Source organism: Mya arenaria, chromosome 5, assembly GCF_026914265.1.
Source record: "Mya arenaria isolate MELC-2E11 chromosome 5, ASM2691426v1".
Lineage (NCBI taxonomy): Eukaryota > Metazoa > Mollusca > Bivalvia > Myida > Myidae > Mya > Mya arenaria.
The window spans coordinates 14379902-14449177 of NC_069126.1; the positions used below are offsets into that span (position 1 = coordinate 14379902).

At 34.5% G+C, this 69276-nt stretch overlaps 3 protein-coding genes across 4 annotated transcripts; 2 read left to right on the forward strand and 1 right to left on the reverse strand.

Annotated features, from left to right (window-relative positions):
- Nucleotides 1-11498: 11498 nt before the first annotated feature.
- Nucleotides 11499-19325, forward strand: LOC128233675 (phosphatidylcholine transfer protein-like). Its single transcript, XM_052947471.1, has 6 exons — nucleotides 11499-11804; nucleotides 12435-12552; nucleotides 14191-14270; nucleotides 14771-14942; nucleotides 16280-16347; nucleotides 17616-19325. Exons 1-6 carry the CDS (start codon nucleotides 11652-11654, stop codon nucleotides 17703-17705), a joined length of 681 nt encoding a protein of 226 aa, XP_052803431.1. The 5' UTR covers nucleotides 11499-11651; the 3' UTR covers nucleotides 17706-19325.
- An 829-nt stretch (nucleotides 19326-20154) lies between these two features.
- LOC128233666 (uncharacterized) lies at nucleotides 20155-38568 on the reverse strand. The gene is made up of 6 exons (XM_052947455.1): nucleotides 37910-38568; nucleotides 35691-35839; nucleotides 34709-34819; nucleotides 29233-29414; nucleotides 26752-26932; nucleotides 20155-24903 (listed from the first exon to the last, which is right to left on the reverse strand). Exons 1-6 carry the CDS (start codon nucleotides 37921-37923, stop codon nucleotides 23774-23776), a joined length of 1767 nt encoding a protein of 588 aa, XP_052803415.1. The 5' UTR covers nucleotides 37924-38568; the 3' UTR covers nucleotides 20155-23773.
- Nucleotides 38569-38590: 22 nt separating this feature from the next.
- On the forward strand, nucleotides 38591-59887 carry LOC128233668 (aspartyl aminopeptidase-like). 2 transcript variants are annotated; one of them, XR_008260746.1, is made up of 15 exons: nucleotides 38591-38691; nucleotides 38889-38964; nucleotides 39710-39798; nucleotides 40329-40442; nucleotides 41187-41312; nucleotides 43483-43607; nucleotides 44078-44165; nucleotides 45117-45224; nucleotides 45630-45707; nucleotides 46570-46692; nucleotides 48573-48688; nucleotides 49938-50079; nucleotides 50698-50865; nucleotides 55627-58850; nucleotides 58919-59887. XR_008260746.1 is itself a non-coding variant. In XM_052947456.1 (14 exons), the coding sequence occupies exons 1-14, from the start codon at nucleotides 38689-38691 to the stop codon at nucleotides 55672-55674; spliced, it is 1404 nt and encodes a 467-aa protein (XP_052803416.1). In that variant the 5' UTR covers nucleotides 38591-38688; the 3' UTR covers nucleotides 55675-59887. The 2 variants fall into 2 exon arrangements, 1 of the variants encoding a protein (XP_052803416.1); XM_052947456.1 differs by having other exon boundaries at nucleotides 55627-59887.
- Nucleotides 59888-69276: the final 9389 nt, after the last annotated feature.

A 69276-nucleotide genomic window follows, 5' to 3' on the forward strand; every position in this document is an offset into this window, starting at 1 on the left:
TCATAAACCATACAATAAATGAAATAAGAAGTGGCGCGTTGTTGCGCGTGACTCATCTTACATGGGGTATGTAAGATGGGTTTTTCCAGCACTGGTCACCTGACCGGAAACACACGTCCGGTATGCAAGAAAAATTAAGATACTAATTAAACTCAAAAAAATAATCAGAAAAGAAACAGATATTTGTTTATTTCTGTGTAAGATCGTATTTAATTTCGCCACTCGTGAAAATATGTTTCTCTATGCCACTCGTGAAATAAAATGCGATATTACAATAAAATAAACAAATATCCTCTATATCTAGACATAATACAAAATAAGAAGAAAAGCGTAAATACGATTAAAAATGAATTCAAGTAATTAAGATACAGCTGGCACAAACCACACAACGCAAATAATGCCTACACATGACCGGAAATGTCAACTTTGTTATACGTTCAAAGAAAAAATTTCATTTGCTAGAATATTAATTATATCATCATGTATAACTATTGTTTGTCAACCGATACTACTCTCGCTATCAAAAGGTTCCAAAATTGATTTTATTTATTGCGAATGAAAAATTTAACATTACACGAGAACTATTTTCGTTAGTTTATAAAAGTAGTGATAGCCGTCAAAATAGATAATATACACTTAAAGGGTAGTATATTTGATCGCTTTAGCATTTGAGTAATTGTTAAAATATACTATACAATTATGCGTAGTAACATGCATGATGTATTTAGCTTATTTATTACACTATTATTCATAGAATAATTGCTTAAATCGAATTCATTTACGGTTCATTTCCGTACAAATGATTCATTACAAGTAATAATTAATTTCATATGAAAGCATTGGATATTTTAAACAAATGTGCTTAAATTATGTTTCACACTCGAAGAGATAAGATTCCAATGGTTTGTATACACTGTATCGGAAACTTCTTTTTTTTTATTCTTGAAACCCACTTTTATATTACTGGCATTTTATACACAGCAAACCGCTGCGATCTGAGCCTTTCTAAGAACGGGGGAAGACGGTCAGTTGTACGGCAAAATGATCAAATGTGTTCCATTGTCAACTTCAGAGAGCTCGAGTGCGTCTCCACGCAGACCGACGGGCTTGATGGCGACTTCACAAGGACCAAAGAGACCGACGGTGACTGCAAGCAGACCCACGATACCTAGGGTGACTCCAAGTGGCCCAAAGGGAGCGAGTGTGACTACAGTGGGACACAAGAAACCGACGATGACTGCAAACGGACCCGAAATACCTAGGGTAACTACACTTGGCACAAAGGGTGCAATTGTAACTATGGTGGGACACACGACACCGACGATGACTGCATACGGACCAAACAAACCCGGGTTTGAATATGGTAAGATTATTTCGTATTATATTCTCTTGTTACCATGAATATATTTGACCATTTGATGTTGAAATATAAGATAACCAATTCAGAAGCGGAAGCACAGCCTGACAAGGGATGCATTGGGGTCAAACCATAATGCAGAAGAGTTTCTAACGTTCATTGTTACAAAAAGAGGCCCACAATGGATAGTTCATGTTCGTAACCCTTAATTTCATTCAAATATATATTGAGAGACTTGTTTCATTCGAATGGTTGACACTGGGCTATAAAACAGCCTGAACAGAATGACGTTTGAGCACGATTTAAGTTTGGAGCTAGGCTACTGAGGAACGAAAACTGCATTTCAACGCTGATGGCGGTCGTGGATGTACAATGAACACCTACCATAACTTGCACAGCTCCTGAAAGGAATCGTTGATCCTACCACACAATAAAGTTTACTTGAGGCATACTGGTTTTAAAATATCGCAAACATACAAACGTTTTTGTTGTTTTTCCGACGAAGTTTGTGCTAGACACATTGGAGTTGTTTAAAGTGTTATAAGAGATGCTTGAACGTAACTACAGTAGTATGTTACTTTTTTAAAGCAAAAACAAGAATTTGGAAAACAATATCTAGTCATACTAAATGCGTTGGCTCAGTTTTGAACTGTTTACACAAAAACAGCCAACTCTTGAAAAACCAACATTGCATTTGTGCACAATTTCATAATTACTTATTTCAAAACAGATACAAAACACAATGTCAACTGAACCCAAATGTATGGTATAAACTTATGCAAAACGATTGTACCAAAAGCAGTTTTACTGATGATGTGAGAACAGTTTAATGTTTACTAAAAATACCATAAATGATAAATGCCAGGGAGATTTGTTTTCGATCACAATATTGCCATAACATGTATTTTGTGTATACATGTATACCATTCATTTTCTTCTATTTACGACGGTTATTTTATGCTTCAAATACCGTATATTTGCTTCTTTGAAAAAGTATGTGTAGACAGGTACGTTACTTGTAAGGGACCCCTATTCGCCCGGATATGGAGGTATTTTGAGCCGACACCCTGACGCCTCCCAGAAAAGCAGGAGGTGGGAGGGGTCAGGTGTTTCTTTTACACACTTCCCGCATTTCTAGACTTTTAGACGAATATTTTTTCTTGCAAACCAATTTAAATAACTTGCATGTTATACCTAACAGACCGATGCAAGCCGAACCCTTGTAAGAACGGAGGAACATGTCGGACGGACGCCAACCAAGCCCAACGCGGGGGATTTGAATGCGTCTGCTCCACAATTTACCGGGGAAATTTCTGCGAAAAAAGTAAAACACTAGTATATGGTTATCATAAGGTTTTAATAAGTAATTGCCGTATTATGATATTGAAAGCATATATTAGGACAGTGTCTTTGGGTGAAAATTGGATGAAAGGAATCCAAAATTTGTCCATGCATTTCAAATGAAATTAATTCTACTAAGGTTGAATTAGGGTAATTGTTCATTTTCTGTTTTCCGGCCTTAAAAAGAATTAAAAATTATGTTGAATGTTAATAATTTCTATATCAGTTCATAAAAGCACTTCTTCATTGTCTTCGAAGCATTACTGCGGTGCTCCCATCTTCCATGCAAGCGTGTGAAGGACTGTCACTCTACCTTGGACGGGGACTTGTGTATCTGTGTTGGGTACGGCGGCACGCCGACCTGCTTGACGGGCAAAGCAGCCGCCACAAAATTGGGTAAGTTATTGTGATTACATGGATAATCTGATATTTGTCGCTACAAAAGTCTGGTTTCGGCCTTTATTTTTCAAAAATATTAAACAAAACCATTGTAAAACCAGGGACCAGTTTGAGTCTTATTGATTATTTATCTTGAGATCTCCTCGCCATTAGAAAAACCACACATCACACGGATACGTTTATGTAAGAGTTCATTTTGGCGATCTACAGAAAATGGAGCAAGGCTGTGGGTTATTTGGTGTTCACACTTATTTGACCCACTTGCTCCGCCCATTGTGTAGTCACGTGGTATTATGAAGCGCAAGTTAAATAGCCCAGGCGTTAATTTCATTAAATGAGTATCGGTCAATTGTAAATTGTCGCGGCTTTGTGTCGACAAAATATGCTTTATGAAAATAAGTTTCTGTATTCACAGTCAAATCTGTTCTACATGGTATGGAGCTACAGTGAATTGGGTAAATCCTCGATTTCCATTGACCCAAAAATAAGTGCGATCACCAAATACATCACGGTATGGGCATACAATTCTGTATTTCCAGAGAAAGTAAAGAAGATCGTATCAGAGGATATAGTGAAGACTCTGGGTATTGTGCTCGGGGTCATGGCGCTTATTACGATTATACTCGTCGTACGCTGCCGCAACAGGAGGTACGACTGACGTTGTAATTCTAATAAATTGAAATTGTTGACGTCAATGTTTCATGTCTGAAGTTGCGATTTTTTAACAAACGTCTGATAAGGAGTTCTTATTTAACTATGTTATCAATAATACAAAATTGTGAAGATTTTGTGGCAGAAAATCTTGTTAAAGCGACAATTTTAATGTTCCTATTGAGTTTTATGTTTCGCTATAGAAACAAGGCAAAGGCGATAGACGCTGGATATATGCCGGAATCTCCTCCTCCTGACTGGATGGACGTGAGATGCGTCGAGGACTTTCCCGACAGCTACCTCCCGGAAAACAAGCCCGTTCGACGTCGGTCAAGCATTAAAAACAAATGGGAACGGCGGGACAGTAACGGTATCACAAGTATAAAACATTGAGTACCGTGCATATATATAGTTCACTGTTGACCTCCAGAAGGCGGCATTGTAAAGGAACCAAAATGTAGTCTTTACATGCATATATTCAGAAATGTCAGATATAACACAATTTTTTTTACTTTCAGTTTGCATAATCTTAAGATGTGAAATCGGATCCCAGAAATTAAATAGTTTAGGTACACTGCTGAATGATGACAAATTCTTAACATATGATAGACACACCTTACCATTTTATAGAGCGACAACACCTGCTGAACTCGAAGACAAACATGAGATCCAGCCGGAAGCAGCTTTGTAGAACAGCTAGCAATCAGTCAAAAAATGCGGCTACGAACGTTCTTTCATCACGAACACGGCTATCACAGCATAACCTTGATCAAAAGACCAGTAAGATGCCATACAACGGTACGTCTCCGTCATCAATGTTCCGTCTGGCAAAACAGAACGTTCGAATGTGCTCACAACCAATTTCACAATTTAGGCCTATTGCTACTAGTTCCAAGAGAAGCTTAGCCAGAGTGTCAAAGCCCTCCTTGGCTGAACGCCAAGATAACCAAGGGACTGGAAACAAACATAGTCGTCAGTCAGTTAGGTTAAATGAATACTCCGAACGACCATATTCAAGAAAATCAATCTCCAAATACCAGCATAAAAAATATCATCCAATGAACATAATTGCCCCTCCTAACCTTCCTTCTCAACAAACTTTACCCCCGGCCCTTCCATTTTTACTTAAGCATGAACGCTTACAACCCAGGACGCGAATACAATCGCAAGAACTCGATGAGCTGATAAAACAGCATCGTGAAAGTTATGATGAAGGAGAAGATTCGGGTGAATCTGATTCTGATGAAGATGACGTTGAGCAAGATGAAAGAGAAGTACACGAACTTGTTAATGATCATGGTCAGCGGTATGTTTACACGAAATCGCCGATTTTCTCTACTAATGCTCTTACTAAGAAACAGCATGGTCGCATTAAAGCCTTTGGAAAAGCAAACTTGACTGCCAAGCAGCTGAAGTTGTCAAAGGATGTGAGTGATTTCAAGAAAAAGTTACGCCATTTTAGGGAAAGCAAAGTCAAAAATTACAGTAGAAATTTCTCTGAGGCGGTCTCATCTGGTGATGAACTTTTCAATAGGAGGTCGTTAATACAAGCAAGTAGAAAACCAGCGTATGGTGAACTTTTCAATAGGAGGCCGTTAATACAAGCAAGTAGAAAACCAGCGGGTGGTGAACTTTTCAATAGGAGGCCGTTAATACAAGCAAGAAGAAAACCAGCGGGTGGTGAACTTTTCAATAGGAGGCCGTTAATACAAGCAAGAAGAAAACCAGCGGGTGGTGAACTTTTCAATAGGAGGCCGTTAATACAAGAAAGTAGAAAACCAGTGGGTGATGAACTTTTCAATAGAAGGTCGTTAATACAAGCAATTAGAAAACCAGTTGGAATAGGTCAACTGCAGTATTTGTCCGATCACAATCGAAATGTAAATATGAATCCTGAAATTGAGAAGAGTAGAGACGGTGTCGATACTTATTGGAATCAGTATGTAAACTCCCTTCTGACAAATAATACAAATGTTAACGAAAATTCCTTTAGCCAGTATGACGCTGAAGAATGGGACAGGAATGGCACACCAGAGTCTCCCTGTACTTCGGTATATCTACGTACAAAAGCATACCTTGATCAACAGGATTGGAAATTGGATTATGGTGATACTGAAATTTCAACTGAGGGAAATAAAGAGCTGAATGCAAATGAAGATATACTAAAGGATGACTATAGCGTATGGTCCATGCGAGTAAATGTTAAACAACCCGGTGAAAACATCAACGCATTTGCTTGCCATAACCGATTAGGTCAGATATTTGGTCAAACTTGCGAGCAGAATAAACTAAAAGGTGTAAGGACGACGACAGTAACTGTGTCTGCACGTGACGAGGCAGAAATGAACTCTTTGGAACAAATATCAAACGAAATGGCTGAAACCGCTCTAAGAAATTTGAGGAAACGGTCTATTGATGACTCCAAATATTTACTCATTGCTGACATTTCAACCAATTCTAATCAAAGTGCGGAACACTTCTTAAAGTGTTCTGAAAGTGATGGACAGACGTTTAAGGCTGTCGAAAAGAGAACTTAGGACAGAGATGAAAGCACACATTGATACCGATACATCTGAATTAAGTTACGATCTCGAAGAAAACTGTGGCATGGTAATCAAAACAATGCAAACATCGGCTGCATCGAAGGTTGTGAATCTGAAATATCTCTGGAAACAAACACGTTGGTGCCATCAGAGAGGAGTACAACTCTTGATCACAGCGACCTGACAACTGTCCCTCCTACTGGGGCTTCTCCATCGTGATTTAGGAAACGGAACTTGCATGGTCCGAATGTTATTAAACTTTATATAGTACCTAACGTTGAAAGTGTGGGGTGTTATTTAGACTATAAGTAATAAACAGCGGTATTCAACAACGAACGTACATGTATTACAAAGTTTAGTTTACTCATCAGAATGGCTGGGCATATGCAGTGTTGTCTTGATGTGATCTATGTTTTATTTAATGCAATTGCCAGGGAGGAATGTAATTTGGGTATCTAGCATTACCAATGAACATTCAGGCTTAAGCTTTGATATTTCTTACAGTTAAAGTATCTTAATTATACTGCGTTAAGTCTTTTTCATCTATAAACCACTTTCACTTTACCTTTGTTATGTTTTCATCTGGAGCACGTGCACATGACATATAGACTTTGTTATTTCAAATTTGGGAATTTTATTTGAATAGTTGAATGCAATTTAAGGTAATATAGATTCAAGATCAAAAGATCTGTTAACATATCACCAAGAAGGCCTCATCTCATATGGACAAATCAATAAGATGGAATTGCATATTATGAATATATGTATGATATGCAATTAAACAATTAACAAATTGTTTTGAATATACCAATAAGGTTGATTATATTTGTCTGGAAACAAATTATTGAATCTAAATATATATATAATTGAAACAGGAAAGAAATTGGTTTTTTTACAAATAATTTTAAGTATATTACAATAACTATCACGTTTTTATGACTTTTCTACAGTATGTTAAGCTGCATGATAGGTACAAAACGTGTAAAATAGCAATCAATCATTGGAAAAGTAACACATTTTTATACTTTAAAATTTATAATGATCTTATAACCTTTTACAATCAATGTTAGCATTCTAGGTTACTTGTTTTCAAGGCAGTGGCTACGGAGACATGCGTTCTTTAACTGTCGTATAACTTTCAGGTAAAATAAAAAAAAAACTTGTTAGATGTTGTTGTTTTAAAAAAATGCTATATTATGCAATACTTAATTTATACTAAATATTTTAAAACAGATCATGCCCACATATTGAACTAATAGTTTTGTTCCATTATTACCATCAAGCAGCACGCAGCACTGACTGGTTTTCGACAATAATTTTACGTAAAAATAATCAATTTCGACCTCTGCTGATGACTTGTGTTGTGTTGAATGGTCAGAAGCATCCCTGTTGCAATAACATCTAATTCCCAAACGAATGCTGAAGCTAATAGAGTGCTCGGGGACACCTGTAACGTTACGGGTAGAATATATACGATAAATGTTCTTACAATATTAACAACGGGGTTATTCCAGAAAATTTACGACCTTAACTTAAGGCTTAAGCCTTATTATCCTTAATATTGAAACGGGGCACCAATGATTCCACAGCACGATATATATATATATATATATATATATATATATATATATATATATATATATATATATATATATATATATATTAGATAAGATAAGATATCCTTTTTTTTATTTCCAATCATGGGTCATGTTATATGACATGTTATAATCACAGTTTACATACTAGTAATTCAGAAAATAAATTGAAACAATAAAATGACATATTCAGTAAATGTGAGTTAGGCTTCATTTTGATTTGTTAAACACAAATTTCATAAGCTCATTTGGAAAAATAATAAACATGTTTCCCATTTCCTTTTCATGCTTTACTAAATTGCGTTTTCAATTGTTGTGATTAGTGACAATAATGAACTACCATAAACTAAACTCCTACTTAAATATCCAGATTTGATGTTTAAGTCTGATTATAACTTACTACTGGGAATCATGTAGTATTTATACAACTTTTAACAGGAGACAACAACAAAAAGAAGGCATTCACTAATCAATTGACAATCAATATTAAATCACTACTGAGTATTAACAGATATCTATTATATTATATCTATTATGCACAATGTTATTGATTGCATTTGTGAAATATACATTGTTATAATGTTAATTCACCAAACATGATGATCTTATTTGGAAACATTCAAATTCATATTATTTTTTTATTAAGAATCGAAGTTGTTATTTTGACTAGCAATATTACAATTACAAATTTTACAATGCCTTTTGTTATCGGTGATAATCTTGTATCTGCCAACTTCTATTTCTAGCCTATGAGAGCTTATTCTAAAGTTTGAGAAACATGTTCTTGTAAACATCATGGGTCTTAAAGATGCACTCTTACTCCCAAATAAGATTAACCATATTTAATAATATTGTTTTAATATTCTAAAAAAGATGAATAAATGTCCAAAACAATGGTTCTTATGAAGGATACCTAGTTAAATTTGAAAGAAATGAGCATAAAACACGATATTTCAACCTTACGGGACTACAGTAGACCATAGTAAATCTTTTAGCATTCACCAATCATTAAATTAACATTCACCAATCATTTGATATTTTTGGCGCTTTCTGCTATTAAATACACGGTTACAATGTTGTTATCACACGGCCTCTAAACGCCAGCTCCACCCCTTTACGGTGGTGAAAAGAAAAAGAGCTGTCGACACTTCCGTGGTGGAGCTGTGCCCTATGTTTACATGAACAAACGTGAGTATGATTTATATTTTATTTGATAATTTCATTTAACGGACATATTTCGAAAATCGGAGAATGTGGTACCGTGTAAGAACACTTCTACTGTAGGCTGGTTACTATTTCGTTTCAATATTGTGCAAACTGTAGTGTCAGGAGCTTTTCTCCCGAATAGGACTTGTGCATATTTTGAGATCTGATTGCATAGCAAGTACATTTCGGTGCTAACACATCCCGTAAGAACATTCTCACGCATGCAAACATAACTGTTATGTATAGTACCTATGCCGGAACACAATAAACCTGATAAGCACTTCTTAAAAAGGAAAAAAAGCACATATTTATAAAAGTGGTGGCGCTGTTGCCCTAGTGGTGGCGCTATCGAGTATGTTTTGCGCTTGAAGTAATATAAAATGTAAACGCTTTTGGAATTAATACAACAGTTGCTATGTTTATCATTCATTGAACATTATGCTGGTTATGCATACTACTTGCGGAAACAAAACTCTACGCGAACTACCTTAACCTTACTGAAAACTATTTCGAAAACAAATGGCTAGGTGCTGTTAATTTTACCATATAACTATTAAGTATCTATCTTAATTTTGAATAAGAGTGTCACTTTAATAAAACTTAAGTATTGTTCTGTGTAAAAATTGGCTTTAAATGAATAATAAGTTCTAAGCTTGCTAGTTTCAGACAAGAATTTTCTGAAATGTTGTTTAAACAACGATACACGTTTTTGTTTTACAATATTGTGCAAAAGTTTATAATACAGAGATGTATGTGGTATTTGAAGATACTTCGGTAGAAATTGAAAACTAGATACCTAGCTATTTTTACGATTTTCAAAAAGTAAATTACTTCTTGCAAAAACACTGTAAAAAAAACTATTTGTATCGGTAGATAACAATCTATAAAAAAATACTTGACGATACTAATGACTGACTATATCAATAAACAATGGAAATGCCCTATATCACCAACAACTGCAGCATGTGTTGCCTTTTTGTGAACACCTAGTATATATTTTAAGAATTTTAGGTGGAGCATTTCACATGGCATGTCACTAAGTACTATATCTGAAGATATCAAAATCAGTCTTTTTAGCCTTTGAAGACGTTGTATTTATGGAAACCCATATTTCACTTGCATATAAAACAACAGGTTTGACAGTATGATAAAAATATATATACTTGTTTTAATATGGGTTAAAGTTGCATTTTTTTATGTATTTTGATATAAGCTTTCAATGCTCTTTTATAAAGGTCATTTTGACAGTTTGAAAATGTTCCCGAAAAAGAAAATAGAATTCCTTAATATTTATATGTTGTAACATGTTTTATTTCACAATCTTTATACAAAATAATTGGTAGATGATATGCGTCCACTTTTGCAAAATGTAATTATATAATATTAGTTTTATTCAGATTGACTGATAGTCCGTATTTATCACTGTATTGTGAAAGTTTGTTAAGGCAACTTTGTAATCCTTGTTTACTATTTGATAACAATACAAGGTCATCTGCATACAGTAAACAGCTAAATTTACAGTTTTTTAAGAGTTACTTGGTCGTCTGCTGTACCAAAACACTGTGGTAGGTTGTTAAGATAATATACGCGTAAAAATTATATAAACGAACATGGTGGTACATTGCCGAAGGTTAAACTATATTGTAAAAATATTATTTTATTGTAATTGAATCATGGTCAAAACATAAAAAAAATATTGTAATTATGATATTTGATCTGCATTTTTGTATATCATAAAATAACCGCATCGCGCGATTTTGGGCCTTCGGACATCCTATGTAAATCAATTTCTTCCCGACTTCTTTCTCTCTAAGGTTTGTCATTGGTGCATCATTTTCTCGACAATTTATGACCATTGGTTAACTCATGTTTCCATGGCAACCATGGATTTTGTCCCGACATATTTTGACTGGGTTGATAGTCTGTGTTTAAAACGGCCAAATGTATTAAAAATACAAAAATGATTCATTATTTTTATCTTAATTTATGTTCTTTAAAGATTCTGTGATAAGAAAATAATTTAAATCATCAGCTAGTTTTAATGTTGATACAATAATTTTGCACGTAATTTGAATAATGCACTTTCGTTACGACGTCATTTGAATGACGTCAAATTTAGCATTCAAAATGCGCAATACATGGTCTCACTTGTAAACACGTAACTTACGCAATTTAAGTGATATCATCATGAAATTCTCAGAATATCTTCCTGAAATACCATGCCATTCAAATACCTTAAAACATTGTAATAGTGAAAATATGTCCGAAGGCCCTAAATCGCGCGACGCGGCTCATTTGATCATGACATTTATACTATCATATACATAACTTCATAACTTCATAGAGTCTATCCAAATGCAAAACTACCCTTTGCTTGTCTAATGCGCATGTCCCTTAGAAGCGGAAGTAAACAAACTTTGACAGATCCAAAACATGTGAATTCGTGTCAGGGTTTAATCAAAGAAGGCGTGACAAACAAGAATTAAAACGTTACTGATAGTTACCAAATTTTCATTTAAAATCAGAACTACACAGGTATCACTCCTGGTCAAGCTAAAAATGGAAGGTCAGTCAGTTTTTCCTAGTGGGTTTTGTGCGTTCAAAGATTCTGATTTCCTGGATGCTTGCAAGGAGCTAGATAACCCACAAATAGAGGGATGGGAGTTTTTCACCAGCTCACATGGCGTCACAATCTACAGGATGTACAATGAGGTAAGAATTTTCATCGACACAAAATGAATAAGGAATCTGCGACGAAGTTCCATCATGGCACTGTTTCATCATATATTTTTTATTCAGAGTTGGTCAAGCACTTATAGAGTTTTGTTCACATATTAAATGATGCCAAAATTGTGTTCATTTATTTTAAAATAAGTTGGATCAGTCCCTTTATTGTTGTGAATCAAGCTTTTATGTTGAGAAAAAGTACACGCATCATTGTGAACCAAAGTAAATACATATTGTTCAGCAATGTCAAGATTTTATTTCACAGAGTTGTGTATATGTACCAAAGGTAATGCACATCATGTAACCAACTCAACCATATTCAACAGTGACAATACCATGATCCAGCAACCTTTCTTCATCTGTATTCCCCTCAGATTCGGAATTTGGTCGATAGTATCTTGCTGCAGTTCAAAGCGATATGCCTGTATGTTTAACACACATATTCTAGATTTGGGCAAATGTATGAAAAGTATATAACTTCAAGACCTCTTCCGTCCAGTTGGAATTTGAGCTTTCGCATGATGCACATTCTTTTAAGGGCTTTACTTCTAATGTACTCTAAGTGATTAGAAGGATCAACATCAGTGCAAAAGAGTTATGTAACTTGTCTTTCAGACATCAGGCCTATATGAATACAAGATCTATGGAGTCCTGGATGATGTGAATCCTGAAGTATGTGCAGAGGTCTACATGGATCTGGAATATCGTAAAACCTGGGATACATATGCTAAAGGTAAAAGTCTACATATATAATGGCTAGAACAATTTTGAAGTCATAAACATTTGATTTCTGTATTCACTAGACTGAACAATTCAGGATTATACCCTTTATTGTAGTGTTGTGACGATGATCGATTATAATCGACAATTGATCGGAAATACCTATGTCTGCGACAATCAATAGTGAAATTTGAACAATTTTAGAAACAAGGGACGTAACGGCTACCGACTAATTCACTTATTTCTTGTTAATTCTAGTTTATGTTGAAATATTAAGGTTTTACTATGTTAAGTTATGTACTCATATTCTTATCAAGTTCATAAGTCACTACAGAAACTTATTACAATTTTTCTTTGTAATTTAACTGCTATTAAAGGATTGGTTCTCAACTTTTCATGTTTGTGGTTAAAAAGTGATTTTTAAAACATGATACCGTCTTCTTCAAACCTTTTAAGAATTTATTTTTCTCAGTTTTCTGAAAGAAACAGGAACTGTTCTTGTAAAACATATAGAATATTCAACTGCTTGTTGTACTTGTTACTGACTGATTATTCAAATGAAATTAATATCTTTTTTTGTGTTTATTTTACACATGTATACAATACTAAATGTAAGACAAAAATTAGAGCCTGTGGTCTCATGTTCTGTTATACCTGTAGTAACTTGTAAACACTAAACGATAGTCGCGTTCTGAATAAACAATGTAATCTATATAAAGAAATCTACAAACAATATTGTAAGGGAACATTGGTGCTTAAAATTGGTGCATGCACTGTATCTGTATGCCTTAAAAATGATGACCAAAGATAATTAAATAATAATTAAATCGATTAATAATCGATCATTGATCGGTTTCATAAACTGATTATCGATAGTATTTTTTCTGTCCGATTCCCAACACTACTTTATTGTTTGTTTTACTGTTGGAAGGTTTGAGGGTATGCAAGTAAATCTGATGAAGTGTACAAGGGTTAGGGATGAAAGCGAAAAGGTTCTATCTTCTTTATTTAATGTCACTTAGAACCTTTTCGCATTCACCCCTGTCATGTACTAGTGCTTCTTTGGAGATTTTTCAAGTGTGCCCTCCTACGCTCATACAGCATGAACACACACAAAAATGTGAGAAATCCTTATATTAAAATTTTGAATGGTATCTCATCTCTTGATAAATTTAAACAAGGCTATCGACACTATGGTTTTATAAAATAATAGCAGATAATTGTTATATCGTATAAAATTGCCTTAAAGACATAACGCTAATGCAGTTGTAACACAATACTGAAATATGTTTTTTTATAACTCTTCATGATTCATGATCAGGGTCAATTGTCATTTTTTCTCTACACTGTTCATATCTAGAAGTAGGATTGTACTGGTCCCAGATTGTATTAAATAGTCTCTAGATGAACGTAAATATTATCCGTTTGTATTTTGTACAAATGAACATTGTTGAAACTTGATATGAAATGAAGTTATTGTTATAAAAAGAATTGTTATATATTTCCACAGCAATATATATCCTTGACCACTCTGTTTTGAAAGGTCATAGAATTGAGTCATATTCCGTCTTGAATAGGTATTTTCATAACTTTATACCAAAGACTTACATGTATATGTGTATGGCTATAATGAGCTTGCCTTGTATTCCAGAGCTGAATGAGACCGAGGCTGATGGGAAGAAGGTGATCTACTGGAACGTGAACTTCCCCTGGCCAATGTGGAACAGAGATGTATCCTTTGGTTCAGCTGCCTCTATGTTTTTTTTTGTATATTTGTCAAACATTGATGGAAATGTTCATTGACTTTAGGAGTAACTTTTATCAAACATTAAAACAGAACTGCATGACAACAGTCAGACAAAAATAATGTTAAAATCATTGTTATGATATCATTATTAGCATTATAAAGAGTGAGCGTAAGTAATTTCTAACAAGCTCAGTCTTTTGTCTGGTTTGGTAGTTGTATTTTTATTTGTATTCGTATAAAATGCAACAGTCTGTTAGAAATATTTGAGATATCAAGTAGGAAAAGACGTCTTATGATGTACTAGCAGATTAAAAAAAACATGAATGCAAAACTATACCAGTTTGATAATACCCCAAGAAATACTATTTTGAAAGATAACATAATTCTGAAATTTTTCAGACAAATTTTGTATAAGACAGAGTTTCATTTTTTGCAAATATATAAAATAATCATCTTTAATATCACCTTCCTTAACTCAGCACAGTATGTATACGCTCGCACATTACGTGAGATGGATTACAACGGTAATAAAGTGTGGGTAGTCCTTGCACGCAGTGAGAATGTTCCATCAATACCAGAGAAGAGTGGGGTTATAAGGGTGGATGACTACCTACAGAGCTGTGTCCTCACTACAGATGGCAAAGTGGGATCAAAAGGTAGGGATTATAAGTATCTATCATGTGTTTCTGGTAAGGATAGAAAAATCTGACCCGAGGGCACGTGCGAAAGCCGGTAACAAGGCTTGCTGAGTTACCGGTCACGCAGCGTGCCCGAGGGTCGGATTTTTCGATCCGGAACGGAAAAAAATGATTGATATTTTTTCTTGCATACCTAAAATTATGAATTTGTGGAAAAATGACGTAGAAAAAATGAACTTTTGTACAATTACATCAAAAAGCGTGTGTGACGTTGTTTACTGACGTCATAGAGCGCAGTAATTTTAAATAACTGAAAATAGCGTTTTTTACGATGAATTATTTTTGATTTTAATTAAAAGTCTTGCAAACATATATATTTGATTGCGCTTTATTGAAATGGCATACTATGTCTTTCATAAACCATACTGAAATAAGAAGTGGCGCGTTGTTGCGCGTGACTCATCTTACATATGTAAGATGGGTTTTTCCAGCACTGGTCACATGACCGGAAACACACGTCCAAGAAAAGCTTAGCTGTAGAGCTGTTTTTTTTGTATATGAATGCTGAATTTTATTTGATTTCTTGGGTAGAAACCAGTACTAGAGCCTGGACCCTGTAAGATCTTATTCGTTAACCTTCCGCTGCTTCGGAGTGCTTGGGTACAATTGTAATGTTATGGGCAGATTCTACTAAAAACGGTGTGACGCCTAGAAAGTTATGATATTAAGACTTACAATCTTTATTGAAAGGGGGCCCTCAAGTGCATAAAACCTTTTTAATATGTTTTCTAAGAACATGAATTATGCTTTTGAGTGTTCCTGCATGGCATTTATAGAACACATTATAAATGGGCACAAAATATAGTAGGTTGATGCCAATTTTTATTTTTTTATTTTAATGCATACTGTAAGTTCTACTCATTTGATTTTTAATAGTCAAAACAAAAAACATAAGATTTGTGTAAGCTTTGTGAAGGTTTTTAACCGAGGCATTTTTGGCCACATTCCTATTAATAAAAAAATAACAATTATAAAAGCTAATATTTTTTTAACTGTACACAAATCATATGCATTTTACTCTTTTGTTCATTACAGTCATATGAGGAAAAAATGCCTAAAAATAAAAATTCAAAATACTTTGTGAATCAACCTATATTGTGCCCTTAAAAAACTAATAAACTGTACTGATAAAATGCAACTAATTGTTACTCATATTTAACTTGGCATCAAGGGGAAACTGATATTGAGAGTAATTTTATCAAGGTGACATTTGATTTTTGCTATGTTATTTATATATTAATATGCATTTAATTAAACATACATATTTCATGCATGACAATGTGATTGTATTTCAGCATACATGAGATATTATGACAACCCAAAAGGTGCCATTCCCACATGGTTGATCAACTGGGGAGCCAAGGTAAAATTGATACTTATTTTTGTTATTTGCACAGCCCAGTGCCAACTTAATTTGTTAAGAAGACTTAAAAAAATGCAAACTGTCTTAGTGTTAAGCGTCAAATGCCTCTATACTAGCCAGCCCGCAAGCTACCAATTAATCGACTTAATAAAACAAAAAAATATCTAAATGGAATATTAACAAGTAAATATAAATACTATCAGCCAATATGTTTGTCCATTGACAAAGGCATGAACATTAACACTTTAATACATTCATACAGTAATAGCCAGATTTTTTGTCCTGTATTATTGTGAAATACAATTTTTCACTTTCTCACTAAACAAGAATTCTTCGATACTAGTTTCTATTAATAACTGCTATCTTTTTACAGTCCAAAGACTAAGTGTTATTCAGATCATCCGTTGAGCACTAACAATAAAAAAATTTGATGTTCATTTCTTTCAGATGATGATAATATTGCTATATTTATGGAAGTACATCACTATATTGAATGTACCGTACACTAATCGTTGCCATAACACTCCACAGTAAGCAGAAAGAACACACCACTTGTAGTTTATCTTACCGTTAGTTCTCCACCCGACCCCTCACCAATTTTCTTTCTTACATTTTTTTCTCACAACATTTCTTTCATTACAGCCTTGCTCCACAAAGTGAATTTGGGGCTATATAGGAATCACTTGTTTTTCTCATTCATGGTCAGATTTTAAAATTATTTGGCAGAAGTGACCACCATACTATGAGGATGTGTTGCGCACAAGACACATGCCCCAACCTCCAAGTCAAGGTCACAGCAACCTTCTGAACTTAGGATGATTTTGTGTATGTTGGTCCCTCCTGTTTTTGTCCAGTCCATATCTTTCTCATTCATGGTCGGATTTTATTATTTATTTTATTCTGTCAGTTCTGTAGCATTCCATAGTTAATTAGAAAGCCCTGTTCTCATAGATATAGACAACATTATTTCGTATTCCTGTGCATACTATCATATGAAATATGACATTTGTTTCATAGCTTTTGTGACAACATAATTACTTATCTGATTACATGTATGTGAAGTTTTAGGAAAGACCTGTAACCGATGTTGGTAAAAGTTGTGACACAATCCCTTTGCATGTCCTATATATGAACTTAAATGATGTTAAATCACACTGTTTCTCTGCTGTTATTGTTATCATATACATGTATTGTGTAAACATTTTATATCCATGGAATAAAATATAATTAAACCAAATATTAATCAACCCCTGTCATTTTCTTTGCAGACTGGTGTACCAGAGTTCCTGTCGATTATGCAAAAAGCCTGTCGCGGATATCCAGAATATCAGAGTAAAAAACAGTCCCAGTCCAGCTAGCATGAAATTCCACTTATTAAGATATCTAATGTATAAATCATAGATTTTTGTTTTATCAAGCCATAAACCATAATGGTAAATTATGATGTGTGGTGTCCCCATATAATTTCAGTAAAGCTTGTTTGTAATACCTTTCATTTGGTATAATTTTTAAATATTTTTTCTCTACTCTTGAAATCCTTTCAAATGTTACCAAATAATACGGGGTCACCAGTCATCCAAACTTCACATAATAATAATTGTACATCGAATACCTTAAAAGAAACATGACACAAAGCTATTCTTGTTTGTGCATTTCTACATTTTAACATGTATTTATTGAAGTATGAAATTTTAGTACGAGTTGTACAATTCATTTTCCCTGATGCAATAATTACCTCATTATTTTTTGACAAGTTTTTACTTTTATATTGTCCAAGCCTCAATGATATATCAACCTCATAAGATAATGATATTGATTTTTATTTTAACGATGCATTAGTCATATTTTAAGCTGTTTGAAGTGATACTTAATTCTGTCAACCATATGATACATGTCGAGGGCTCAACGCAACACTATTGTAACTCATTTTTTCAAATTTTACAGGAGGTTGAAAAAACTTCACAATTTTTTTTATTATACATATTTTGTAAGAGTCTTAGTATATTTGTCTTTGAAAGTAGAATCAATTTATTAATCCAAATAGAAATTTGAATTATAATGTTGTGTTTTTATTATATTTGAATAAATATTAGTTACAATACTGTTGCCTCTGAAAATGAGAAAATATCATTTAATTTTTCAACGCAACACTATTGTAACTGAAGTTGCAATAGTGTTGCATTATCTTTTTTTACCAGTTATTTACAATTTGCAGAGCAACACAATGATATTTTTGTTTTGTTTTTAAGTTGTACCTACATATTAATTTAAAACATATAGCTTAAAACACATTTAATTCCTCATAGTTCTTTGTAGTTTTTAATAAGAGTATTATATAGTTGCCTTTTAAATTCAATTCATAAAAAAGGCACAAATAGTTAACTTGAATCTTAATGCGCTGTGTACTGTACTGTGGCTTGTATAAGGCGACACTAAATTGATGTTTCTTTCATTTTTTTAATCAGTTCAAATAGAAGACATTTTTTAACATACTAATAAAACTGCTTTCCTACGATTGTCGAATAAAATCAGGCTTAAATGTTTTTGTGTGTGTTCTTTGTAAGGGTATAACCTTTAACAACATTTAATAAGTTTGAAATTGCACTCTTAGGGCATTATTGTTAAACATTTTCATTCCGAGTATCCATTATTTGGGACAAACTATGTTTGCTTGCAGTTTTAAACATGATTTAGAAAGTGTAATCTTTATTTTTATTTTGCCCTCTGGCTCAAAACAAATTTGTGTAGCCTTGCAATTACATTTATTTGCAAGTCTATGCAGCGTAACTTTATTACACGATTCACGTCAGATTTGAATCTGAACTTATATAATAATGTATATTACTGTGATTGTTAAATTACCATATGTTGTTATATTAATAGTTATTCATCCATTATTTAGTTTAATTTACAATGTAAATTTGATTCTTGTGTTCAAGCTTTGTAAAAAGTCTTGTAAATTTACTGTGATAATAAAAGTGTAACATTGCAATATGATTGTTTCTCAAGTACCTGAACAGTTTTCACACCCTGCACACACTCAATCTTCCATACTGGCCCTAAGATTGATCATCCCAAGTTCATTATAGCTTAACCAAATATAGCTTTGAACATATTCAAAGTAATTTTCATATAAAAGGTTCATGGCATTCTGTCTTATTTCTGTCTTATGACCAAACTGGGCTTTGACATTATCTGCCCACAGACACTCTCACCAAGTTTCAAGATGATGGGCTAATAAATATGTAGGTTATAGTCTGCAGGAGACATAAATCTATATTGCAATGGAAAAGGGGAACAACTCTGGTGTTACTAGGGTGATCAATCTCACCATCAAACTTGACTGAGATATGGTGCCAATAAACAAGTTTCATCAGGATTGATTATTAAGCGAGTCTGTAAAAATAGTTTAAAGTAAAAAGGGCATAACTCTCATGTTTCTGGGGTGAGCCACCGGAAATTCAAACTTGACCTAGACATTGTTACCATTAACAATGTCACCAAGTTTCACCATAATTGGCTAATCAATATGTAAATTAAAGTTAAAAACCTTATATTTTTTATGTAAAAGGGACATTACTCTGGAGTTATTAGGACAATTTATCCAACAATCGACCTTGACCAAGATATTATGCCTACCATCAATGTCACCAAGTTTCATCATCATAGACTACTCAAGTTCTTGCATTGCCTGCACATGGTTTAGCTGATGCTGCCAACACCGCCACAGTCGCTAAATAAATGGAATACTTAAATGTTGCCTTTTCAGGTGTCACAATAATAAACTATTTAAACACAACCATTGGATATGATTTAAATTTGTTTTATTTTATTTTTTATCTTAAACAACCAATGAAAGGCAAATAATAGTATGTAAGTATGGTATTAAGATAAATTGACTATTTGAATATACTTTCACGTTTGTTTTGTCTGAAGTGTACTACCACATTTAAACACTTAACATTTCTTAATTCTTAAATTTGCAAGGAAAAAACTGCACAAAAAATGCTCTACTACATAACTACTGAAAAAATGTATAAAAAATACACTAATAAAACACTGAGCACGAAAATAAATACCCGAGGTTTAAACTGACCAAACTATCTATGAATGCCATTTTGAGAAGCTAATATCCATGTTACCGGGTATTCAATATGTATAAAGTGGCACTTATACTGTCTCGCTATAGAGCTAGCTTTTATAGCGATGCGGTCAGGTGTCCGCCTGCAGAGCGAAAGTTTGTGGGTCGAACCCCGACAGGTGCACATAAAAAATTGTGCAGTCTGTTACATTTGAATCACATTTCCTCAATTTGCAATGACCTTGAGGCTTATCAAGTTATTTTGCAACCAGCATAGGTCCCACATTGGGGGGCCAATTGTTACAGACTGCACAAATTGCTATGGTCATCTGGCAGGGTTCGAACACCCATTTCTTTTCACTCTTCATGGTGGCACTCTACCGCGTTGCTATAAAAACTAGCTCTTTAGCAAGACAGTTTAAGTGCCACTATAGACACATTGAATACCTGGTAACATCCACTTTTTCATGATACACACTCTGTTAAGTGCTTTATTCCATTTATGATATAGGTTCAAAAGATACATGTCGCTTAAAGAAATTCAATCTATGTTACATTATGTTTTCATTCAAGAATTTAAAATGAATATTGCACAATTAAATACTAGTCATATTAAGTAACAAAATTTTGAGAAATACTGACCAATAAAAATCAGGAGACAAAACACTTAGCGAGATCAATTCTCTAATGGAAAACACAAATCTAAATGTTGAATGTATGAAAACAATAAACATTGATCAAAACACAAATATGATGGCAAACAAATATTTCTACTATACACAACCTTTTCAAAGAAATTCTGCGTTTATAAACAAACATTGAATACCCTATGTATACACAAGAATTCAATTACTTGTCTGTTTATGAATACACATAGCAAAAAATAATATGGCACACAACAGCATACCCCCCCCCCCCCCTCCCCCCATTATTACAAAGCAAGCTGCAAATACCATACCAGAGCTTAAGGTGGATAATGTGGATTTGTATAAAAGTGACTGAATAAAAAACTGGAAAATATGACATTGTAGATTTAAGTATATTCCATGTAGAATATATTATATTTTTCTAGATTCATATTTATAAGGGCTATTACATTTGAAAATTACACTCTCCCCAGGGTGACAAAAAAATAATAATCAATTTTCATGTTAATTTAACTTATAAAAGGGAACAATACAATTCAAAAGTGCCTTCTTGGGGCCAAAAAAATAAACTGTGTGCTAATGGTTACATCTTTTTCTAAAACTGGGGAATTATTTAAAATTAATCGTCATTATAAAGCTTTTTAAACTACATATTAGAACACATTCATCTCAGAATAGACTTTTTTCAGAATTGATTATTTTAACCGACTAACTATAAAAAAGGTAGGATTGGCTCCTATTTTGAAGGTAGGGTCTTTATAGGTAGGGTCAGGTAACCCCCATCCCCAACCAGAAGTTCCATCTGGGATGGGTTGTATGCTTAAACAGAATAGCCTGTATCAAAGTTTAACAATACAATAGCATTTGACAAATACTTGAAAAACACACTTCTGGATACTGGCTTCATATAATATACAACGATTTACTAAATCAATTAACGTAATTAGAGAATCCATATTATACTTCCCCTGTTTTATGACTCATTGAAATCTGGGAAGATACATAATGCTTTAAGTATTTGGTATCATAAAAGTGATATGCACCATAGTAGCCTGATCTTATGAGTAAATGACAAATCCACGCATGGCTAATAAAGCATGAACAGAATACTTCTTTTAAGCTGATAAAATATCTGCACCATAAGTCATTTATAAGAGCAAGCTAGCTAAGAAATGCATTACAAATTACAACAAATTACTCATTGAAAATTAATAGCTCAAAGCTGAATAGATGGATGGTAATAACCAGTTTAAAATGTAAGACTGATGGGAATCAATATTTGATAGTAAAAAATTAGTTATAAATATGTTTTTTTTGCTGCCAATACAACCAGCTAACAGTCACAGTCTCAATATTGTTTCACATGTGATAAGAGGTATTCTATTTGAACATTTAACCCCTGGGGGGAAGCACACTTAAAATATACCCCCCCCCCCCCCACACACACACACACAGAAGAAAAATTTCCCTTTTGGGGTCCAAATTAGCGAAAACAGACACCCACTCATTTACTATTTAAATAATTGCCTTCCCCCTGTGGGTTATATGTTTTACTGGAATAGCCCTAAGTTATTCTTCTGCATTTCATTCTGTATGAACTTTGATTGCAATAAATTTGATTTTAAAATGAAAGACAATGACACTGGTATTTTTAAATGTTTAACAACCATTAAGTTAAAGATGTTATAATATACTGTTGCTTCAAATTATGAACAAATTAACAAATGATCAGCAATGAGCACAAGGCTACAAGCCTTTAGCACTAACAACAATATGATGGCTTAATAAATGAGTATCTCAAATTGAATAAGCACTAGACTGAATCAACAACCTACACAACACAACAATGCCTGACTTGTCACTAATTTTTTTTGTGATTTAATGTCAAAATGTTGAATTAAAAATTTAAAACACTTTTTATTCTGATTGTTCGGTTCTATTCTGTTTAATAAAAATTCCCAACTTTGTAAGCAAAAACAATGCAAAAATTCCCAGTTTAAAAGGTACGAGTCATTTTCAAAATAAACTAAAAATATGCTTAAATAAATGACTATATTGTTAGGAGACATCACGCAAGAGCACTGCAATGGGGTGGCAAAGCTCATCTGTTCTTCTTACTTTATTAAGGGGCTTAATTTCAAAATATGTCAAGCCAGGGAGATGGGTCTTTCTCTACTTAATAATGCATATTTCACAGGTATAGTGCTTGCATCAAGTTTCATTTGAATTTCCTGAATTAAACTTAAAGGGACTAGACACCAGATTGTTCCAAAATTGAAAAATTGATGTTTTGAGTTTGTTCATAAAAGTAAGTCAAATAACTCAATTCTAAGCAAAGTTGATGCACTATTACTCCCAAATAAGATCTATCACAATTAAAACAATTGTTCTACTTTACCGAAAAGGATGAATAAATATCAAAAACAATATTTTCCATAATTGCATTATTTAGTAAGTATATGAGTTTCACTTTAAAAAACTGTTGCCAACAGAAAATAGGTGCGTAAAACCCTGTTATGCCATACAAATAGTTTTTGCATAATAGAAAAGCATAACACCAATGGGTAAATTACCACACCAAGGTTATGACAACACATCAACCTTTTTTCTTCCAAAAAACTGACAAGCTAAATTTTGATTTATAACCAAATTAACCAGTAACTAAGTACAATAGATAATTATAAAGCATGCTTTGAAACTAAACAGCAGATTCAAATCCGGCTGGCTTTCTGTACTGTTGATACTGATGCCCCGCATATGGAAGTCTAGAGGGTGAAGTAGGACTGACAGGCATATGACTGGTAGGAGACGCTTGGTACCGAAAGTCTTCAAACCCTGATGACATCACATCACGCCTTGCAACCGGGCTGCTTGGTGAGAGAGCACCTGCTTCTGACTTTGTCCTTGACCTTTTGAAGTGATATTTCTTAGGTGAAGTCACATTGGAAATACTTGGGCTTTGTTCAGTAGTAGGTGAGTTTGGAGTGGATTTAATGTTGAGATTATTTTTAAGTTTGTTGAAGAGTTTCTTAGGGCGGATTTTCTTTGTACCTGAGCTGGGAGATGTAATGTTATGGGAGGGTGAGGTTGGACTCTTTGGGTATGAGATGTCTGTGTTGGTGCTGTGTTTAGAGCTGCTACTTGATTCTGAAGTTTGACTTTCTAAAGGAATAGAATCCATTGTATCAAAATCCTGCTTCCATTCCCCAACTTCATATGAAACAATTGAAGCATGGTCTAACTTACCAGGGGCCTCTGACATTTTTGAAACTATTTGCGAGTCTCTCGTTTGCTTATCTTTTAGTGATAGCTTTTTACGTCTATACAAATCTGGATTTTCTAGCACTTTGCGTTTCTGGTCTGTAGTCATTAACACGTGCTGCACCATTGCACTGCACAATTCCTGAGCTGAACTGTCTTCTTCAGTTATCAACTCGTAGTCATGTAATACTCTCTCCATCTCTTTCATAGCGTAAATGTGCCTTTCCTGTGGCTCCATAATAGGTTTTCCACAAATACTGCTGCATCCTGGATCTGAGGTAGACTCCATACACTCATAATGATTTTCACCTTCCGACTGTTGCTCGTTTTCATTTTTAACACTTGTCAAAGGAGCTACAGCAATTTTTGTCACAACCGGATCATAATTGTCCGAGATTCCATCAGTGGTAAGAAAAACAATATCACCCGGATTTGCAAAACTGAGACCGTATGTAAGGTTGTGGAGTTCTGGATTTTTCCCGTCAACCGGACCAATGGCGCCCCCTGCATCGCGGATGTCTCGGACTAAAGAAACATCATGGGAACCCTGTGTCACCTCTCTGATACCTGCAACAGGGTAGGGCTTTTGTTACACATATTTAATGAAATTTTATAGTGAAATAGTGATTATTCAATATGCAGTAAGTTATCTCAAATGATTTTGCTATCATGCATAATATCAAGAGCAAGAAAATTAAAAAAAATATTTTTTAAATCTCAGATGTTCAGGATATATGGTACTAGGCCTACATGCTTAAAGATGCACTATTACTCCCAAATAAGATAAACCATATTTAATACCATTGTTCAAATTTACCAAAAGGATTAATGAATGTCGAAAACAGTGGTTCTTATGAAGGAAACTGCTTTTAATTTGAAAGAAAGGTGCAGAAAACACGGTATTTCTACCTTATGAAACGAAAGTAGATCACAGAAAATCTTTTAGCATTCACCAATCATTTAATATTTTTGCATTTTCAGCTATTAAATACAAGGTTATAAACTTGTTATCAGTTATTAAGATTTTATATAAATGCATTATTTAGTAAGTAGTTGAAATTTAATCACTCAAAATTTATGTTTGTTTTACATGTGTATGTATTGATTTTGAATAAGAGTGTCACTTAATTACATGAGTCAGAGTAAGAGTCTGAACAGTGCTCCAGCACGGCCTAAATAGCAGGTAGGAGGACCTCACTGCCCTTTTCCAGCACCCTGCTGCCTTTTAACTTCACCACTGACCCCTTTTATTCGACAGAGTAAATTTTCAGAAATAAGTATATAAATAATAAATATACATAATTTTCCATTCCTGGCTGGAGCATTGCTGAATATACATATTATAGCTTAAAGGGGCTGTCTCACGTATGATAAAATAGCAAAAAAAAAGAGAAAATTGTCGAAAACTGACATAAACTTGACATCGATGTGTACAATGCATTGAAACTTACTAACTGAAGTACCACATAGTTTACAATTTATTTAAGTTTAGCAGTTACTTCGTATTTTTCCATTAAAAAAGATTACTGGGTATGTCTACCATGTAGAATTCATTCCTTATGCGTGATTGGCTAGTCGGTGTTATCACGTGATATTACCGAGGTAGGTGTATAGCTATTATTTCACCCGATTAGAATAAGCCTTTGTAGCTCAGGGAGTAAGACGCTGGATTTCAATTTTGGCGACGCGGGTTCGAACCCGGTCTCCGACAAAATTTTTTTTTTTACATTTTGGTAAATTTTTTTTAACAATTATGATATCAAAGCATAACACATTCTATTAGATAATTGTCCTGAGAATCGTTACACTACAGAAAAAAACTTTTTTTGGTGCCACAGTCCCTTTAACAGGAATACACACAAATTAAGTACAAATTTGGTATATAAAAGAAAGCGTTTCTGAGGGGTGAGAGAGTAAAGGGTTATAAGTGACAATAAATCCTAAAGAACCTTCTGGCTGTCACCCCTTGGGTTTTATATAAATAAAGAAATTAAATTATGTCATACATTTACAAATTTTTCTCAAAGGACTCCCGCCACAATGTGAGTGAACTACCAGGTGATTGATGGCATTTATCTTGTTTTATCTTGCATTTCTAAAGTGTGGCCATCAATGATCTAAAATTACTTTTACAATTTCAAGACCTCTGAAACATTTGAAACAGTGAGCAATGGTTTATATTTACAATTAGTTTAACGTCTGCACAACAGAGAGGAATTAAATTCCTCCCCATTTGTATATTGATGTAATATTGAGACCTGCCATGCTGCGGATACATGTTTGCTGCGAACGTTTGCTGGTTGGTTCCCCGCTTGCAGTGTATGCACTACGTTGCAACAGGGATACAAAACAGAATATTTGCTTCCATTAAGCTAACGCTAGCCCTCCTGAATGCACTGCTGATATAAATCATACCTTGGTTATGACTGAAGATGTACCCGTAGCTGTCCCCAACATTGAGGCAACAGACTGCGTACTGTGTTGACTTGGCTACGGGACACACCATACAGGCACACAAGGTCGTCAGCCCGCCCTCGCGGTCCAGTATCTCCTGGTGAGCCTTGTCAAACGACTTCCGCAGGATCGCAAACACATCCTGTAATGGATAGAGTTATGATACTAGTTATATCAATAAATGGTTTCTCAGGGTCGTAAGTCCACCCTGACTGTCAAGTATCGCCTGGTAAGATTTATCCAACCACTTTCTGAGGATTGCAATACATCCTGTGCTGAGTGGACTTTGGATATCAAACATTCATTTTCTACAATATCATACACCAGAAATAACATGTACTGTATTTTCTGTCATTGAAATTAGACTTTGGTCATTAACAAGCACGAATTATTATTATTGCTTGGCATCAATTTTTTGAAAAAGCCCTGCTATGTAAAAGGCAGAACTTGAGCAAGCTCAGAAGGCATTTTACCAGTTCAGGGCTTGCAGGCATGTGCTAATTTTGTTCACTTCTTTCATATTTACTTGTGAAAATATGTTTAAGCTACAAGAACTCAAACTGACATGAGCAGGGACCAAATATACATATAATACCTGATAAAATATCGACTGCAATTTCAATGAACCATGAAACTACATGGATAACCCTTGTAACAAGCATGAGAATATAAAATCTACCCTGTTACTCATGTTGAATGACACCTTGACAATAGCTATTAATATAAAACAACAAGAAACAAGAGGCCCAAAAGGGCCTATGCTCTACTGGCATGGCTTTTGTGGTCATATCAATCCAGACCATGTATGTATGGGTAAAAGGCAACAGACATATAGTTTATGTTTTGTGTTTGGGTTACCTGAAAACGTAGCATGTTCAACATCTGAGCCCAGAAAGTATTGTAAGCAGATTAGTTGCATGAACTATTTTAATATGTGCCAAGTAAAAGTCATCTGACAAAAAAAAATGCTTTCAAAACTGTACTCATAGTAAAAATTTATGTAGTTTTAAAAGTTAAAAAAAGTTGGTCAAAAGGTCAAAGTCAAGGGCATCCTAGGACAACATTGATCAATTTGAACAAACATTCACAATCAATTGTGCAGAGATGGATGCACTAACACACAAAAAGGTTTTCAAACCTTTCCAGATTTATGTTTACCAAACCTGTGAACCCTGGGTGTGGCCAGTAATGACACCAGGTGCATAATTTAAACATTCACAACCAATTTTATTAAGATGAATGCGCAAACTACAGAACTTAAAGCTAAAAAATGGCCTTTGGGCTTTCAACAAGAACAAGGCAGAGTAATGCACAAAATCAACTGCAGAAGCAAAAAGCAAATTGTCTCTCAAAATCCTAGACTTGCAAATTTTCTCCCTTAACTCTAGACTTGAATTTACATGTACATGTAAACTTGGCTAAAAATAGAATTCGCTCATGCAGACCTGGCTAAAAATAGAAAGCATTTCTTTAAAACTTTCATGGCCCATAATCTAGGCATCTTGCTGGTTTTCGAAAGGAACCGAGCTCTAATGGATATCTAGATACTTTACAAGTTTCATCGAGATACAATCAAAACTGAAGACTGTATCTTGTTCACAACCAATTGTATACACAATAGCATTTTTTTTATACTATCAAGGGCCATAATGTAGGCATGCATGGGCGGATCTGGCTGGTTTTCAAAAGGAACCCAGCTCTAATGGATATCTAGATACTGTGCAAGTTTCATCCAGATACAATCAAAACTGAAGACTGTATCGTGTTCACAAGCAATTGTTTACAGACGCACAACGCACGACCGCACGGACGCATGGATGCACAAACTACGCACACATTACCACCACATAAGCTCTTCTGGCCTTTGGCCAGTTGAGCTAAAAACTGCTGCTTTTCAGTCAAGTAAAGGGCATAACACAATGATTACTGAAACCAGAGTTATGGTTCTTTTCATGCCAAGATTTATTTGAATAATTTGAATTGATTTTGTGTAAGGCTAAACAAAATAAATGTTCTCACTTTCCACTAACAGGTCCAAATAATGGTCAGTAGGTAGGGATAACTTTTTTTCTGTTTTTTTTGGGGGGGAGACCCGGAGTTCTGTTCTAAACATACCTATATCAGGCTATATCACTATTGTAGAAATTTTCAAATATGAAATGGTATAATTTTAACATAGGCACATATAAATTAACTTTCTTTAGGAAATATAAAAAAAATCAACACTACAGGCAGAAAAAAGTGTAGGGTCCAGAGGAAAAATAGGGTCAGTCGAGAGGAAAAATAGGGTCGGTCAGGTTAGTGGAACCATTTCTTTTAAGCTTTATGGCTAACTTAGTAGGTTTCAACTTTTTCCAAAAGATGTGGACAACACCACAACTATTAAAATACCATAACAAAGACTACAAGAATACAAGAAGTTACCAAAATACATGTACATACATGAGTGGATGCTGGGGATCTGCGGTTGGTGAAAATTCGTGTATTGATGTAGTCCATGGCTCCGTACAGTGCAGCCCGGGCTGCCAGGCGAGATTTCTCACCCCAGTTAACACCATCAGCAATCACCATGACACAGTTGTTTCCCCTGGCACAGATCGCGAAGGCATCAGCAACTGGATCACCTAAATATAATAAAATATAAAAGAATTTAAAACTATACTACATTTATTATGCACAGGCCAATTTTTTTTATTTGGTTAATAGGGTTAAATCCTTTCCAAAACCAGGGAGGGTAGGTAGGCTTTAAATAAAAATTCTGAGGCTTTATGTTAGAACGATATTGTCATCATTGGAAAAGATATATTAAAGTTATCTTCTGTCTAGAGCTTTAAAGGTTTTAAACTACATTTTATAACACACAATTTTTTTTTAGATATTTTTTTTACCAACTGACTATAAAAACAGGAGACGAGGCCTATATCATAGGTAGGGATGGGTAACCCAAATCAAATGTTATTGTTTTTAAGGCCATATTCATATTAAAGTATTAGCTGCATAATACCATGTATCATCCCAATAAATAAGTTGAAGTTCTGATGTACCGGAAAGAAACAAGACAGTGATTGACTGACAGATATGTAATTATATCTTGCTTGGAATCTACTTGGTCTCATCCACCTGTTTAAACTCATAAACTTCAGTATGAAATGTTCTATTATCTCATATCAACAAATCAAGTGAATATTCAATTTTATGTTTCTGCCATTTGGCTGGAAATCTATCCCTTCTGAACTCTACAACTCTGATCACACAGAACTGTCAAGGGAATAGCTTGAGTCTCATTATTTATTCAGAATGTACACATTTGACCAGGCCTGTTTTCACCTATCAGTTTCAGCCAATAAAAATGATTTTTAACTGGTGAGTCCTGAAAATATCCATTACTTTCATATAATGATATTAAATAAACTTTTGAAAGACAACTTTTGGTTTCAGCAAATAAAAATAATAGATTTTTAACTCGTGAGTCCTGAAAAGATCCATTACTTCCATTATGATGATATTAAAATAAATTTTTGAAAGACAACTTTCGGTTTCATCGAATAACTAGAACTCCGCAAGTCGGATGTGTCGCCTGACAAATTATTTACTGTCGACATTATAGCTGTTAGATTGGCATTTTATTCATTTATAGACAATGATGTTGCCACTTAACTTTAAAGTGTAGGTGGCATTTGAACCCTCAATCAGATATACCTACGGAATAAGTTTCAGGTTGAAACCTCCTATAGTTTACGAGATATGCCACGGACAAAACCTAAGCAAGAAAATTAACAAAGGGCAATAACTCTAAAAATATGGCAGCAAGAGTAACGGTTCTTGTGCACGGCACTTGCCCTCAATGAGATCTATCTAGCTATGAAGTTTCAAGTTGATACCTCTTATATTCTTCAAGATATGCCCCGGACAAAACTTTAAGCATGAAAATTAACAAAGGGCAATAACTTTAAAACTAAGAAAGCAAGAGTTACTGTTATTGTGCACTGCACTTGCCCTCAATGAGATATATCTAGCTATGAAGTTTCAAGTTGATACCTCTTATATTCTTCAAGATATGCCCCGGACAAAACTTTAAGCATGAAAATTAACAAAGGGCAATTACTTTAAAATAAGAAAGCAAGAGTTACTGTTATTGTGCACTGCACTTGCCCTCAATGAGATCTGTCTAGCTATGAAGTTTCAAGTTGATACCTCTTATATTCTTCAAGATATGCCCCGGACAAAACTTTAAGCATGAAAATTAACAAAGGGCAATAATTTTAAAACTATGAAAGCAAGAGTTACTGTTATTGTGCACTGCACTTGCCCTCCATGAGATCTATCTACATATGAAGTTTCAAGTTAATAACTCTTATATTCTACAAGATATGCCCCGGACAAAACTTTAAGCATGAAAAATAACAAAGGGCAAAACTCTAAAAATATGGAAGCAAGAGTAACAGTTCTTGTGCACTGCACTTGCCCTCAATTAGATCTATGTACAGATCAAGTTTCAAGTTGATACCACTAATAGTTTAGGAGATATACCCCGGACAAGCGAAAATGGGACGCGGACGCCGCCGCCGCCGACACCACCGCCGCCGACAAAAGTAACCCCTATATGTCGTCTTTTCAGGCGACACAAAAAAGAAAGATTTTTAACTTGTGAGTCCTGAAAAGATCCATTACTTCCAAATAATTATATTAAATCAACTTCTGGAAGACAACTCTCTTAAAGAAGTTATTTCGCTCTAATTGTATGGTGATTTAACAACTACAGGGCCCAATTCTTCAAAATTTCCGAAGCATAACGGGCTCCCTTATATCATTTAGACAAATACATTGCTTATGCTTGATTTTGCATAGCAAAAAGTAGTTCATCAGGATTATCTTTCAAATAGCTTTCTATAATAGCCTCAAAACCTTTTAAAATGAAAGAATTAAAGAAATCATACTGGAACAAGAATAGTCAGCTTAGCTTAAACCTGTTATAAGGAACTTAAAATGTTTCGAGAAATGTGACCCAGATGATCTGCGGTTTTAAAACCAGATTAATTAATATGAGATCAAGAATTTCGGTTACAAGGGGGCAAAGCGGACAAATGGAATGTTATTTATTAATACAGAGATGGTTCTCTCATGCATATTCGTTTTAGTTTTATAATCAAATAATTGGTACTTCTCCAATTCAGAGAAAACAATGCAAATAAAAGAGTCATAGAGATATTGACTTCTGGAACAACCATAAAATAGCATGAATATTATATCAGGACTCTCAGTAAAATAATGCCATAGTAATTATAAATGAGTTTTTATCATTCAGGATAAAATTATCTGCTGCCATAAACAATATAAAATAAATGACAGATCCATATTAACCAGAACTTGGCACAGAATTTCTCAGTGATTTCTCTCATTGATCCGAACATTCGGTCCCGATGTTTTGTAATCTATCAGTCTGGAAAGAGGAAACCCATCATTTTCTTTTTGACAGTAACAAACACAGCTATTGTATGACAATCAGATAAACCCTATTATGAGCGTTCCATAACAGAGAATGGAACTATTGGCATTACGTTCCATCATATTCATATGTTCCAGACGGCAGGGCTACAGGTTGAACATCAGATTCAGGAATAACAACAAGTTCTGTCTAATTGTGTCCCCAAATGGCCACAAACTGTTCTGTTTGGAGAAGAATACTATGTAGTTTTCTTCCGTCTTTTAAAAAAAAAGCTTAGAAAAGCTTAGAAAAGTTTGTTTTGTTTTGTTTTAAATACAAAAATATGGAAATGATGTTACCAAATCTCAATAAAATATTATTTTGTAATTGAAAACAGGCTTTAAATATGCTACTTTTTCATTGTAGGACTTATAATTTTGTTTGAAATTACTGGGTAGTGTAATTCTTTATCACAATTTAGGATCTGGTGTTGATGCATCCAAATATGATATACATGTTTTGTTATCGCTTTTTATAAAGTCTAACAGAATATATCTTATGAGATGAGGATTGGATTACAATTGGTGCTCTCAAAACAACTTCCGACTAGGTGTCATATTTCATGGAACAGATTAAGAATGTTTGCTTTCGAACCAGATGAACAATTCCCACAATTTATAAGGGTACTAATCAATAACATTACAATTATAGCCATGTACTTAACGACTGCACAATGTCATTCATAACCTATTAAACATGAAACAACATCATTAAATCAATTTCCTTAAAACACTAGAACATGATTAACATTGAATAAGTACTCTCGTGAAACAACAGTTTACAAATATATCTGAAGATTTTATCCTTTGTTATAATGATCTAGAAAAACAATCATTCTGTTCATCTCTCTATCAAGTTGTTAAGTGCAGATTTGGTGTACAGCCAAAGGCTGCTGGAAGATATGGTTGGAATATTTGATAAGGATTTAGATCAAATGTTTTAAAATGTATTTATGTATCAAAGTAAATTCAGCGTGAAATTTATCATCATTCACAGACAGTGATACATTTATGAATCATACATTCATTGCATCGTCACTACATAAAACAAAGAATAATTACATATTATAAATTTTGGTCTACAAATATAATAAGATTTTCACTACTGAAAATTATGATTATCCAGTATATTAATTTGTCCAACATAACTACCCCGTACATGCAGTCTTGTTTATAAATTCAAATGAATTCAAACTAATTTCATTCATATTTTTTTTACATTTTTTTTTTGTATTATACTGGAAACTTTATAACGCTCTATTTAATCAGTAAAATATTCTTAATTATAAACTAATGTTTGAAATGTACATGAAATATGAGAATTTATATGTATTAATGTCAGCCTGATTAATGTACATATGATGATGTCTTACTTATCATTGACATTCACACAATAGAAACTTTACTCAAAGACCAGATTCCTCATAAAGATCATGAAAATGCACTGATTCTAATATGACGACCGGCGGCTTATTTTTGCTTGCTTCTCTTATATGTATACATAAAAAATTCATTTTCATGATATTTACATAACGTCTAAAACAGTTCTAAATGCATTTCAATTTGATATATGGGAACCTCTAGTATATAAACACTCTGTCAAACACTGATTATAACATTAAATCATTGGGAATAGCGGTATTCACAGTTTATAAAAAGATGTAGGTCTTATCAAATAAGATGGCTGCAAATGTTCAAGTATGATAATCAGAACAGGGGCAAATTGTATAACACTGGAAAATTCATCCGCAAGTTATCTCGTGGTTAGTTTGCACATGCATGCAATTTAATTGGATAAATATTGACCAATCAATAAACATTTTGACCAACTTTAAGTGACACCCAAATTCAAAATCAACCCAGCACATATAACAATCATAATTTTTCAGTGATAAACGTTTAACTACAAACTAAATAATGCATTCATGGAATATATTAATTACTGATAACAAGATTGTAACTGTGTATTTTAATAGCTAAAAACACAAAAATATTCAATGATGGTGAGTGCTAGAAGATTTACTGTGATCTTATCGTCTCATAATGTAGAAATAGCGTGTTCTCTGAAACTTTCGTTCAAATTTAACTTGGTATACTTCATAAGAATCATTGTTCTGGATATGTATTCCTTTTTGGTATATTTAAACAATTGTATGAATTGTGAAAAATCTTATTTCGGAGTATGAATACACCTAAATCAAAGAATTAACTGTTTTTTATACAAAAAACTGCAGGTGTCAATCTTTAAAGCTGAAACACAGGGATCAGGTTAGAAGGGGACAAGGTCAAAGAAGTCTCCCTTCTCCATACCACCCTACCCTAAGTCTTTACAACAGGTTTTGCTTCATATAGTCTTTATAGATCATAAAAGAAGTCGGAAAAGCCATTTAAGTAGGAAATGGGGGTCCCTAGCAAGAACGTCATGTCTGCCTACCTGACATCTTGCCATTGACAGGATGCTGTTCATATAGGGAGATACAGATGCCATAAGCCTTCTGGTCCTTCATGTTCCAATTCCGGGCACCAGCTATTTCCCCGTCTGAACCTAGAATATATAGCATGTTAAACTCACTAATTTTGCCTCGAAATACATTGTGTATGTTTTTTTGAGTAGAATTTATATAAAGGATAATCATGATAAACTAGGTTTTAAATTAAATTAAGTAATTTTGGGTAGATTAACATGTACATTTGTTTTGCACATTCATAAAACTGGAAATATGGCAAAAAACAGTGTACAGTCAAAACCCGTTGGTCTAAATCACTTCATTCGATTTCTTCTTTGGCTAGAATTTGTTGTGAAGGGCCGATTTATCTTTACTTTATGTAAGCATTTCCGCTTGGCTCGATATTCGCGAGACTCGAATTGTTTTTGCCTGTCCCTTGTATCTAGCCTATGGGTTTCGACTGTAAATGGACTAACTAAATTCCAAACTAAATACTATGATCTATTTATATATATATACGTATTTGATAACAATCTAATTTTGTTTACAATGTGATACCTAATTTCAAATCCTTGAAATTCATTTCGTTGATCTGTTTATTGATCTTAATCTAATTGCCATGATCCCTCTCATCAGATCTCCGATCTGGGTATCCTGCTGTGCAGTTTTGGAGGTTTAATATAGAAATAGACCCTAATAGGCCCTGAGCCAATAAACGAATAAACAGGAAATTGGCCCCTACTGTGACACCAGTGCAAATTAGCAGGAGATGCACAGCAGGGGATTATCATGCCAAACATTCCTTAAACTAGTCCTTTAACAGAATTGTCCGGTTTTAATATTTTAATTTGGACTTTTGCTATCAAACATCTATAATCATGCTACTTTCAATGGCAAATTACTTTTACATTAAAATCACATAATTACTTCTTCGAAACATTGCAATAGCCCTATACATGTATAATTTACTTGTAGCTCTGTTATCCAGTCCGAAAGCGAGACCAGAGTCAGGTCCTGAGTAGCTGGCGATGATCTCATCATTTAGAGGACCAATCTCAACCAGGGGGAGGTCATCTAGATGCTGCCTTGAGTAGATCTCACTACCAAACTGTATCGACCTGAAGAGAACCCATCAATATTTGTCAATAACAACAATAAAATGAAATATCCAGTTTTAAAAATAGCATCTTCAAAAAAGAAATTTTTTGAAACCATTAATAATTAAATATTGTTGATATGAATTTAAGTTAAAAATAAAATGAAATTTTAAAGCGTGCTTTATATCATTTTTATTTATCACATATATATATATCACAACAGAATAAAAACATTTTAAATATAAAAAATTTATAAACAGTATTATCACAGTATAATAACCAGTTAAACATATGGCAGATTTCACAAAAAAGGCAATTATTTGGCCCATTTGCTTTCATTTATTGTTATTGCATGTCAACGTCATATATACAGCAATTGCCTTTCCCAACCCAATAAGAACACCTAATAGAAGTGATTTGTATTAAAATAATGAAAATATTGTGTTAAATAAGGTAAAAAAATGTAAAAATATGCCGATATTTAGGACAAAAAAGACAGAAAATCTTCCCGGTACAAATATACCACTTTTTTGAGGATGCTTTTCAGTAACATCTGGTAAGTATTTTATTCTTGTCTGTTGAATAATGTTTGCAAGAAATGTTAATTAAAACAATAATATATCTAAAATGATTGCATTTCGTTCGTAATATACTTAAATTTTCGGTAATTGCGCATGGTGATAACGTTACGGTAATCTGTCCTCGAATTGTTGTGTAACATTAGCAGACATGATCCACTGCTAACTGTTTTAAGCCTAAACACACCTTTATTAAATCACTGAAAACAAAGACTACGTGTCGGATAAAAACAGTATTGCATGTAACAAGAAATTGGTCATTCCCGATCATAAAGTTTTTTAGGTCTAAAAATGTGTTAATGTTACTCAAAATCGATTCTGTCCCATTTTAGCATGACGATAGCACCTTTTCTATTCGTGAATAATTTACACCGACTGAGGGTTAACATCCGGGTAGCGATTACTTTTATATTGGACTGGTTCACAGTTGACATTGAAATGATAAAAATAGTGGTGAATACCGTTGATAAAAACTTAATCCAAGTTTGGCTCATTCTGTCCTTCGATGTAACGTTAACATTATGTCACGCTAGCATTAAGACAAGCGCTTAATAAAGCAAGAAAATCGTTGAAATTTGATGACTTTCCCAGAGTCAATTATTCAAACATAACAATGTCGTCTGTAAACTATCGTTTGTAAGTATTCATTCATTAGGTACGTAGTTTATATTGAATTCATACCGCTTTTGTGTTTGATATCGTTATTTATTGGACAGAATTAAGAATTTTTGTGATTATCAATTGACCGTGTTTATCAATCATTTATATAGTTTGTTTTATACTGTATCAAGCTCAAACAGTCTGTGGTAGGTCTGTATTTTAATTTGTTGTGAAACATTCTGTCCAACTGCTAATGTGACATACTGCTAATGTTACTCATTCTGTTTAGTGGTAACACTAGCACATACTCGCAATTAGCAATTTATAATATATATGTTTAATATCAAAGGTAATGATAATTGCACCATACTAGAGACATTTATATTACCACAACAAAACATTTATGTTTATAGCTTATCTGATCTGATATAAAAAGAAAACCTATGTTTGCAGAAAACATTTTCTGTCTTGTTGTCCAATTAGGGTTTGTTTCAATAAATTTATTTGAGAAAAACGAAACAATCTTTATTTTTTGTCTGTACAATCTGTTTTATAGATAAATGAACCATTTAGTGCAAGACAAAATACTTCTTTGGATCAAAATATTAAAAAAAAAAGTTTTTACCAGCAATATTGTAACACTAGCACAAATGGTATGGTGATACAAAATTCTTTTTTTTATAAAAATGCATGAATAAATCATTGCAAATGTTCTAAAATATGATAGATAAGAAATTGCTGTAAAAGATTATGTTGAAATCACAAATCTGCAATAAATTTTAAAAATCAATATTCGCTGGGAACCTTTTGGTCACCAAAACGTGAAATCTGCCATATATTATAAATACAAATTAATTAATACTAACATTTCAAAGGTTACTGATTCTCATTAAAATGAAATGAATATACTCACTTTAATCGTTCCATGTTCGCTGTAAATATTTCTAACTCTGACAAGAACTATCAGCGGAGATCATCTTCAACAGTAAATCACTTCTTATAAGTAAATCACTCTTCATAAAGATGAATGTATTTCTCACCAACTTATCTTCTAAAGCACATACTATCGTAAAAAGATAACATCACATCAAAAATTTATCAATGATGCTTAGCTAGACAGCTACCTCTGAGGCACTGTACTTGAGGTGCATGTACCTGTTAGCTATACAGTGTTCAACAGATCTGACAGCTAAATTCTCAGGTCAATGACCCTTTAACCACCATTGTTACTTCAACAGATACTTTTTTCATTAAATCTCGTTAAAGCTATGACCTAAGCAACAGGTATGACAATATCTGCATTAAGTGAGTCATTTTTCAAAGCATAATTATCATAATCCAAAAACAAGATTTTCTGTGCCAATATTCCTCAGCGAAGATATCCAAGGAATGCCAAATATTTAGAGGAAAGTAGTAACGAATAAATTCATACAATAAACAAAAATAACTATGTTCGCAAACATGAAAATAAGTCAGTTTGAGATACTATATACCAAAACGTACAATGAGAATTTATTTTGACAATGATTTTACGTTATTTGCCAATGTGCGCAATTAAAAAAATAATCACAAAACTATAGAATCTATCCATGCACGATACTTGATTTCTTTCAAGCGCCTGAGTGACTGACAGGTGTCCTTATCTAATTATTTTTTGCAATTTAAGTGGAAAGTAAAGAGCACAGAGATAAAATGGTAAATGTATTCATTAATACAACGTTTATACTTTAAAATTACTAGAAAATGTATTTTATCAATGTCTATTATTGTAATAAACTGATGCCGAAATTTGAGAACGATCTTGATCAAACAAACGCATGAATATGGAGCGAAGGATAACAAGGTTGCATTCCACTATATTTTTCAGACTTCTATTCCACTATATTTTTCAGACTTCTAAAGATCTTATCCTGTCAACAGCAAGGCAGTTTCTGGCATATGTGAATAAGGCACCATCACCTTACCATGGTAAGTTGTACTTAAAGAAAAAGGACTTTACAATGAACAATCCTTTTTTTTGTCTACTACAGATCTTTCTCATATTCTCTTATTTATCACTACAGTATCAGTAAGTACTTCTATAAAAGCATATTATAATAATGGACCTGTCAATGCTATATGCATTAAACATTCACTATACATAGCCTACATTTGTACATATACAAAGGCCTAGTTTAATCCTTCTATAAGTGACCCCCACCCCCAAACCGTGTATATCTGAATATCCTGCTGTGCAGTTTTGGAGGTTTTATTATAGAAATTGACCCTAAATGGCCCTGAGCCAATAAACAATTAACAGGAAATTGGCCCCTACTTTGACATCAGTGCAATTAGCAGGAGATGCAAAGCAGGGGATTGTCATGCCAAACTCCTTAAACTAGGCCTTTAACGTTGAATTTCAGTCATTTAAATAAAAACTAAAATTTTAATAAACAGTCATTGAAATTAGACTTAAGGGTGAACAAGCCCGAATTCTTATACTATTGCTAGGCATCAAATTTTTGAACAAGCCCTGCCATATAAAATTCAGAATTTGTGCAAGCACGGAAGACATTTTACTAGGGCAGGGCTTGCGGGCTTGTGTTAATTTTGACCACAGAATAAAGAAGCCTGAATCTTTACTGAATTTTATTTGGCTTTGAAACTGCTATCATTCAGAATATGGATAATTTAAATGAGATAATCATAGAAGATACTTTATTAATAATTTCAGCTGTTGAAGAGATCAAAAGTAAACTTGTAGCGGCTGGCTTTCGTGAGTTGAGAGATACAGACCAGTGGCAGGTCAAGCCAAAAGATAAAGTAGGTATCTAAAACCAGCTCAAGCAGCAATATGTCAAGTTATTATTAGCTTTTCTGTTGTTGTGCTTCGAAGGAAAATAATGTTTTCATAGTCTTATACTTGTGTAGTCATTTATGTTTTTGTCAAGCTCGCTTGCGGTGAGCACGACATAGCTGTAACAAAAACAGTTCTGTGAATGTGCGTGTGTGTGTCAATACATACCTAAATTTGTCCAGCCGGACTGAACCTTGTTTGGGCTGTATCTTGACCATGCATTATAGGATTTAAAAACATCCTTGAAGGTTCACCATGATGAGGCCGAGTGTCAAAGGTTCCATGTCTTATTCAACTGCTTGTTATCTTTTGCAACGACAAGTAGTAGTAATAATGTCAAAGGCTTTTTTAAAGGGCTTGACATGTTGCCATTTCGCATCTAGTTCATTATTTTCAAGCAAAAATGTTATTTTAAGCCAAAATTTGGAAACCATTCAAAATTATTTTTTTTAAAAACATTTGTTAAGGCATGTTCCAATAATTAATGTATTTTTAGTGTTTTGTGACAAAGAACCAGTCGACAATCATTGCATTTGCTGTCGGAGGACAGTTCAAGCCTGGAAATGGTTTCAGTATTGTCGGAGCTCACACTGACAGTCCATGTCTGAAGGTAAGAGTTAACTGGCAAATACAAAAAACATCATTAAATGGGCAGAATATAGCTTAATACACTAGATATATGCACAAAAGAAGCCCCTACAGCTGGGAAAACTTGTTGATGTTATCACTGTTTTCAATGCTCTTATCCAATTTACTATTTGCAATTGTATGCATGATTATGATTAAGAACGCTTTTGTAAAAACTTGTTCCAATATTTGTTCATTTTAACCTACCGGTATATGCTTTTATTTCCAGGTCACAAGCTCATTGTTACTTTTTGATAAGTTACCGTATGTATGTTTGTTATTCATGTGGGAAAATAGCTCATTGAGCTTATGTTTCTTGTTAACACATACCCAACTTTAAATAAATATTCTTGTATCTTGTCTTGCAGAGACGTATTTAAATGCATTGTTATGTGTAACTCATTTGATTTTAACGATCAAAAACACAAAATCATATAAGATCAGGTACAGATAAAAAAAATATTAGTGATATGTTGGCACTTTAACAGTCATCGAAATTAGACTTTTGGATGAACAAGCCCGAATACTTAGGGTATTGTTTAATATCAAATTCATGGACAAGCCCTGCTGTATAAGATAAAGAATCTGAGCAAGCCCAGAGCATTGTACCAGTGCAGGGCTTGTGGGCTTGTGCTAATTTCGACCACTGCTTTAATATTTGTGGCCATGTTGCTATTAAGAACCCCTATTCATGAAGGCTAAACAAAAAAAGAATACTTTTTTCCAGGTGAAGCCAGTGTCAAAGGTGAACAAGAGTGGTTACAACCTGGTCGGTGTGGAGTGTTATGGCGGGGGAATCTGGCACACATGGTTTGACCGGGATCTTACTATCGCCGGCAGGGTCCTAGTTAAGGTATGGTTGAAAATTAAGTCTGAGCAGGTACAGGTTTAGTAAAGGTGTAGTTTAAGGAATGTTGCGCATGATAATCCCCTGCTGTGCATCTTCTGCTAAGGCCAAAAAAAAAAAATACCTGTGTTTCCGGTAACCCGATCGACCCTATTTTTTCCTCGCCGACCCTAATCTTTTTTTAGGCATAAAAGTAAAAAATCAAAAATTAAATATATCATCGTTAATTTCGTTGTTTGTCTGTCTCTGTTTCCGGAGAATTAACTTTCATTATGACGCTTTATCAACAGGGAAACAAAATGGCGGAGTTAGGCGATCCCTGTCCGATATCTTCAAATTGACAGACGCATGTTTATGGTCCAAACACGTGGTTGATCACAGGAGACACATTTTGCTGTCTTCATAATGAAAATATTTAGGATAAAGTTCGCGGTGTTATTTATCCATGTCTAAAATAGAACTTACTTTTTTTACATTAGGCTTTGCGTGTTTCATGCAGGCTTCTTACGATTTGGCTTTGCGAATTCATGCAGGCTTAACTGCGAGGTTCACATTAATTTATCTGCAATTATCAATGGTTATTTATTTCGCCTAATTTAAGTCCCATCAACTGAAATCCAAACAAAAACCTGTGAAAGTTTTAACAACACATTGATAGGAATGTGTTGGTTGATGATCAAATGGTACAATTTGTGACGTCAGAGCACGAGCGGTAATAAGATCGAAGGCGTGCGGCTATGGTTTGTATTTAAATCGGTCGGTCGGATACGGCTGGTAAGAATATAACCATACGATCGAAAAAATAGAATTATTAATAATCGTCGTCTGGGAATCTCAAAACAATGACCGAAATGTTTGAATTCACTATGAATATTAATGAAACTTTGATTGTTATGAGAATAATGATATATTATAAATAATAAAATAAGATACGTAAAATAAATCCATATCCGTGTTTACTTGTTCTGTTATTAACTTACCTCCACATAAAGGAACTCACAGTTGACAAGAAAATCGGCAATTTTCTTCAAGCAAAATAACAAATTTAGTTGATAAATGACTGTTTCCATAGAACATCATCATAGAATTGTAGAAATTGAAGTGCTGGATTTGCTCTAAAAACCGTCTTGTAAAGGAGTATTGTATACCAAAAAACACCAAATTTCATGGGCAAAAGTGGCGGGAAAATTCGGTAGTCGAAGGTAAGGAAATGATTTCAGACATTAAACAGTGCTGTTATTTCTGATTTTTTGTTAATTATGGAAAGCTTACATATAATTTAATAGATTTGATGCAACAGAATTTTGCTTGCATTCGAAACTGTAAAAAAATAAATAATCCCGACCGACCGACCGACCCCATTTTTTTTCGTCATGTTGCCGGAAACACAGGTATTTTTTTTTTGGCCTAATTGCACTGGTGTCACAGTAGGGGCCAATTTCCTGTATATTGGTTTATTGACTTTTTATCATAAGTATCTTGCAGCAGTGAAGAAAACAGAAAAGTTAAAGTTAAGTAATACTTATGAGAAGGTTACAAATTTTTAAGTCACACTTATGAACAAGTTTCGGTAATGATTTCGATAAAACTGAGTTGGGATTAAATCCAGGACCAGACAACATGGCCGTTGCTATGGGTCCCCAAATTAAAAATAAGTACTAAGACAGATACATGAAATTAAAATCCTTCAAGTGATTCTCGTATTTAAAATCAATACATACTCATGTATAACAAACATATTTTTTGAGTGATAAACCTAAATAATGTATTTATGGAAAATATTAATGACTGATAACGAGATTGTAACCGTGTATTAAATGGCTGAAAACACACAAATATTAAATGACTGGTGAGTGCTAAAAGATAAACAGCGAACAAGTATCGTCTCAGAAGGTAGAAATACCGTGACTTCTGTACGTTTCTTTTTAACACGGTATCCTTTAGAAGAAGTTAAGAATCATTAACCTGAATTATTCCTCCTTTTCGATAAATTAAAACAAATGTATATAACCTTTATTGTGGTACATCTTATTTGAGAGTAAGAGTTCATCTCTTCAGCTTATTGTAATAACTCAGTAACTGAACATATGATTGGAAGCAGATATTGAGTTCTTGCACTGCAGGTGACGATCTTCAATGTGAATGTAATGTACATGTACATGCTGTTTTCTTCCAGGCTGGGAAGAGCATAGAGCACCGCCTGGTGAACATTTCACGGCCCATCCTGCGAGTTCCCCATGTTGCCATTCACCTCCAGAGAGATCACAACGAGAAGTTTTCACCAAACAAAGAAACAAATATGTAGGTTGTTTGATATACAGTTCTGATTTTTATAGATTATAGAAGTGAATATTTATTTATTCAAACAAAGATGCCACTTATCCGATACACATGCCCTTTGTCAGATTTTGCGTTGACAATGTGTCAGTGAATGAGGTTGTATTCTAAGTCAGTTAGTTGAGCTGAATTAAAATTTACACAGCAATGCTACGCTCACTCCGCCCATTCCTAATCATTAAGATTTTAATTCATGTCATCTAACTATTACTTAGCACACAAACTGGTTGTTGTCAATGTTTATTTTTAAACTTAGAAAACACCAGATGATATTATTTATTATATTATTTTCTGTCTGGCATTTAGAGGTATACATGTATTTAGAATATAATTATTATCAGTCATATCTGTAGCAGTCAAATTTAAAGCTGCTGTATTTTTGACATGTATGTGTGTATACAGTTTACCATAGAAACCTGTTCTCATGTGTTTAGCTGCCCAGTGTTGTCTACAGAAGTTCAGTCTCAACTCGGCAAGCCAGTAGGGGAAACTGCCGACACTGACAAATCCACACCCACACAGGTAAGTCCAAAATTTCACAATTGTCATTAAGAATGTTTACGAGTAGTGTTTTTTGTGCCTGGAATACTAACACCCAAAACAACACTGTCATATAAGTAACATATACATGTATTTTCATATGAATTTTACTTCAGTTTTGTGGGAAAATATTTTTTAAACACCAGTATTCTAATGTATTTTTGTAATTATTACGGAAGACATGTGAACTCTACCTGTGTTTGGCAAAATCGCTTTTAAGACCCTCCTTCCACTTTATCCCGGCAGCATGCTTGGTATTTATCCGCTTGAATATAGCAATTTTGTCTCTGCCTTTTTGTAAAAAAAAGAGATATTAAGCACGCTCTTCTTTAAAGTGACACTCTTATTCAAAATCAATACATACACATGTATAATACACATCAATTTTGACTAATAAACCTTTAAACTACTTATTGAATAATGCATTTATGGAAAATATTAATTCCTGATAACAAGATTGTAACCATGTATTTAATAGCCAAAAGTGCTAAAATATTAAATGATTGGTGAATACTAAAAGATTAAACTGTGGTCTACTATAGTCTCATATAAAGATACAAATACCGTGTTTTATGCTCATTTCTTTCAAATTGAACCCAGTTTACTTCATAAGAACCATTGTTTTTGACATATATTCATCCTTTTTGGAATATTAAAACAATATTATTAATTGTGGTAAATCTTATAAATAATTTGGGAGTAAGAGTGCATCTTTAATGATTAAATCTACATATGTTCTTGCAGGCTCCATAAGCTCCATTCCCTGCCTGTGAAGCTTTGATATGCGGAAGAGAAAGTCCCTCCAGAACAGTTGATATATAAATAGACTTTGATGATCTTGACCTTGCTGAAGTTTCACTTGCAGTATATGTTATCAATAAATATTTATAATATTTATAAAATATATGAATAAACATTGTGTTTCATTAACAGGCGGACAAGCACCAACCCCTGCTTGTAAAACTGTTGTGTGACGAACTGAAGGTTGAGCCAGAACAGCTCATGGACTTTGACCTTCACCTTGCTGATACCCAGCCTGCTGTATGGTTTTTAATTGATGTTTTATTAAATGGAATACTTATTGTAAACGGTACCCAAACCATTGAATATCTCACTGGAGCTGTGAAACAGCATTTTAGGTGATGTTTATATGTACATGTAAATCTCATAATTGCATATTGGCTTGTGTTAAGTTCAAATATCATTAGAATGTTTTTAGACTAAGTTACAATTTTAATTACAACTGCAATTGCAACTAAAATCAGTCATACTTTCTCCTGAAATCATGCCTAACGTGCTAAATGTGGTAGTTGAACAATGTTAAGAAAATTTAATGTGTGAAATCAGATATATACAATACTTCTTGCCTTAATGTCTAATCCCTGATGTATTTATAGACAAAATTGTTTGCCTAAATGTCTTACCCTTGTTGTATTGTTATTTCAGGCTATAGGTGGAGCCTTGGAGGAGTTCATCTTCTCTCCCCGCCTTGATAATCTGCTCAACGCCTACACCGCTGCTGTGGTGAGTGAACTAGACCTGCAGTAGCTGTTATACTCCAGATAATTTATGCAACAATTTAAAGGCCCTGCTAACAGGATCAAGCTTACATGTATCACACCTGTATTGTTTTTTCAATAAATTGTGTACTGTTGAAACTTTTAAGTATTTTTTTTCAATAAAATTGGAAATAACTACTTTTAATTTTTTTAAATCAAGTTTAAGCAAGTCATTCAGCTGAAGGAAAATGTTTAGACCTGTTATGCTTAAGATTGAGAAACTGGGGCCAGTGGGTCGTTTTTATCAAGAATCCTAGTTACAAGATTTTGGATTTTTACAGGAGGTATTTTTAGCAGTAGGTACAAAACCACTCCTAGCATTACTGAGGGTTTCTCGAAACATCTTAAGTCCCTTATAACAGGATCATTTTGCTATTAAATAAGATACGCTAAAGAAATTTTGAGAAATTGGGGCCTGGTTCTCAATATTTCTTAGAAAAACATGCTTGTTAATTAGGTAAACGACACTGTTAACAATGATAATGTAATGTTGTATCACTTATCACTGCTTAAGGACTTCCCATTTTAATTGAGTAAATATTTGTTGCATTTGAATTTGTTAATTATACTATATGAGAATTTATTAACTACTGAGTAATATTTCTATCATAAAATATATGTGATTTTAAATTGTTTCTATCATAAAATGATAAAATAACGTCATTATATATAACTTGTGTAACAACTCTTGACATGATATTATAAATGAATATTTAAGGCGAAGGCTAGTTTTTGTCAATTTTAGGAAACTTGTTGAATCAATTCTGTATTGAATAAGTACTCATGTAATATCATCATTAAACATCAATATGTTGTTTCTTTCACAGGGTCTAGTGAACTCCTGCAGCAATACCAGCCTTGATTCTGATCCAACCATTCGCATGATCAGCCTTTTTGACAACGAGGAAGTTGGATCACAGAGTGCTCAGGGGGCTGGATCCAGTTTCCAGGTATAGTTTAATGTGTACAATATTCCATTCTTGGGACAAGATTAAAAAGTATATCAGTGCCAGCCTTGCCTCACATCTAACTTCCGCATTTGACAAATGAGGAAGTTCAAGGATTTTAAGGTGCACCATTAAATTTTGAGAGAAACACAAACTTGTCTTAACTTATGGTACATGTACCATTCGATAATGTGAGTTTTACACATTTAAAAAATTAATTAACGAAACCAACTTGTAACAATATACATAATTCTTGTGACATCACTTACTTCTTTCCTGCTAAAATGTTTGCTCTTCGAGGTTGAGCATTCCTCGGAACCTGGCCCAATTTCTTGAAACTTATTAAGGCTAACAGGCGTAATGAGCTTAAAATACATACTAAAATCTGACTTTGATAAATGACAAATGGTTGATTGTAATTATCATAAAGATAATTATACCCCCCAAAACAAAGTTGGGGGGGGGGGTATACTGGAATCGGGTTGTCCGTCTGTCCGTCTGTCTGTCTGTCTGTCCGTCTGTCCGTCTGTCCGTCCGTTTTTTTTTTGTCCGGGATTCATCTTTGTCGTTATTGAACAAATCTTTTTCAAACTTTCAAATATTAATGACCATGATGTAAACCTGTGCCTCCGTGGATTTGGTCAGAGTCGCATGATCCTGAGTGGAGTTGTGGCCCCTTAATGAGTTAAATTGGGCAAAATTAGCTTTGTCCAGGATTCTTCTTTGAAGCTATTGAGCAAATCTTTTTCAAACTTTCAAATATTAATGGCCATGATGTAAACCTTTGCCTCCATGAATTTGGTGGGAGTCACATGATCCTGAGTGGAGTTGTGGCCCCTTAATGAGTTAAATTGGGTAAAATTAGTTTTGTTCGTCCTACTCCTTCGTCATTTTTGAATGAATCTTTTTCAAACTTTTAGCCATGGTGAGAACATTTGCCCCTGTGATTGTGGTTGGAATCACATGATCATGTCTCCAATTATGGCCCCTGAATAAGTTAAAATAGGCAAAAATTATACAGCTTTGTCTAGCCTAATCCTTGGTCATTTTTTCTCATTTTTTCTATAAATCTTTTTCAAACTTTCAGATGTCAATGACCATGATATGAACTGTTGAATATGTGATTTGGTGCACCTGTATTAATCAGAATGTTTGCATGGCCTTAAAAAGACCTTTAATTGATTTTGTCCTTAAAAAGACCATCAAAAGTCCTGAAGTTAGGTGCATACAGGCCTTAAATTTGTTACAATATTCGCTTTGGTGGCCTACTCCTTTGTCATTTTTCAATATATTTTTCTCAAACTTTCAGCTATCCATGACCATGATGTGAACCTTTGTATATGTGATTTTGTGCACCTGTATTATTTCCTTAGTACTCATGTGTGGGGGGGAGGTGGTGGGGGTGGGTAAACAGAAATTGGGTTGGCAGACTGTCAAATTCACCCGTCCACCTTCATACTATAGTGACTATTTTGTGATCTCTGCTGCAGTGCCATGGCAGTCCCTGATTCAGTAATAGGTATTCTAAATAAACTAAATAAATGTATTGCCTTGTGCTTTCTAATGATACCATAACTAAGGCCAGGGCAAACAACCTAGACAGGGAAGGGTTGGGGGGTATTCGTTAGCCTTTGGCTTACAGTTCTAGTTCCTATTTTAAGTCTAAAAAATCATAAGGAAGAAAGAATAATGCAAATTAAAGAAAAAAATAATTGAGCTAATAGCTTAATCCTGTTATTTAAAAGAGACTTATGAAGTTTCCAGACATTAGGGCCTGGTGTCATTAGCCACAAGTAGCTGTCCCAAAATGTGTCCAATACACTGGTTATTACATCAATGTTTCATTTGATTAAATTTTCCACAATATGGTTCCCTGTTTTCAGGAGTATGTATTGCGGAGGTTAAGCAGTGGTGGGAGCCAGACAGCATTTGAGGAAGCCATCCCTAAATCCTACATGATCAGCGCTGACCAGGCGCATGCTTTACATCCTAACTACAGGTAAGCCAGGTCGTTTTCTGGAAACACAGTGGTCAAAATGTAAATGGGTATTTCATATGCATAAAGTGGCACTTAGGGTATACTGTCTCGATTTAGAGGTACCGGTAGCTTTTATAGCGACCTAGTAGAATATCTGCCTGCAGAGTGGTCGTTGGATCGATCACCACCAGATGCACATAGTAATTCATGCAGTCTGTAGCAAAAATATTCTGCTGGCCTATTACCAAAAGGTCAATTTAAAAAAATCGGGAAGTCCCAAACTGATTTTTTTTTCTAATTCAAATATCAATATATTCAACTAATAATTTTTCCGAATGCCTTTGAGTTTTAAATTGCTTTCAACATGATTCATGTATTTGTTAATTTAGGAATTATAAATGGTAAAATATCTTAAACCTGATGACGTTGCCTACATTATAAGTGTTAAGAAAAATTTATCCTTTGAAAAAATAGTAATGAATGAACATTAAAATATTTGTACGAGAAATGAAGCGCTTATTCCTGCTCCAATGAGAAGCCAAGGGTAACCACCAGCCGGGCCTCCATAAGGGGATTATATTTAAGTTCAACTGTAACCAACGTTATACTTCTATTATGAGCACAATTCGTTATACTATCTTTCCAGTGAGAAACACAAGGGCAACCACCAGCCGGGCCTCCAACGCTATACTTCTATTATGAGCACAATCCATTATGCTATCTATCTTTCCAGTGAGAAACACAAGGGTAACCACCAGCCGGGCCTCCATAAGTTATACTTCTATTATGAGCACAATCCATTATACTATCTTTCCAGTGAGAAACACAAGGGTAACCACCAGCCGGGCCTCCATAAGTTATACTTCTATTATGAGCACAATCCATTATACTATCTTTCCAGTGAGAAACACAAGGGTAACCACCAGCCGGGCCTCCATAAGTTATACTTCTATTATGAGCACAATCCATTATACTATCTTTCCAGTGAGAAACACAAGGGTAACCACCAGCCGGGCCTCCATAAGTTATACTTCTATTATGATCACAGTCCATTATACTATCTATCTTTCCAGTGAGAAACACAAGGGTAACCACCAGCCTGGCCTATACAAGGGAATCGTAGCTTAGTTCAACAGTAACCAATATTATGCTTCTATCATATGCAATTCTTGTTCACCAGAGTGATGCTATGTGTACCACACGATCAAACCTCTGATGATTGAGAATGTCATATGCACAATCAATCATATGCTTGCAACCATGTTTTCAGTGAGAAGCACGAGGGTAACCACCAGCCTGGCCTCCATAAGGGGATCGTAGTTAAGATCAACAGTAACCAACGTTACGCCTCCACGGCAATCACCAACACCATCCTCAGGGAGATAGGCCGCATTGCTGATGTACCACTACAGGTATGAACACACAAGTTTTACATTGATAATGTCAGTTGATAAGGCTACAATTAATGAATAGTTGGTTCGGCATTTCTTGTCCGACTCAAAATAATACCTGAGACCCGCCTGGTTTTTTTTCAACCTCTCCAGCTGTCATAATAAAAAAAAATCATTACACAGCTGAGGGGATTGGAAAGTAATTTTTTTTTTGTAAATGCAGGAAGAGAAATTCCAAACAAAGTATTTATTAATTGTGTTCTTTCAAAGTTGTTTTCAAATTTTAAACATAATTTGCGATATAAAGGAGCCTGTGGCATGTGGTATGCCTTTACTGCCATACATTTTAAGACATTGGTGATCATGAAGTTGATATTATCTCTTTTAGGACCTAAAGTGCCTAAAATCATACCAGTGGACATCATCCCACTTCAGCTCAACATGCACTGTATCAAGGAGAAAGTTGATTGTGAAATTTGTTCCATTTCTTTTAGGATTTAGTTCTTCATAATGACATGCCATATGGTACAACCAATCATGTATGCCACTATAGAAATGGCTGCAGCAGAGATTATTGCACCTCAGCTTAGCATGCACTTTTCAATGAGATTGTTGATTGCAAACTTTTATCACTTTCAGGATTTTGTAGTGCGTAACGATGTGGCCTGTGGTTCAACCATCGGTCCAATCATGTCAGCCAAGCTGGGAATGGCGACAGTAGACATTGGCGCACCTCAGCTCAGTATGCATTCTATCAGGGAGATGTGTTGTACCACTTCCGTTCTCCAGTCTCAGACACTTTACCAGGTGAGATGTGATGAGTGTTTAATGAATTAAAAAAAGTCAGACAGTTTACTAATACTCGGAAGATACTAAATAGATGATATGTTATTGAATTTATGTTCCAGCCTTTTTTTTGTATAATGTTTTGTAAGAAAGCAAATATTTGAGCATTCAGCAGTCAGCAACATTAGAAAAATGAAATTACCATTTCCGTAATAAACGGTAATTTATGTTTATTTCTAAAAAATCTTTATTTAGATATAGGCAATCTTTGTTCAAAATATTAAATTATTATTTTGACATATTTTACTGGTTCAAAAAGTGAGGTACTCAGTTTTGATCAAAGGGAAGTAACTACATTTTATTACTTACATACGCCATGTACATGTATATGTCCTTTGTTAAGGATGTCATTGGAGTTTAAATGTACCCGTATGAATATTTCTATCATGCTTTTTGCTGAAATATGGAGTTTTATCAGTGAAATAAAATCAGTAAAAATATCCATTTAATATGTTCCTGCAAACAAAGGAGTGAAAATTTCCTCTTAAAGAACTACTTTTAAATTAAATTGTAGTTACTTCCCTTTGATCAAAACTGATTACCTCACTTTTGAACTAGTAAAGTATGTCAAAATAATAATTTGATATATTGGACAAAGATTGCTTTATTTAAATAAAGACTTTATACATAACATTCGGAACAAGAAATAAACATAAATTACCCTTTATTAGAGAAATGGTAATTTCATTTTTCTCATATCGCTGAATGCTGAATGGTCAAATATTTGCTTTCTTACACAACATTATACGAAAAAAATATGCTGGAACATAAATTCAATAATATCTATTATTTAGTGTCTTAGGAGTATTATTAAATTGTCTGACTTTGTTAACTGAACTGCCCGGAAAATTTAAACAACAAATACTGGTAAACTAAAATGGCCCACCACAAGTCCAACATCAGCAAAGATGTGTTGTCTTTACTCCATTTTGGAAATGACCCATCTACAACAGTGAGGGTGATTTCATATCCATCCATGGATCATGACACAAATTCTAAAACTTGTTCTCAATATTGTTTTAATCCAATGTTAGTCAACATTTGATTTGTTAACCATTTTGACCTTTCAAAATTTAATTCAGTACCAGTAAATGGCGACCGGTATAATAGTGTCAATGCATTCGTGCCCTATTCATTTAAAAAAAAATTGTGCATTTACTGTTGTATTTAGGAACATGTTTGCACTGGAACATTGGAAAATAATAAACATTGATAAAAAGTATTGGAGAAATATTTCTGCGCAAGCTGGCATAGAAATGACAGTCTACGTCTTCGATTGAAACTGTGCGTGAGGGGCATCCCACAGGTGGCCTGATAGCAAAGGGGTATTCCACAAATGGGGTATTTTGATAAGTTAATTTTAAAAAAATGAATAAGTCTCCAAAAATAAGCATAAAATAACCATAGTGAGAAAATTTCTTGATTTCAGTATACCAGTAAAAGTGCTTTTCCGCTTGTGAAAATGTGTTTTTCTATGACACTCGTATGATCTTACTCTGAATCAACAAACATCCTCTATATCCATTGTTGATGTTGACATGGGGGTTTTAAGGGATGAATATATCCTTTGTTAAACCTTCACTCTCACAGACTGATGATTTTGGCAACTTTCTTTTATCTTGGAATGAGCCAATTTTTGCTTAAATGTCTGGAAACCATTGATATAATATTTATGCAAAAAGCTACAGGAACAAGCTCAGTAGCAAAAAGTTGAAACATAAACCCGGTTTAGTGGCACTGGGCAAAAGCCAAAGACATAAAACACAAAATCACAAAGACTGCTGGCAAAGGTTCAGATTGCAGTTTTCATATTAATGTTTGAAAATTAATGTTATATGGCTAAAACCTTCACTAAAAATGCTTTAAGAATAATGAGTTTTTCGTCATAAAACTTCATTTATATTAATTAATATAACAACTGTGATCTGTTTTACGGCAGTATTAACTGTACTGGAAAGGGAAGTAACTGCTGAGTGGATTTCATGCGAGCATAGACAAGACGAGAAAAATCACACCCATAACATTGAGAAGCTCATAATAAATTCTCATAAAGTTTGATTTGTAAAACCACAGTTAAAAACATGTTTTAATGCCTTTAAGACTGCTATTATTATTAGTTTCATTTTAATATGACAAATTGTTGTAAAGAGAATCAAAAGAGACGATAGAATTTCAATACAACTTAGGCCTAAAAAAAAAATACATTTGGTTCGGGTTACCCGACCCTACCTACGGAATCGGCGCCGACCCTACCGTTTTTATAGTCAGTTTAAAAAAAAATGAAAAAAAAAAAATGAATTTTTTTTTTTTTTTTAATTGCTTTTCAATATGTAGTTTAAACCTTAAATGCTTATACAGAAGATAGCTTTAACACCATTCTCCAATGATGAAAATGATATTCTTATATAAAGCCTAATAAAAAAAAAAATAAAAAAAATAAAAAAAGCCTACCTACCCTACCTGTTTTTGAAAAGGATGTAACCCTAACCAAACAATTTTATTTTTTTTTGGCCTTAGGCAATAACAGTGAAAGTGTGAACCATGATGCAATCAACCTGTCTAAGTAAAATATCATGTGACTTTTGTGACATAAAGTTACATAATTGACCTATGGAAGTGAGAAGTATGATACGATAGAATACAATTTGAATGGAAATTCAAATCATCACCTTGATAGTTTGGCAATAAGAAGTGTGGACAGATTGTGAAAGTGCTCCTTTGTATGGAAAATTTAATGAAATAAGGTTGCAGACAGATAGATGAATGAAGTGTTCTATAAAATGCAAAATATTAAGATGAACAGGAAATTGAAAATAGTGTCAATTTTGTTTTTCCTGAGCATGTATTTTTACCAAATTTATTGAGTTATTGTCATTTGAGTCATTATCGTATTCCTAACTCACCAACTATATTGCCAGCTAGAATTTAATTACACTCTGGCCTTGAAACTTGAAACAAGCCGAGATAGATGATGTATAATTTTAATTTCGAGCAAGCTTTGCTGGTTTTAAAATTTGACCTTCTTTTGGCTTCTGGGCATTTCCATATTTCTACCACTGTCTTAACATTCAAAACAAGATCATTTAACATACCCCGGTATGTGTATTGTGAAAAAAGCGCTATTATTCTGATTAATTGAGATTATGAATTATTAACGATTTAAGGAGGAAAAAAGATCTGCGATATGTTTGTTTACTATGTAATGAGTCATTAAGTTAGTGATAACAGATAAGCGTAGGCATCACCTAGCAAAGCTCTTGTTTTTAATAACATTCTCAAAGAAATAAAAATGTATTTATGGTTTTCGTTGGTTTTAAGTGACACCCTAATTTTAAAATCAATACATACACATGTATAGTAAACTTAAATTTTAAGGGATAATCTACTTACTAAATTATGCATTTAATAAATTTTATGGAAAATATTTATTACTGATATAAAGGTTATGACCGTTTATTTAGTGGCTGAAAACGCACAAATATTAAATAACTGGTGGGTCCTTAAAGATTTACAGTGTTCAACGAGCATCTCATTACGTAGAAATACTGTGTTTGCTGCAACTTTCATTCAAATTAAAAAGGGAACCATTGTTTTCGATATTTTTTCATCCTTTTTTGGTAAATTAAAACAATTTTAATAATTGTTTTACATCTTATTTGGGAGTAAGAGTGCCTCCTTAAGATGGATAATTTTGATAACAAGAATGAACAAAGAACTTGTGTATTCAGCAATTATAGCTGTTATCCATAAATCCTGTATTAATTGCTCATTAGCTACTGTTCCAAGTGTCTGTTGCATTCAAACATACTTGGTATTATAGTTAATGATGTTGGCAATTACTTCACTGTCAGATATAACAAGTTAACTCCGCTTGATACATGTACCTACACTGACCAGTATTGTACAATTATAGATTGTGTCAGATACCAACCTCCGCATTATCAAAAGCATAATGCCTTCTTAGGCAATGATATATTAAATGAGATTGTTACCTATTAACTGGTTATCCCATTGACACAGCTGTTAGCAGATTAGCTTAATCAGTTCTCACTTAGGCATCCTTAAAGGGGCTATACACCGTATGATGAAAAAGCGGAAAAAAAGAATATTGTCGAAAACTGACATAAACTTATAGATGTGTACAATGCATTGACACTAACTAAATGGAGTACCACATTGTTTACAAAAAATTTTCGCAGTTTTATTGTATTTTTCCATTAAAAAAGATCACTAGGTATGTATACCTAGTAGAATTCATTCATATCCATGATTGGCTAGTCAATGTTATCACAGGATATTACCAAGTTAGGTATATAGCTTAAATATTTCAACGGTTTAGGTTAAGCCTTCGTAGCACAGTGGATACAACACTGGGCTGCAGTTTTGGCGACACCAGTTCAAATTCGGTCTTTGACTCAATTTTTTTTTAACATTAATATTTTGGTATTCATTTTTACAATTATGATGTCAAAGAGTAAAATATTTTATTAAATAATTGTCCTGATATTTGTTACAGTGCCAATCTGGTGTATAGTCCCTTTAAGGCGAATGTGCCAGGGTTTTGAACAGTGATTGCAGGGTTTTTCAATTTTGCCATTAAACATAAGACCAGACTCTCATGTAACATTGTGACAAACAGAGTGATAAATATAAGTGCTGTAACTAGTTTCACAATTGAATAAAATTAAGCTTATTAATGAATTAGTCCCAATTCTGTTTCAGGCGTTCTTTGAGCACTACCCAGAAGTGTTCAGCTCTCTGAAGTTCTAAACAGCAGGCCATGCGGGGTCTCCATGTCTCCAAATGCGATAGCATACTAGACCACCCTGGAGATACAATCAACATTGCATCATATACTTGAGGAATACTTGGACAGCCTAAGCAGATACCATCATTTACAAACATTTATGGGGTAACCGGTCCACAAAAATCATGTCAACAACACCTTGCAGCAGATTTATTCAGAGTCTTTTTATATATATTTTGTCATCATTTATAATTACTAAATAATGTTTCTATTTCTATATACAGTTATTGAAAATTAGCAATAGACTTGCCTCATGTATTTTTTTAGACAGTCTTAGCAGATACATCATGTTATAAATTTGAATATATCCTGAATATTATCATATTTTTTATTTTCAAATAGTATTCTTAGAAGAACCATTTCCAGTATTTATGTAGGAATTAAACTACCTATGAATGCAAATTAGGCCCCAATTTCTCGAAACCCCTTAAGTCTTTTTAACAGGATTAAGCTAAGCTCACTATTTTTGTTTTTCTTTAATTTGAGTTTTATTTACTTCTTTAAGATTTTTTGGACTTGAAATAAGAATAATCTTTATGGTAATTACAATAAACAATTTTTTATATAATAAAATCAAATTTAAGTATGTTTTTGGCTTATTGAAATAAGCTACTCAAGCCTTTTAACCTTAAGAAGTTTTGAGAAATTGGGGTCTGTACATTTTAGAAAAGAAAGAAGACATAATTGTATGAGATGTTAACCCATTGACCATCGCTTAGCAACAGATCATTTGACCACCACTAGGTTGACTAAAACAAATTATCTCAAATAATACAATCATTATTTTCTATAATACCAGCTGTGCAATATTAAATGAAGCTTAAAGAAAATATATAATGACAAAAGATTAATCCCACTGTTTGCTTTACTTCATTAACAATGTAGAACACTTTTTTGTCTCAATGGAGTCTTATGACAAAAGGTGAACTTTTGCCTAATCAAATTATTTTTTCACCTTCCCTTACAATATATTTGAATAAGATGTAATTAAAAAAAAGTTGAATTCCTTTGTGAGATTTCTCTTCGTAACATCTGTGTACCGTTCCCATTTTTGCAATGTTGTTTTTTGTTTCCGTGGAGTCTATGACCAATGGTGAACTTTTGGTGTTTTGATGGTTCTGCTTGACCAAATGATTTTTTCACCTTTCAATTACATATTTTTTTTAAGAAAGGGAGTTTTCATTTGTTAACATCTGTGTTCCTGTAATTGCAAGATCCAATTATTTTTTCACCTTTTCACCTTCAAATATATCCTTTATTTTGTAGGGATGCAAAATTGATATTTGAATATTCGTTAATTCTTTCGATCGAATATTCAATTACCAAAATATGTATTTTGGAAGTCATAGTAAACTTAACTGTTATTATTATTTGCTAAAGTAAAAGGCCTTGCATTTTAAACCTACGTTGTCGTAGCCAGTTCAAGGCGGACCCTGATTTCCCTAAATGAGCCTATGGAATTCCTAATTTTAAGAAAGAAAAAAAAACCCAATACATTCTGAACAATCAAGAAAACAAAAATCAAATAATTTCAATTCCACTGCCTCCATATTTGTAAACAAAGAGAAATTAGATGGATTCCTGATCAAATGGCGTTATGTGCCAATGGAAGTTCTTTCTACAGGACGAGAAGCCTCGTTCTGGGATTGACCTCTACTAAATATAACTATGGAAAAACAAAAACCAACTCTGAAACTAGTAAAATAATAAAACTAACACATATTTGGATTTTGACTCTACTGGTGTATAGAGAAAATATATCCTTAAACGCTATACTATACAGTTTACCAAAACTAATTGAAATTGCTGCTGTCACTGATGTCCAATAGCCAGTTATTGTAATATTAAGGGGACTTTTTCTAGTACCCGACAATTTGTCCCTAAATGACACATGAGGCGTGTTTAGTGTATTGTCAGCACATTCACACATCTGGCATTATGGGCCAATAATTGAAAAACAAGACAAACCAACTTTAAACACAACAACAGCGATGTGGGCAAAAGGTTTTTTATTATACGCCCGAAGGGTCGTATTATGTTATGGCCTCCATCGTCTGTCCGTCTGTCTGTCTGTCTGTCCGTCCTTTAGCAATTCCGTGTCCGGGCCATAACTTGGTAACTAATAAAGCGATTTTCAAATAACTTTATACAAATCATCACTACATTAGGATGTGTCGCGCGCAATTTCCAGGTCCATACCTCAAAGACTAGAATCACCATTGGGGTGCGTTAGCAAATCTGTGTCCGGGCCACAACTTGGTCACTAATAAAGTCATTTTAAAATAACTTTATACAAAGCATCATTACATTAAAAGGATGTGTCGCGCGCAATTTCCAGGTCCATACCTCAAACACTAGAATCACCATGGGGGGATACGTTAGCAATTCCGTGTCCAGGCCATAACTGGGTTACTACTAAAGCAATTTTCAAATAACTTTATACAAATCATCTCTACATTAAAAGGATTTGTCAAGCATGCTTTCCAGGTCCGTACCTCAAAGGCTAATTTCACTGGGGGGCGTTAGCAATTCCGTGTCCAGGCCACAACTTTGTCTTACTACTAATAAAGGAATTTTTAGAAAACGTGTCCTAGCCACAACTTTGTAACCAATAAAGCAATTTTTAGATAACTTTATACAAATTATTGCTACATTAAAAGGATGTGTTGTGAGCACTTTCCAAGTCCTGCTACTTTTAAACTTAGTAAGCAGTATACTAGCATAACCTAAATGTTTATTAAAGACCTCAAGCCGAATCTTCTTCGGGCGTATAATGCTCCGTTTCGCGGTGCTTTTGTTCTTTTTAGTTGACAAAAAAAATTGACAAAATACCGATTTTGACATTCGAAACTAAATGTTTGATCGAATATTCAAATATTTGTTTGCATCCCTATTATTTTGACAACTATTAATTAATCTGCAGAGTTTTCCATTGTATACATGTCTGTGCTGTGTGCTATAACAAAAGGTGAGCTAATAAGCATCTGGGAAATTATTTTTTCACCTTTTTACACTTTACTACATATAATGACAAATATTATTTTTGGGGGGGAGTTTTACTTGTCAATAAGTTTATGCTGTTTCTTTCTCTTGAAATATAAAATGTTTCAATGGAGTCCATTGACGTCAATGACTTAAGGTGAACTTTTAATTGAAATATATAATTCTTCAATGTTCAATATAGTCCATTGACGTTAATGACTTAAGGTGAACTTTTAATACCAATGAGCTACTTTGAGATCAAATTATTTTTCACCTTTTCTCCATTGAATAGCTTTGATTAATTCACACATTAATTAGCTGGTTGTATGTCATATATTTTTTCTTATTTATTTGTTGATTAATTAAATTTGCCTGTCGATATCTTCATTTTTTGTCTTGGAATGGGCAAGTTTTTGCGTAAATATCTACAAACGGATGATATAAGATTGCTGACAAAAAAATCGTTTGTAGATTTTCATATTTCCGTTCGAAAAGTAATGTTTTATGGCCTAAACCGTTACTAATGTTTTAAGAAAAATGCACAAAACATCAATTTTTGAACTTAAATATTAAAATCTGCGATCTATTTTTTGTCAGCAGTGTAATTTAACTCGATTCAATGGATTTTCGCAAAAATTGCCTCTTTCCAAGACAAAAAATAAATAAGTTGTCAAACGTTCAATCTGTGAGACCGCACCTTTAACTAAATTTTATGAAGAAAGACCAAACAGCAACTGACAGATGTTTATCTCAATATAATTTAGAAAAATCCAAATTTTCAACAGCATTACTAACCCTTTTTGTTTTTTTTTTAAATCTTTTTGTCACAATTTTCAGTAGTGATTTACATAAGAGATTATTTGATTTTTGTAGCTATTTTTAATTGTTACAGTCATTATGTTCACATTTCATAGGAGATTGATAAAAAAGATCCCTGACCCTATAAAACATCAACGAGTCCCTCAAAAACAAAGTATTTCTGTAGTTTAATGGATTTACCTACCAAATATTTTAAAGGCTGACCTAGCATGATAATGGGGCCAAAATTGCGTTATTTTGTGCGAAATTATTATTTAAATTTATCGTGTAATTGTACACGTGTATTTGAAATGAACAACAGTTTTGTGTTATATTTTCTCATATATTATTCAGATATGCTGAAGCATATGTGCAATAAAGTGTTGTCTAATATTGCTCTGTTGTCAGATGTTCTTTTTGTGTACTTTTTAATTTGCTTTAGACTCAAGTTGTCTGCCACGTCTGTCTTGAAGGAAGACAAAATTCGAGGGAACTTTTTCTAATTCTGTAGACTTTTTTTTACTCACTTCTAATTTCTTTGAAATCTTTTGAAAACTTAACGAATTTTGCCAGTGTGAAAAACTTATTATTTTATTAAAGATCCTTAAATCGAAATGAAATAAAAATAAATAAAAAAAGATGGAAGAAGCTTGCTATCGCACATTATTTGTTTTGTATGTATTTATCCATATAAAACAATTGTATAAAATGTATTGACTACATAAACAGACTCCATACATGGAAATTTCATTCCTTTAAGGAATGAATTGCAGGCTTGATGTCATTATCGGGGTATGAACGCAATTGGGCTGGTCAAAGTGTGTAGAGTCCGAAGCCCAATTGCGTTCATATCCCCGATAATGACATCAAGCCCGCAATTCGTTACTTATATTTACACCAATAGTTCATTGTTTCATTCAAGAATTGTTAAATAAAATCTTATTTTCATTAAAAAAAACACTCAGTAACCCATTCCTACCCATTCTGTAAATAGAACAACCCGACTGTAACCGAAAGCATTTTTTCAAATGACGTCACAATATCGCGGGAAAAGATCAACCACTTGAACTCACTTTTAAATGTAAAATTCAAACAGTTATGGCAACTACACATTTAAAATTTAAAAAATTAACACTTTCTAAAATGTTGATTTATATATTACGGGACCTTCTGACACAATACAAACAATAACAAGATAAATATTTTTCATGTATATTTTTATGCAATGAATTGCATCCGAACATATCCGAAGATGTTGCGTTCATCGATTGATGAACGCAATTGCCGAAAGGCAGTTTATTTAAGGAATGGAAGTTGAGGTGTAAATATTCATTGTTGGAGAAATGATGCATTTCGTCAAGAATCCCAGGAGATGTTGTATACCTCGGCTAAGAGAGATTTCCAGCAGTGCAGTCATACTGTCAAACATCTCTTCTGGGTACAAACTCGCTCCTAGGATCCTTGATGGACAGGGCCATGATTACGAACAGGCAAGTCGGAATTCAACTTCTCAAGTTGAATATCTTAATGTCATTGTAACTCCTTTTAGCTGCATATTGATGATTCAAAATCTGATGATATTTATGACTATTTAAAATCGTACAATTATTTCCCTTTTTTGGAACGAATGGAATAAAATTATTTTTTTCTTATAATTTAATAAAGTTGATATACTGTTTCTCAGTCTAAAATCGGACCTGAGACTTTCCGTAATCATGGGCCTGAACTGAAAAACTCACATTCAAGTACCTTTTCCATCATTATTCCAAAGTTTATACACGTAAATGTTATATACTAGTAGAATTGATTAACTCTATTTTCTTTTGTAAAGTTTTTTAGGGGATGAATATAATTATAAAGATATAAGACAGTCTTTAGATAACACAATTCGTCTGTAAATTCCGTAATTATATGACGTACTCTTCGAACTCGGTTAGATCAACGTTATATGGATCGTATACATTTATGATGTTTTCGTTCAGGTTATTTTCGATGAAATATGGAGTTTTTCAGCGAACAACAGCATTAAGAACTACTTAAGAACTACTTTTAAAATCATTTTAGTTGCTTCGCTTTAAACAAAACCAAAGTACATGTTTTAAAAAAAAGACTTGATATTAGAAACAGGTCGAAGCTGTTTAAAATAAATTTAAACTCATTAAAACACAAAACATTTCTTGATTTAAGTGTAAGATCGTATTTTATTTCACTCGTGCTCATAGAAGAATTATATTCTCACTCATGAAAGTATGATTCAATTTCTCTTCAAGTTCAATTCGAATTTGAGCAAAATATGAATATTCGTTAACGGCATGACTGGTCGAGGACTTGTCTTTTCTCTGGACTTTCAGACAAGTCATGTAATTGTCATATTTTTGATACCACATTCGTTGCTGAATGTGTTGGCGTGCAAAAATTCATATGATCGAATATGATCTAGTACTTTGTGAAGTCATGCATACTCGTCAGACATGGTAATCACGCAATAAGGGTCCAAGTTGCATCCGCATTGCAAGACCCAGAGCTCTTACCTTAAAGCTTCACTCCCACACATTGACAGTATTGACCTTTTTAAGCATCAGTTCATTTTCTAGATAAGTCGCACTGAAACATATCTCAATTGTTTGATAAACTTCCGAAAATTTATTTTTCTAGCCATAACACAATTATTTTCAATGGTAAATATGAAAAATGCGATCTACTAGTTTAGTCAGCAATCTAAAATCACTGGATATTAATACAATTACGCAAAGATTTGCTCTTTCCAAGACAAAATTAAAACGTTGTCAACACAATCTGTGAGAGTGGACATTAATAAGTTTAAGTTATTCCCTTTGATCGGCTGAAAAACTTTAAACTTGGCAATAACACAACATACTAACTTTATTTAAAGTTTAGAAAGTTTTACATAAAACTTCGTAAATTGTTAACAGTGACCATACCAACATGTTGCAAGTCCCATGACTATTGCTTAAAATATCGTCAAGTTATGCCCATTGCATGGCAATAACCGGTCAAGCGTTGGCCTCAGCTTGCAATGCTCACATGTACACACGTTTTGAGTTGTTTTTTCACATAATTATATTTTCCTTCTTAGTATTTTATTTATCTAGAATGTTTTCGAAATATTGCGCACCGTCAGCTTGATCAATGCAAATTATGGCTATTTCGGACTTAAAGGGGAGTAATGGAACAGTCTGTTTTACGGACTTGGGGGAGTAATGGAACAGTATGTTTTACGGACTTGGGGGAGTAATGGAACTGTCTGTTTACGGGCTTGGGGGAGTAATGGAACAGTCTGTTTTACAGACTTGGGGGAGTAATGGAACAGTCTGTTTACGGACTTGGGGGAGTAATGGAACAGTCTGTTTTACGGACTTGGGGGAGTAATGGAACAGTATGTTTTACGGACTTGGGGGAGTAATGGAACAGTCTGTTTACGGATTTCGGGGAGTAATGAAACAGTCTGTTTTACGGACTTGGGGGAGTAATGGAACAGTCTGTTTTACGGACTTGGGGGAGTAATGGAACAGTCTGTTTACGGACTTGGGGGAGTAATGGAACAGTCTGTTTACGGACTTGGGGGAGTAATGGAACAGTCTGTTTACGGACTTGGGGGAGTAATGGAACTGTCGGTTTACGGACTTGGGGGAGTAATGAAACAGTCTGTTTTACGGACTTGGGGGAGTAATGAAACAGTCTGTTTTGCGGACTCGGGGGAGTAATGGAACTGTCTGTTTACGGACTTGGGGGGAGTAATGGAACAGTCTGTTTACGGACTTTGGGGAGTAATGGAACAGTCTGTTTACCGACTTGGGGGAGTAATGGAACTGTCTGTTTACGGACTTGGGGGAGTAATGGAACAGTCTGTATACGGACTTGGGGGAGTAATTGAACAGTCTGTTTACGGACTTGGGGGAGTAATGGAACAGCCTGTTTTACGGACTTGGGGGAGTAATGAAACAGTCTGTTTTACGGACTTGAAGGGGTAATGGAACTGTCTGTTTACGGACTTGGGGGAGTAATGGAAATGTCTGTTTACGCACTTGGGGGAGTAATAGAACAGTCTGTATACGGACTTGGGGGAGTAATTGAACAGTCTGTTTACGGACTTGGGGGAGTAATGGAACAGCCTGTTTTACGGACTTGGGGGAGTAATGAAACAGTCTGTTTTACGGACTTGGGAGAGTAATGAAACTGTCTGTTTACGGACTTGGGGGAGTAATGGAACAGTCTGTTTTACGGACTTGGAGAAGTAATGGAACAGTCTGTTTACGGATTTCGGGGAGTAATGAAACAGTCTACTTTACGGACTTGGGGGAGTAATGGAACAGTCTGTTTTACGGACTTGGTGGAGTAATGGAACAGTCTGTTTTATGGACTTGGAGAAGTAATGAAACAGTCTGTTTACGGATTTCGGTGAGTAATGGAACAGTCTGTTTATGGACTTGGGGGAGTTATTGAGCAGTCTGTTTTACGGACAGCCCTTATTTTATTTCAAGGAATTGTCGTTCACTGTGTTGTCAAGATGCGTGTTTTATAGCTTCTGCTATATGACAGAAATATTGTTTTTATGGAAAATAAAACGGGTTAGAAAATTGATATACATACGGTGACCAGTATAAGCAGAGATTTTATTTTTGAAAACCATCAACACACAGAACATTAATGTACACAAGATAAAAGTATTCAAACCCAGACGTATAGCCATACAGATTGACAAAACTGACCATAGTAAAAACTTCAACATTAAGAGATAAGACTGTTTGACGACGTTTTGTGTGTTGACCACTTGAGAACCGATAGCTTTGACCCTTTATTTTTGAACCGGCTGAAACCAGGAGATTTCCACAATCCCTGGATTTTTTTCAAACATCGTCGGGAATTGTATGGTTTCGAAAAGGAACGCACTCTATTACTTGCAACTTATGAAGCTAAACAGTTTAATCTTAAAAAAAGAACAAACGTATATAGAACAATATGCGACGACTTAAATTAAAATCAGCTAATTAAGACAGTTGAAAGTTAAAATCTAAGTTGAAACAAAAGAAATGTTTCAGCTTTATATAACTTTCTCAACGAATAGTACTACGGTGATGTCCTGCGATGATTCTGACGTAATCCCAGCATTAAGCCATTCCGTATTTTCTTGGCCATAGCCTACGGACTCGTTTCCTACAAACACAATACTAATGATAATTGTCTGAGAAGAGGTGGATTTTAACCTTTTCAGACACTATGAAAACAGATACAAAAATAATTGAATATATCGTCAAAGCAGGACGACAAGAGGGAGATGTAGTTTCCCAAAGCGCTAGGTATTCATCCACCCAAAGCCTTAACTCGACTTCAGCGTCTTGATCATAAGCCGTCGAGTTCCGGACTGTTTCAAGGAGAAGCGTCTGATCCTCTGACAGAATGGTTCTTAGAAGACTGTCCGCAATACCAGCAGTATTTACTTGGTTTAAACTCTTTGAGATGTACGGGCAATCCGGTCCATCATCAAAGTCAATCGTGCTGTCCAGATGTACAAAGGCTTTACTACATGAGTAATAGGCTTTCCCTGTATCATCCGAATTGACTACAACCCTAATTTCGTGGATGTCAGGGCTTAATTGGAGTTTTCTTGACTGATTGACCATGGTCGCGACGACCTTGATGATATTATGAAGTGGGCAAGTGGCGTTTGGGGTAACACCTAATATCAAGTTGACACCCGTCACAGAAGAGAGATCGCAGTAATCGCATTTCGAGGACATTAAACCATCAAAAAGTTCGGTAAGGGCTTCGTGTATTGTAGGCTCGGGCTCGCTGTCTCGCGGGGGAATAAAGACATCGCTTTCGGGAGATTCGCGGATTTCAAAGTTGAATACAAGGCCGACATTGTGGCCATCTGTTATTGTCCTCTCACAAAGGCCTTTGTAAGGAAAGACGCCTGTTGGACAAATCAGCCTGTTGCAGCTACCCTGCGAAAAAATATGAACAACGCTTTCGTTTATATGTTTATAACTTTATATACAGCTAGCCCCCCGTTTGTGTAATGTTAATTTTATAACTTGAAGCGAACGGGATGCTAGTTCCGCCTCTTAAAGGTGATCAAAATATTACTTTGAGTTATACCATCTTGTGAAAATATTTATTGACGAAGTATAAACACTTTATTGGTAAATTGAAAAGCTGACAACCACCGTCATGTAAACTGGCGGACCTTTAGGCGGACATACCTTCATACATATACACGGACGGACGGACGGACTGCCGGGCTTATATCCGGATGGATGGATGGATGGACAGACTGCCGGATAAATAGACGGACGGTCGGACTGCCGGACTAAAAGACAGACGGACAGATGTATTGTCGGACTTATAGACGGACGGACGGACAAACTGCCGTACGAATAGCCGGGAGATGGTCATACATACTGCCAAACTTATAGACGGACCGACTAATAGCCAGATTGGCGGACAGATAGATTGCCGGAATAATTGACTGACGGACATACTGTCGGACGAACGGACGTCCAGATTTATTGCCGGATGGCAGGACAGACATTGCCGGATAGTAGACGGACCGGGCGGATAGACGGGCTGCCGGACTAATAAACGTATAGACATACTAGCATTTATGGTTCATGAGTCATTTCTTTAAATGTCTGTGTTTTATGGACTTTTCATATAAACTGAACAAAAAGCCCCTATTCTATGTTTATGAAGCTTATAAAGCCTGGCTGTTGGTACGCAAGGACAGAATGATGGGCTTATAGCCGAGCAAATGGATATACTGCCGGAATAACAGACGGACGGACGCACGGACGTATTGCCAGACTAATAGACGGGCAGACGGACACATTGCTGGACTTACAGACGGACGGTCGGACATATTGCCGGACTAATAGACGGGCGGGTGGACAGATTGCCGGACCAACAGACGGACGGTCGGACAAATTGTCAGACTTATAGACATGTGGGTGGACAGTTTGCCGGACTAATAGACGGACGGTCGGACAAATTGCCGGACGAATATACGGATGAACAGTTGGACAGTTGCCGTACTAATAGACGGACGGACGGATGGACATATTACCAGACTAATAGACGGGCGGGTTGACAGATTGCCGGACTAACAGACGGGCGGACGCACGGACGTATTGCCAGACTAATAGACGTGCGGACGGACAAATTGCCGGACTAATAGACGGACGGGTGGACAGATTGCAGGACTAACAGACGGACGGTCGGACAAATTGCCAGACTTATAGACGGGCGGGTGGACAGATTGCCGGACTAATAGACGGACGGTCGGACAAATAGCCGGACTAAAAGACGGACGGACTGGTGGACAGATTGCCGGACTAATAGACGGGCGGACGGTTGGACATATTACCAGACTAACAGACGGACGGATATATTGCCAGACTTATAAACGGTCGGGCTGACAGATTGCGGACAAACAGACGGACGGACGGACAGGTGGACAGACTGCCGGACTAATAGACGGACGGACGGACGGACGGACTGACATATTGCCAGACTAATAGACGGGCGGGCGGACAGATTGCCGGACTAAGTATAAAGTCAAATCTCGCTATGTCGAAGACGTTCGGATCTTGAATAATACTTTCAGATAACCAAAATTCGATGTATCCGAAATTCAAAACATGTCTCACTAAACCGAAGGCATTCATTCGGAAAAAAACTAGTCAAAAACATCAAATTTCGACTGAAGCTGAAAAGTTGAAAAGGCCAACTACTTACCATAAAGGGGTCACCTATCTGGTAACTTTGGCACCCATCTTTCCTCAGACCAACAAGTGGCACCATTGCGGACAAGGCAAGGGGCGGGGGCGCTCCGTCGGATATCTCTCCAAACATTAGAGGCTTCTTTTTGAACACCAGTGTCCGCATACTTTCAACTGTACATAATGTCGCATGCTCGGGCATATCACAGTACACACAGAAAGGGTTGGAATAAGTTACACTGGTGCCCATGATGTCAAAATAGATCCTCCTGTTAATTGTTAAAGGGGCCGGGGCATCGCACAAAGCGGAAGCCAACTGTCGCTTAAACGGCGGTTTCTTGCCGAAATTTCTAGCGCACTTCCGTTCAGGCATATGGTTGCAGGTGGCAATATCAACCACGGTGTTTATCGGTGGATATGCCTTTAAAGGACAGTTTGTGAAACATAAGTATTTCTGTCATCAACGGACTCAAATCGCTTCCAAAGAATTTCAGTACAATTCGTTTCAAACAGTTTCCAAACTGTGACATCACCATCAGCCACCCCATTACAGGCAGCGCAGTGCTTATTTTTGTTCACGCATCCATTTTGTGCATTCGACACGGGCCAGAGTTCTTCAAGCGGCTCCGCGTTCCTTGTACCTTTTGCCGCATGATTTTCGTATTCACTATCAACATTCTGTTTACATGTATCAACTTCTTTGTACAATAAGGCGTCAGCGTCCGCAAAGAAACCCCTGTTTTCATTAATGAGGCCCTCTACAGATATACAGTGGACTACTTCCGGTCGTCGGTCCCTTTTAATTTGTTATGTGAAGATTGTGGCCGAAAGCAACAACACCACTAAATAAATTCAAACATACAAATAACATAAGCATAGATAAGGATTACGAGTTAAGATATTGAAAAAAAAGAAGATTGTACTGTCGATAATGGATTACTTGACTGGAACTGATTTCTAACACTAATTTCAATAAATTGTTGAATGGGTTATTTACCCCAAATAAGATTTACCACATTTAGAACAATTATTTTAATTTACCAAAAAGGATGAATACATGTCGAAAACAATGGTTCTTATGAAGGATACCGAGTTAACTTTGAAAGAAAGTTGCAGAAAACACGTGTTTTCTACCTTATAATATGATAGAAGATTACGTTAAATATTTTAGCATTCACCAATCATTTAATAATTTTGCATTTTCAGCTATTAAAAACATGGTTACAATCTTGTTATCAGTAATTAGTATTTTCCGTAAAAACATCATTTAGTAAGTAATTAAAGGTTTATCAATCCAAATTTATGTTTGTTTTACGTACATGAGTTTGTACTGATTTTGAAAGACAGTGCCACTTTAACTAAATTTTATGAATAAAGACAAACAGCAACTGCTAGATACTATTATCTCAATATACTTAAGAAAAATCCAAACCGAAGATGATTCAAAATTTCAACAGGGTTGCTAACTCTTTTTAGCAAAATTATTTTTGTCACAATTTACAAAAGTGTTATTAAGTGTTAGTGTTTAAGAAAAGAGCTGAATTGATTTTTGTAGCTGATTATTATTGTTATAATCGTTATGTTCACATTTCAATGGAGATTGAAACAAAATGATCCCTGACCCTATAAAACATGAACGAGTCCTTAAAAAATAAAGTATTTCTGTAGTTTAATGGATGTACCTACCAAATATTTTAAAGACTGACTTAGCATTATATTTGGGCCAAAATTGTATTATTTCGTGGGAATTTTTTTTTATGTTTTATTGTACACTTGTACATGTATTTGAAACGAACAACAGTTTTGTGTTATATATTCTGAAATGCTAAAACAAATGTTTAATAAAGTGTTGTCTAATATTGCTCTGTTGTCAGATGTTCTTTTTGTGTACGTTTCAATTTGCATTAGACTTGAGTAGTCTGCCACTTCTGTCTTGAAGGAAGACATATTTCGAGGGAGGTTTTGTAATGTTTGTAGACTTTCTTGAACATAATTTGAGAACTGATATGTTTTGCCAGTTTTAAAAACTTACCATTTTATTAAAGA

Bases quoted from the DNA above. Each gene is read 5' to 3' on its own strand.
- LOC128233666 (XM_052947455.1), bottom strand. The intron at 34,820-35,690 runs GTAAATTATACA...TATATATTCTAG, and splicing joins ACTGGATAACAGAGCTACAA to GTTCAGACGGGGAAATAGCT. The intron at 26,933-29,232 runs GTATGTACATGT...TATCCATTACAG, and splicing joins GATCCCCAGCATCCACTCAT to GATGTGTTTGCGATCCTGCG.
- LOC128233675 (XM_052947471.1), top strand. From the start codon at position 11,652: ATGGAAGGTCAGTCAGTTTTTCCTAGTGGGTTTTGTGCGTTCAAAGAT. The intron at 11,805-12,434 runs GTAAGAATTTTC...CTTGTCTTTCAG, and splicing joins TCTACAGGATGTACAATGAG to ACATCAGGCCTATATGAATA. The intron at 14,271-14,770 runs GTATCCTTTGGT...AACTCAGCACAG, and splicing joins GGCCAATGTGGAACAGAGAT to TATGTATACGCTCGCACATT.
- LOC128233668 (XM_052947456.1), top strand. The intron at 46,693-48,572 runs GTATAGTTTAAT...CCCTGTTTTCAG, and splicing joins GGGCTGGATCCAGTTTCCAG to GAGTATGTATTGCGGAGGTT. The intron at 48,689-49,937 runs GTAAGCCAGGTC...CCATGTTTTCAG, and splicing joins GCTTTACATCCTAACTACAG to TGAGAAGCACGAGGGTAACC.